Genomic DNA, 72,089 nt, shown 5'->3' with positions numbered 1-72,089 from the left:
TGCAAGGAAGCTTTGTTCCAGAGAGGATTTTTTTTAAAGAAGCTGCTAGAAAAACTGACACTAGAAGCTAACTAGAGTCACTCTTTCTAGATAACAATGAAATTGCCAGTCTGAAGACATTACTTACCTAGATATAGAAATGGACTTTATTTAAGAACCAACTTTATACATACATAATATACCCAGGCTTGTTGGTCAGGTTGGCTGGCTGGGGAAGAATAAAACCATCTAGAAGATCCACATGATGAGAGGAACCATTCGGGGAGGGCAGACAGATACCTGATGCTGGCCACAGATAGAACCCAGAGATGCTCTGTGATTGAAGTGGTTCTAATACCTGGAAGCTTCAATTTGCTCTTATAACGTGTTCTAAAGCCATTTAATTCAAGACTACCCTTCCTAGTTGGTACCTGTAGATGTAATGCATCTCTGAAACTGGGGTGGTATTATTCTAGGCTCCATCGGACAGAACAACTATCTGGAGGTAGGTTGTGGAGCCTCTGGACTCCACGACACATTTCACAGTGCTGTTTACTCCAAAACACTTGCCTAATTAAACTAATGTAGCTATTGGGTAAGACGAGAAGTAATACACGGACATTCTTAAAGTCTGTTCTCTTTTGCCTTGTGACCTTAAACATTTGAAAGACCAAGATGAACACTATTGAATGGAATTGTGTTTCCATCGTCATAACCAATCTGAAAGCTTAAGTTTTATCTCTCTTTCACTGCATATCCAATCTATTTTATGGGCCGAAGAGCACAATGGGCTCAACTATCCAGGCTTTAGGAGTTATTTTAATCTTTAAAGAGCAATAGGTACAAGTAAAAGTACATACATAAAGAAGGTATTTAATATTTAATTTTTATTCTCATACGCATGAAAAGGGTGTTCCAAAAAAAGATTAGAGAAGTCCATGGCATGTCTTTATGGTTAATCTTACTTTATTTTTTGGTTCATCTAGCATGCTTCTTACAAGTTACTTGTTTTTTGTTTCATGGAAAATTTTTTTTTCTTTTTTTTGTTTTTTGTTTTTTTTTATTATTATACTTTTAAGTTTTAGGGTACATGTGCACATTGTGCAGGTTAGTTACATATGTATACATGTGCCATGCTAGTGCGCTGCACCCACTAATTCGTCATCTAGCATTAGGTATATCTCCCGATGCTATCCCTCCCCCCTACCACAACCCCACAACAGTCCCCAGAGTGTGATATTCCCCTTCTTGTGTCCACGTGATCTCATTTTTCAGTTCCCACCTACGAGTGAGAATATGCGGTGTTTGGTTTTTTGTTCTTGCAATAGTTTACTGAGAATGATGATTTCCAATTTCATCCATGTCCCTACAAAGGACATGAACTCATCATTTTTTATGGCTGCATAGTATTCCATGGTGTATATGTGCCACATTTTCTTAATCCAGTCTATCATTGTTGGACATTTGGGTTGGTTCCAAGTCTTTGCTATTGTGAATAATGCCGCAATAAACATACGGGTGCATGTGTCTTTATAGCAGCATGATTTATAGTCTTTTGGGTATATACCCAGTAATGGGATGGCTGGGTCAAATGGTATTTCCAGTTCTAGATCCCTGAGGAGTCGCCACACTGACTTCCACAGTGGTTGAACTAGTTTACAGTCCCACCAACAGTGTAAAAGTGTTCCTATTTCTCCACATCCTCTCCAGCACCTGTTGTTTCCTGACTTTTTAATGATTGCCATTCTAACTGGTGTGAGATGGTATCTCATTGTGGTTTTGATTTGCATTTCTCTGATGGCCAGTGATGATGAGCATTTTTTCATGTGTTTTTTGGCTGCATAAATGTCTTCTTTTGAGAAGTGTCTGTTCATGTCCTTCGCCCACTTTTTGATGGGGTTGTTTGTTTTTTTCTTGTAAATTTGTTTGAGTTCATTGTAGATTCTGGATGTTAGCCCTTTGTCAGATGAGTAGGTTGCAAAAATTTTCTCCCATGTTGTAGGTTGCCTGTTCACTCTGATGGTAGTTTCTTTTGCTGAGCAGAAGCTCTTTAGTTTAATTAGATCCCATTTGTCAATTTTGTCTTTTGTTGCCATTGCTTTTGGTGTTTTAGACATGAAGTCCTTGCCCATGCCTATGTCCTGAATGGTAATGCCTAGGTTTTCTTCTAGGGTTTTTATGGTTTTAGGTCTAACGTTTAAGTCTTTAATCCATCTTGAATTGATTTTTGTATAAGGTGTAAGGAAGGGATCCAGTTTCAACTTTCTACATATGGCTAGCCAGTTTTCCCAGCACCATTTATTAAATAGGGAATCCTTTCCCCATTGCTTGTTTTTCTCAGGTTTGTCAAAGATCAGATAGTTGTAGATATGTGGCGTTATTTCTGAGGGCTCTGGTCTGTTCCATTGATCTATATCTCTGTTTTGGTACCAGTACCATGCTGTTTTGGTTACTGTAGCCTTGTAGTATAGTTTGAAGTCAGGTAGTGTGATGCCTCCAGCTTTGTTCTTTTGGCTTAGGATTGACTTGGTGATGTGGGCTCTTTTTTGGTTCCATATGAACTTTAAAGTAGTTTTTTCCAATTCTGTGAAGAAAGTCATTGGTAGCTTGATGGGGATGGCATTGAGTCTGTAAATTACCTTGGGCAGTATGGCCATTTTCACGATATTGATTCTTCCTACCCATGAGCATGGAATGTTCTTCCACTTGTTTGTATCCTCTTTTATTTCCTTGAGCAGTGGTTTGTAGTTCTCCTTGAAGAGGTCCTTCACGTCCCTTGTAAGTTGGATTCCTAGGTATTTTATTTTCTTTGAAGCAATTGTGAATGGGAGTTCACTCATGATTTGGCTCTCTGTTTGTCTGTTGTTGGTGTATAAGAACGCTTGTGATTTTTGTACATGGATTTTGTATCCTGAGACTTTGCTGAAGTTGCTTATCAGCTGAAGGAGATTTTGGGCTGAGACAATGGGGTTTTCTAGATATACAATCATGTCGTCTGCAAACAGGGACAATTTGACTTCCTCTTTTCCTAACTGAATACCCTTTATTTCCTTCTCCTGCCTAATTGCCCTGGCCAGAACTTCCAACACTATCTTGAATAGGAGTGGTGAGAGAGGGCATCCCTGTCTTGTGCCAGTTTTCAAAGGGAATGCTTCCAGTTTTTCTCCATTCAGTATGATATTGGCTGTGGGTTTGTCATAGATAGCTCTTATTATTTTGAAATACGTCCCATCAATACCAAATTTATTGAGAGTTTTTAGCATGAAGGGTTGTTGAATTTTGTCAAAGGCTTTTTCTGCATCTATTGAGATAATCATGTGGTTTTTGTCTTTGGCTCTGTTTATGTGCTGGATTACATTTATTGATTTGCGTATATTGAACCAGCCTTGCATCCCAGGGATGAAGCCCACTTGATCATGGTGGATAAGCTTTTTGATGTGCTGCTGGATTCGGTTTGCCAGTATTTTATTGAGGATTTTTGCATCTATGTTCATCAAGGATATTGGTCTAAAATTATCTTTTTTTGTTGTGTCTCTGCCAGGCTTTGGTATCAGAATGATGCTGGCCTCATAAAATGAGTTAGGGAGGATTCCCTCTTTTTCTATTGATTGGAATAGTTTCAGAAGGAATGGTACCAGTTCCTCCTTGTACCTCTGGTAGAATTCAGCTGTGAATCCATCTGGTCCTGGACTCTTTTTGATTGGTAAGCTATTGATTATTGCCACAATTTCAGCTCCTGTTATTGGTCTATTCAGAGATTCAACTTCTTCCTGGTTTAGTCTTGGGAGAGTGTATGTGTCCAGGAATTTATCCATTTCTTCTAGATTTTCTAGTTTATTTGCATAGAGGTGTTTGTAGTATTCTCTGATGGTAGTTTGTATTTCTGTGGGTTTGGTGGTGATATCCCCTTTATCATTTTTTATTGCATCTATTTGATTCTTCTCTCTTTTTTTCTTTATTAGTCTTGCTAGCGGTCTATCAATTTTGTTGATCCTTTCAAAAAACCAGCTCCTGGATTCGTTAATTTTTTGAAGGGTTTTTGTGTCTCTATTTCCTTCAGTTCTGCTCTGATTTTAGTTATTTCTTGCCTTCTGCTAGCTTTTGAATGTGTTTGCTCTTGATTTTCTAGTTCTTTCAGTTGTGATGTTAGGGTGTCAATTTTGGATCTTTCCTGCTTTCTCATGTGGGCATTTAGTGCTATAAATTTCCCTCTACACACTGCTTTGAATGCGTCCCAGAGATTCTGGTATGTTGTGTCTTTGTTCTCGTTGGTTTCAAAGAACATTTTTATTTCTGCCTTCATTTCGTTATGTACCCAGTAGTCATTCAGGAGCAGGTTGTTCAGTTTCCATGTAGTTGAGCGGTTTTGAGTGAGATTCTTAATCCTGAGCTCTAGTTTGATTGCACTGTGGTCTGAGAGATACTTTGTTATAATTTCTGTTCTTTTACATTTGCTGAGGAGAGCTTTACTTCCCAGTATGTCGTCAATTTTGGAATAGGTGTGGTGTGGTGCTGAAAAAAATATATATTCTGTTGATTTTGGGTGGAGAGTTCTGTAGATGTCTATTAGGTCTGCTTGGTGCAGAGCTGAGTTCACTTCCTGGGTATCCTTGTTGACTTTCTGTCTCATTGATCTGTCTAATGTTGACAGTGGGGTGTTAAAGTCTCCCATTATTAATGTGTGGGAGTCTAAGTCTCTTTGTAGGTCACTCAGGACTTGCTTTATGAATCTTGGTGCTCCTGTATTGGGTGCATATATATTTAGGATAGTTAGCTTTTCTTGTTGAATTGATCCCTTTACCATTATGTAATGGCCTTCTTTGTCTCTTTTGACCTTTGTTGGTTTAAAGTCTTTTTTATCAGAGACTAGGATTGCAACCCTGCCTTTTTTTGTTTTCCATTGGCTTGGTAGATCTTCCTCCATCCTTTTATTATGAGCCTATATGTGTCTCTGCACGTGAGATGGGTTTCCTGAATACAGCACACTGATGGGTCTTGACTCTTTATCCAATTTGCCAGTCTGTGTCTTTTAATTGGAGCATTTAGTCCATTTACATTTAAAGTTAATATTGTTATGTGTGAATTTGATCCTGTCATTATGATGTTAGCTTGTTATTTTGCTTGTTAGTTGATGCAGTTTCTTCCTAGTCTCGATGGTCTTTACATTTTGGCATGATTTTGCAGCAGCTGGTACCGATTGTTCCTTTCCATGTTTGGTGCTTCCTTCAGGAGCTCTTGTAAGGCAGGCCTGGTGGTGACAAAATCTCTCAGCATTTGCTTGTTTGTAAAGGATTTTATTTCTCCTTCACTTATGAAGCTTAGTTTGGCTGGATATGAAATTCTGGGTTGAAAATTCTTTTCTTTAAGAGTGTTGAATATTGGCCCCCACTCTCTTCTGGCTTGTAGGGTTTCTGCCGAGAGATCCACTGTTAGTCTGATGGGCTTCCCTTTGAGGGTAACCCGACCTTTCTCTCTGGCTGCCCTTAACATTTTTTCCTTAATTTCAACTTTGGTGAATCTGACAATTATGTGTCTTGGAGTTGCTCTTCTCAAGGAGTATCTTTGTGGCGTTCTCTGTATTTCCTGAATCTGAACATTGGCTTGCCTTGCTAGATTGGGGAAGTTCTCCTAGATAATATCCTGCAGAGTGTTTTCTAACTTGGTTCCATTCTCCCCATTGCTTTCAGGTACACCAATCAGACGTAGATTTGGTCTTTTCACATAGTCCCATATTTCTTGGAGGCTTTGCTCATTTCTTTTTATTCTTTTTTCTCTAGACTTCCCTTCTCTCTTCATTTCATTCATTTCATCTTCCATCGCTGATACCCTTTCTTCCAGTTGATCGCATCGGCTCCTGAGGCTTCTGCATTCTTCACGTAGTTCTCGAGCCTTGGTTTTCGGCTCCATCAGCTCCTTTAAGCACTTCTCTGTATTGGTAATTCTAGTTATACATTCTTCTAAATTTTTTTCAAAGTTTTCAACTTCTTTGTCTTTGGTTTGAATGTCCTCCCGTAGCTCAGAGTAATTTGATCGTCTGAAGCCTTCTTCTCTCAGCTCGTCAAAGTCCTTCTCCATCCAACTTTGTTCCGTTGCTGGTGAGGAACTGCGTTCCTTTGGAGGAGGAGAGGCGCTCTGCTTTTTAGAGTTTCCAGTTTTTCTGTTCTGTTTTTTCCCCATCTTTGTGGTTTTTGTCTACTTTTGGTCTTTGATGATGGTGATGTACAGATGGGTTTTTGGTGTGGATGTCCTTTCTGTTTGTTAGTTTTCCTTCTAACAGAGAGGACCCTCAGCTGCAGGTCTGTTGGAATATCCTGCCGTGTGAGGTGTCAGTGTGCCCCTGCTGGGGGGTGCCTCCCAGTTAGGCTGCTCGGGGGTCAGGGGTCAGGGACTCACTTGAGGAGGCAGTCTGCCCGTTCTCAGATCTCCAGCTGTGTGCTGGGAGAACCACTGCTCTCTTCAAAGATGTCAGACAGGGACATTTAAGTCTGCAGAGGTTACTGCTGTCTTTTTGTTTGTCTGTGTCCCTCCCCCAGAGGTGGAGCCTACAGAGGCAGGCAGGCCTCCTTGAGCTGTGGTGGGCTCCACCCAGTTGGAGTTTCCCGGCTGCTTTGTTTACCTAATCAAGCCTGGGCAATGGCGGGCGCCCCTCCCCCAGCCTTGCTGCCACCTTGCAGTTTGATCTCAGACTGCTGTGCTAGCAATCAGCGAGACTCCGTGGGCGTAGGACCCTCCGAGACAGGTGCGGGATATAATCTCGCGGTGCGCTGTTTTTTAAGCCCGTCGGAAAAGGGCAGTATTTGGGTGGGAGAGACCCAATTTTCCAGGTACCGTCCGTCACCCCTTTCTTAGACTCAGAAAGGGAACTCCCTGACCCCTTGCACTTCCCAGGTGAGGCAATGCCTCGCCCTGCTTCGGCTCACACACGGTGCGCGCACCCACTGACCTGCGCCCACTGTCTGGCACTCCCTAGTGAGATGAACCCGGTACCTCAGATGGAAATGCAGAAATCACCCGTCTTCTTCATCGCTCATGCTGGGAGCTGTAGACCGGAGCTGTTCCTATTCGGCCATCTTGGCTCCTCCCCCAGAAAATTTTTTTTAAATGAATTGATTTTACTTTTCATCAGCACAACTGTTGACTAATACCAAAGTTAGTTCGAAGGTTATGATTTTTATATTTATAGAATGGCACGGGCAGCATTTACATAATACGTCATAGTAACTTGACATTTATGAAATATTAGTTTTCCATGCACATCAATTCAGAGAGGAAGGTTACATTTTTTTAATTATAATAACATTTTGAAAACCATCTGTCCTTTAAAATGTTACTAAAATATGTATTGGAACTGGTGTTTTAGATGCCAGTCCTTCCTGAAGAGTGTTTTGAGATTTTTTTCAAATACTGCCTCAGTTCCATATAAAATAGTAAAAATTCTGCCTTTTAAAATGACTACTGGCTGTAGGTAAGGAGAAGTTAAGGAAATATTACATAAAAATAAATTTGCAAAAGTAATTTACGGAAGGATTATTTACACCTTGATGAGTGGATCTGGATATTTTGATACTATGTGAAAGTGGTTCCCCTATAATTATAACGGAACAAATATCTGCAAGTAGTAGTTAAAAGAATGTGTATAGGCTGGGCACGGTGGCTTATGCCTGACCTCAGGTGATCCACCCGCCTCGGCTTCCCAAAATGCTGAGATTACACTCATGTTAAGTGGTACTCTAATTATATCAGTAGTTTAAACCTCAAAAGAGATTCATTATGTACACAAAATTAATCTTGTGTAATTAAATTTATAAGTAAAATTAATCGAAGAAATCAAAAAACACAAGGTGGCTCACACCTGTAATCTCATTGCTTTCGGAAGTCTAGGTGGGAGGATCCCTTGACCTAAGGAGTTTGAGACCAGTCAAGCAACATAGTGGGACCCCATCTCTATAAAAAAAATTAGCTGGGTATGGTGGTGTGTGCCTGTAGTCGTAGCTACTTGAGAGGCCGAGGCAAAAGTATCGCTTGAGCCTAGGAGTTGGAGTCTGCAGTGAGCTATGGTCACACCACTGCACTCCAGCCAGAGCAACAGAGGGAGACTTTAAAAAAAAAATTAATATATCACAAAACACTTGTGATTCCAAATCCAGATATATAAACCACAGGAATACTTATATAAACACACGTTATACATACATATAGTATATGTATGATAAAATATACTTGTATGTTCAACTTGGGAAAGGTTGATGATTTTAGAAACAAACTAATAATTCTATTGCCTTATGCTCTAATGATTTTCAATTTGAAGATGTATTTGGGATCAAATACTTGAGGCTCCATACACACGACATCTTTTTTCCCCTCTTCTCAGAATCATTTTTTGGCTGATTATTGGACTACAATTGGGAGATCTAGAACTAAATTCCTGCTTAGTGTTTACTTGTTTAGAGGGTAGGCATTGAAATCGTCCTGTTTTGCCTCAGTCTCCACAATAGTACCTACTAACCTCATGACTAGGGGATCGTGTAGCATTTCTCTAAGCCTTGTTTTTCTTAGCTGTGAAGTGGTAAATTTTGAAAGTGTTTTGTTCATAGGATTTCTGTGAAAACTAAATTGGGTAAAGAATGTAAGGCATTTAGCACAGTAAAATAACCTGGATTACAGTAACTTTTCATGGAGTGTTTATTAGTACTTAAACTGTCATTGTCATCAAAATACTGTTTTTACATATGAACTCAGAAATGTCACTGTAACCTCAACTCATTTGTTCATTTAAAATGGAGAGGTTGAGTTAGGTGTTTCTTAAATTTCTCTTTAGCTCTGATACTATGAGTCTGAAGTTAAGTAATGCAAAGTTGTTAATTAAATCTTCCCCTTTTGTGATGTAGGAGAAAGGGAGAAAGAAAACTTCTGGGTGACTGGATTCCCTTGCAAGTTTATTAGAATTGTAATTATGTAGCATTTTGAATAAAGCATTCATTCTGGAAATCATTAAGTTTACTTTTCTGAGCTCCGTATTTTGTCAACTGTAGAAAAATTGGGATTTAGGAGTAACCTCTGATTTAAAATTCCACTTGTTAATCATTTAAATTGTAGTCTTGTAATTTCCTAACTTTGGTCTTGAAGGTGTTTATCATTCTTATGCGTTATTATGCTGTATTATATATTTATGCAACATAAAATGTATAGTTTTAACTATTGTACATGTTTACATATGAAAGGTATAGTTTTGAACTTATCATTATTCAGTTTGCTAGTTTTGCTTCACTATTCATTTTTGACACTTATCCATATTAGTACATGCAACTCAAGTTTATTCTTTTGATCTAGTGTATATCATTCAAATGTATGAATAAATAACCTTGCTTTGGTGGACATTTAAGTATTTTCATGTGTCAGTATGAAGAGCAGTTTCAAAATGAACATTCAAATATACATTGTCATATATAATATTTGTATATATGAAAGTTCCTGTGGGTTATATCTCTGAAATCAAAACTACAAGTGTTTTGTAACTTCTATAATTAATTTTACTCTCAATTTTAAGTAAACAAGATTAGCTTTTGTACATGATGAGTCTCTTTATTCAGTTAATTACTGACATAATTAGAATACCACTTAAAACTTGAGAATATTTTCAAGGGTATTTATGCTAAACTTACAGAAGTGTGTTGAAAAGTCCTTTTGTATATATGTAGAGATTACATGGTATGTTAAATTCATTAATTTGCCTAAATATCAAGTTATACTTAAGTAGTGTCCATACACAACTTTTTTGCTTGACTGAACTCCAATATGTATATTGGGAGTACTTTTTAACATTCATAGGTTAAAAGGCCTGTTTTGGAAAATGATATTAAAAATGTAATTCAGATGAATGCTTAGAATAAAGATTAAAGATGAATGAGCTTTCATATTAATCATCAATATGACAATCCTAAAGGGAAGCATGATTTTCAAATGTACCTCCTTGTAAGCAGGATAATTCAGAAATGCACAATGCATATTAGATATGGGATTTGAGTCGTAATATATTTCTCTAAGAATGTAATTTATTGTACTTTCACATCCACCCCACTGAATATGCAGAGTTTAAGACGCGATGGCCAGAAGACATGAAAGTGTCACTAGAAGGATGTGGACGTGGGCTCTGGGACTGTTGATGATGACTGTGGTCTTTTGGGGTCATCAGGGGAATGGACAAGGCCAAGACAAGTGCAAGGATGTTCTAATTCTTTGAGAGTTAGATGGAAATTTCACTTTATGATGAAATTATGTGAGTCTTTGGTTTGACGTTTAAGCAATTTGTTGTAATCTTCTGCCAGGTTTTTGTTACAGGGTATTGTAATGCCTCTGCACCAGTTAAATTGAAATAGAATTAGGTGTGAGTAAATGCATCAAAATTGAAGGCATCTTTCTGAAATTGGCTTTTCTCTGTTGGAATTGATTATATATATATATATATATGTATGTGTGAGGTATGAGGCTATATGTGTGTGTGTGTGTGTGTGTGTTTTGGGTGGGTGGGTATGCATGTGAGTTTGTGTGTGTGGTATTTTACAAGAACACGTAGCATATAAAGTTGTTGTGATTTTGAAGAAAAGTTTTTGGATGTTTGTTTCTTTTCATTAGGGTTTTTAAATTTTACATTTTAAAATTTCAAGAACCTATTCTTAAAGGATGTGATGTTCTTTAGAAATTAAATGAAAAATGTGACGTTTCTCATTCTTCTGCCAAGTGTATTTAGGGGAAATTAATGATAGAGTGGAACTGCAAGGTTGTGGCATCCTGAAATGTCTGTTGGAGAGTAGAAAAGGGCCATAGATTTTGTAATAAGGCTTTCAATACTGATTTGATCAATAGCTGTATGGAGTGGTTTGTGCCAAATCTAGTATCTGTGAATGTATTTTGTGATAAGTATTATATTATTTTTGGAGGTGTGTTGCTTGCTCAGATACAAATTGCAATTCTGTATTTTATGTGATAAAACATCCTGACACCCCTGAAATTTTCTTTTCCTTTTGGGGCAAGTATATTTGGCATTGATTTTCTGCATTTTCAAGGCTTGAAATGAAATCTGTGAGCAGGAAGTTCACAGAGTTTATTTCAAGGGATAGGTATATTTCTCCAGATAAAATTGAAAGTGTGCAGTGTTATTATATAATTGTGATGAAGTTGAGCTTTGCTAGTTTGAAGTATCTAATAAAGTTTAACACTTTTTAAAAGATCCTTCAAAAAGAGCAGTTTTCTTGCCATATGTAATATTGTTCAGTGAATTTTTGAAATGAAATAGATATTTTTCAAAACCACAAATGCATCTGTGCCTTTGTATATGAATAGTTGTATATACATGTAAGCAGATAATACATTTTGTTAATTAAGATCAGCTTTGATTTTAATTTTTCTTTCATGCCATTCAGAATTTATATTAGCATTTAATAGAATTCTCATTTTTCTTTTTTGTGATAAAACTAATGTAAAATATATTTAATACACATAGGAGTTTTTTCACCAAAGGTCTCAAACAAGAATATGTAGACAGTAGCTACGTTGGATTTCTGTGTCTATAAGAGTTGTTTATTTCTCTGGTGATGTGTAGAATTACTAAAATGCAGCATGACAACTGTTTCTCTGTAACAGTGATCCAACATGACATGTAGTATTATACAGGGTTGCTAAAACCTTCCTCTGACCATCATTTCCAGTAATCGTGGCTTGTTTTAGATGAGGAATAGGTTATTAGATATTTAAAATATTTGAGAAAAATAGGTATCTTCTCTCTTATTTACCCAAACCCTTTTATTTACTCAGTATTGATTGCTCAAATATTCTATCCTTCACTGGGGATCATCATTTATTAAAAAATGGCCTGAAATCAATTCCAAGTCTAGCTACAGTGAAGCTTCGAGTGGGAAATGCAAGTTAAGTAATTTGTTTTCTTTCTAAAAGGATAAATTAAAATAGACAATGATTCAAAGAACAAAACAACTTAATAGAAAACATAATGGAATGCTTTGATATTATGATTCAGGGAATTTTGCTTCCTTTATGGTAGCTAGATTGAGTGAAGGAGATTGCTTTGGTATAATGAGCAAATCTTATAATTGCAAGTATAACCCAAGCTGCATATCATCATTTAGATCAATAAGCCTCATTAATATTAAATATTACCTTTTAACTTTCATGCAATTAAGCAGAATTTAAAAATAAAAGTTTTAAAAATTAAAGTTTTTATTACTAAGTATCTTTTAAAATACAAATCTCATAGCTCATTATTATTGTCAAGAAAAGAATACATGAAGATTTATAAATAAGGTTTTCTCTCTATTAAGTTTACAGTCTTGCATTAAATATTGGTTACTGGAACCCGCAATGTCCAAGATTATGATTAAGTATCAATGAAGTATGACTCTTGCAGCAAATAAGCATACAAATGTTATAAGATTATTTTCACATTATTTCACATAATTTCTTAAGCATAATAGTATAAGTAAATTATACTTTCTACACAAGCTCTTCATATTTATGAATAGACTAAGTTCTAAATGTTTAAGTCATTGGGAAATCCCAATGTTCCTTCCTAGAGAAACCGTGTGAGAAATTGTAGCTAAGCTAAAAAAATGGAAGACAAAAGTCGATTTAACGAGGAATGTAGATTAATATCATAGTATTGTCTCAACTGTGTGCAACCACTACTTATAAAAATGGTATAAGAAATGCAGTCTGAAATCTGAATTCTAAATAACAATGTAGGGCCATTATCCCTCTGGGACCCTTAGGGTCAAAATAAGAGAAAAGGGATGAATGGTGGGTTGGAAGTAAGTCAATGATCCTTGTCAATTTTTTGTATCTGTCAAGAAAAGCATCTGCTTGAGGACATCCATTTTCCTACTTCTGAGTTACCAAATAATAGGTGCCTATACTGAATGTAACATTCCCTGACGTGGACTCTGTGTCTATGCTGCTTAAGTGGTTTGTGCATGAGAAAGTGTTTAACATCTGAAAATGGAGACAATCCTTAGAAAAAGATACATATGAATTTTAAAAGGAAATATACCTACGATGGAAATAAAACAAATAGCATAAATATCTAGCTGTATTTTGTCTTTTTGGTAACTATTACAATATATACATTTTCAAACAGCTAAGTTCAGCACTGACTTCGGGAGAATCTAGATAAAACTGAACTGACATATAATAAGCATGGGTGTAATTAATATCACAGCAGGCAAAACCATGGGGATGTTTCCTGAGAAAGAGGGACTATAGAGAGGCACCAGAAAACCCAGCTCATTTACAGGATTCTGGGGAGTGTCAGGAGCAGTTTTTATATTCAGAACTGAGAACTTATTTCCTCAGCAACCCGGAGTTCTGGCTGAAGTGCAGTGGTGCAATCATAGCTCATCACAGCCCCAAACTCCTAAGTTCATATGGTCCTCTCATCTCAGCCTCCTGATAGCTATGACCACAGGTGTGCACTACTATGCCCAGCTAGTTTATTTTATATTTTATTTTCATTTCATTTGTAAAGACTGGGTCTTGCTATGTTGCCCAGGCAGGTCACGAACTCCTATCCTCGAGCAGTCCTCTAACCTAGGCCTCCCTAAGTACTGAGATTACAGGCATGAGCCATTGCATCTGGCTCAAAAATATTTCTGTCTTAATGGCTTTAACAAAGAAGTGCCATTTTGGGGACATATACAATGGTGTGCTGTTTGGGAGTGACACAAAAATAATTATAAGAAGAATGGAATGAATATGTCAGTATGTTTTCAAAAGCAAGTTAGCCCAAGTTTTTAAACAAGCATAATTTTAGAGTTTTTGTAACTAACTTAGGGTTTAAATGTAGCAAAAATTTTAAACATTATCATGAATACACAGAAAATTTTAATCCATTTGGTTTCCACGATGAATTTACATGCTTAAATTCCTAATTTTGATTTGCTGCTAGATATGAGAAAGTTTGAAATTTTGAAGAAGCAAGTGGCACTTACAAATGTAGCAAACTTAAATTTTGAGGACAATTTAATTTAACTTCCATTTTTATGACCAGATTTTGGGTCAGCTATTAAGCATTCAAAAAATAAAATCTGATAATATCTGGCAATTCCAATTTTCAGTTTTATTGATCTTCACCATGAAATAATATTTAAGTTAAGGGGCAAAATTTTGGAAAAGCAGACCACTTTGTTGTGCTATTTAGCAAGTTCTCAAATTCTGCCATCTTGGAATCATTACAAGTAATTATACGAAGACAATATCTTGTATTTTGTATTTCATTGTTACACATCCAGTTTTCCTCTAGAGATATCAGAGAAAACCTACTCAAGAAGGGAAGGTTAGATAAACAGCCCTCTCTCTCTCTGTCTTTGCCTCCATTCGGTTCCTTACAATTGTTTCCCGGTGCATTTCAAAGTTACTTTTATTATTCCCTTCATTTTCTCTTTCATTCCAGAAATTTAAGTGATTGTGTAATTCTTTTGACAGCTGAAGGTGGTATCCGACTTTGAATTAAAAGTTTATAGCTACAGCTTTTCAACTAGAAAATCTCAGATCATGCGATCTATGAGTTTTAATATCTTAGGATCACTACTAATAAGGAATAATCACTTTGAAAAACCTTAATGCTACCTAGAGTTTGTGTTTTGTGAGGTTGCTTGGTAAATTATTTTCATTTGATAATTGAATATGGCTTCAAGAGAGGTGAGTTCAGACATTTGGCAATGAATATTGAATGTGTATTCCAAGAGACATGACCTTAAAATATCATCAAGCTAAGTAGTAGTGAAATTGAACTCTGCTGTATTATAGATGTCAGTGTTTCTTACATCTTTATGATATATAAATATTTTTACATTGTGGTAGATAATAATTTGTATGGAAAAATTTAATTGAAGTTAATTTATCCTATGGCAGAATTATGTTACATGGGTCATTTTAGTTTTGGATTTAAGCATCTTAAAATTATAAATGCAAATATTCAACACATAAAACCCACATGAATACACGCTCCCAAACATTTGAAATCCTAACAGTCATTTCTAACAGCTTTTTCCTACAAAAGAAGTCAACTATTCTTCAAGATTACGTGCATTCCCATAGCTTGAGAGGTTCACACTATAAGGTAAACAGAGAAAGTATTATAGCAGTTTAAGAATACCAGTGGATTAACTTTAAAGACAATATACTTTTGAATTACTTGTCTTCAAAATTTGGTTTCTTGAGAAAATTATCTGTGTAGATTAATCACGCATTTCAGATACTTTCCAGACATCTGAATGTTGTTTTCTTAAAAGTAGTCAGCAAGCCTTTTTATGCAGTCTGCATGGGAGATAGTAAGAGATGTGTATGCTGTATATCTACTAGTAGAGATTTGTTTTTGACTGCTTCCTTAAAAAATTATTTTTTCTGAAGAAAGGGATTTCTTTTTTATAATTTAGATTAGATGATTTTAAATGTTTTTATGTTTTAACCTCTCTTTCTGATCATCAGGGTCATTGCCATGGAAAAAATGCAAGTTATAGCATATTTCATTTTTATAAGGAAAGAAGTTGATAATTTAGACTTTTTTCTTTTACTAAATTGAATTACATCACTCAATATTTGGATGGCATTAATTCACAATAGTAACAAAAAAATCTTACTATTCAACATAATAAAGTATGATTTCTTTCACATTTGTTTGACTTAATTTGTTCCTTAAGATACATCTCCTAATGAAGGTTTTCTCTCCTCTGAAGCTGAATTTATTTAGGAAAAAATATTTTAAATACCATCCCAAGTAATATAACTATTTTTATTGAGCTTTGATGTTCCATTTGAACATATTTGAAGACTACAAGCACTCAATTTAGAATTAAGATTTCATTTGGAGATTTTGGTTGTATTTGAAATCTGTTGTGGAATTCAACATGAAGAATAGGTAAATTTAGTAGATGTCACTGTCTATGACACATTTTAGTTTTATCTCTCTGCCTATATGTAAAGAGGAATAGAAATAATTGGTATAAACAGGAAAAAAGAAGTAAAGTGGTAGGATCAGATGTGAGAAATATATAAGCTAAGATATTCTTTTTTTGTTTGTTTGTTTGTTTTTTGTTTTTTTGAGACAGAGTCTTGCTCTGTTGCCCAGGCTGGAGTGCAGTGACACAATCTTGGCTCACTGCAGCCTCCACCTCCCGGGCTCAATGGTTCTCCTCCCTCAGCCTCCCGAGTAGCTGGCATTACAGGTACGCATCGCCACACCCGGCTAATTTTTGGATTTTTAGTAGAGACTAGGTTTTACCATGTTGGCTAGGCTAGTCTCAAACTCCTGACTTCAGGTGATCTGCCCACTGCAGTCTCCCAAAGTGCTGGGATTTCAAGTGTGAGCCACCAGGGCCAGCCTAAGCTAAGGTATTCTAGAAGCTAATAATAGTAAAACATAATGTAAATTGTTTAAAAATTAATCTGTATATGAAATTTTTTCTAGGACTTGCCTGCCAGAAAAGTAGGAATAGAAACGCAGAAGGAAAGAGGTTCCTTCTACAAGCAGGCACACATCCTATTTCACTTTATCTTGTGATCGGTCTCATAACCATCTCCTGGTGTGAAGTGCTAAAACTGTGCTTTAAGAATAACTTAAGTCCTTTATGTACAAACTAAAGTATGAGAGCCTGAACCTTGGAAACCAAGAGATTCCAAAAAGCCTTATGTGTGAGACTGGGTGCCACAGATCTTGGCAGAAATTACTGCTTATTCTTAATTCTTATTGTTCCTTTCTAACACTTCAACTTATAATGCCAATATCTCCCTCAGCCTAAAGACAAGCTCTAGAATCACTTGTGTTACTTATTACATTTCTTTTAAAAAACTCATGAATTACACATGAATTTCAAAGTTGCCACCTGAGATTCCAAGGACTTAAAAAAAAAACCTGGCACCTTTCCATTATAAAGGCTGTACACAGTGTTCATAGTGTTTGTCTTTAAGGGACATGCCTCATCCATCAGCAACTTTTCTTCCTTAAATCATCATATTTTGCCTAAAAATGTTTTCTCAAAAGTTAGGAAGCACCAAGATTTACAGATTGTTCTATCACATCTTAATCTACTTATCAACTTTAGCATTATCAAAGCATGAACTGTTTTTGGGTTTTCATAGTTAATTATGTTTGTCATAATAATTGGGATGCAATTGTTTTTCTTATGATTATTTTGTACTTGCTTTTCTTATGGTAATTTCTGATGCTTGTTTGTAAAATCTTCCTCTCTTTTCTCCATCTGGTTATCTTCTTACTTTCTGTCCTTTAACTCAGATATCACCCACACTGTGTGTCTTTCTGAATTGCTTCTTATGTAACTGTTGCTTCTCATAGTTTACATACCTCCTCCTATACCACACTATTGATATTTCTCAAACTGCACTATAATGCTGGTTTGTGTCTTTATTTATTTATAAGCTCCTTGATAATTCGGACTACATATTTGTATATTCAAAAAATACTTATGACGTTTTTACTTTGGGTCAGGAATTATTGAGTGAAGGAAATTGACCAAATCTCTGCCATCACGAAGCTTGCATTCTAACTTAGGGAGACAGATAACAGACAATGAGCCACATAAATATGTGAAGTATCGTAAGTTAGATGGTGAAAAGTAATCCTGGATGGGGATCAGATAATTTTGATAGGGTAATTTCTAACTAGATAGTCAAGAAAGGCCACACCGAGAAGATGGCAATTGGAAGAACAAGGTAGTGAGAACTGCTGAGTCTGGAGCAAAACACACAATTTGGAGTAGTAGAAGATTCCAGAAGTAATAGAATAGAGGCGAAGAAGTGGGAATTGTGTGGAGTCTTACTTGCTGTTGTAATGACCTTGGCTATGGTTTGGAGTGAGGTGGAAAGTTGGTAGGGACCTTAGTTTTCTTTCTAATAATTCATTATGAATTTTGAATGGTCACTATTAAAGACTCAATAATTTTGCTTTATTACTCTTGCAATTGACTACAAAATAGTGTATTGAAGAAATGTTAAATTCTAATTTAAACTGATTGAAATAGGTTTTTATCTTTTTATATTTCTCATTACTGAATATATCATTATTAATTAATTTGAAAGCATTCTAGAATAGTGAGCCAATGCAATTTAGCATAATGCATAACATTATTCATCAGATTTAGGTATTTAACTGAAGATGCTAATTAGAAAGTAACTTGTTCTGTTGGATGATTTTGATAAAGCCACTTTCAAATGATTATCACATCCATTGATGTCATATTAAGTTGTGTTTCTGGAACCCAAATTTAGGCAGTGGTAATGGGTTAATATCTCTAAGTGGATACCTTTTATCTCTACAGTCAAGGGTACTTGAAAGTGGGAAAATATACTGGCTTCAAGTCTTGGGAACTAGGACTTACCAGAAATGTTTTCGTTTGTTTTGTTTCCTGGCGGAATTGTCTTCTTGGAAAGATGGTGTTTCCTTCTACCAGGAAAAAATTGATCCTATGCTGCTTTACTTTAATGCTTTGCTTTTGTCAAAATAGTGTTTTCTTAGGAAAATTAACCTATCGTAATATAATGAAAAGAGAAATGCTGAAGACACAAAGTGATGTACATGTTAATATTGAGTAGGAAGCATCAAGGACATGAGAAGAGAGGGAAGCAAAGAGAGGGAGAAGAGAAATACATAGTATAACAAAAATTAGTAAAAAGGATTAGCATATACATGTAGTCAATAAGTCAATAAATGGATATTTATAGAAAGCCTACCAGGCACTAGGGGATATAGCAGTGAAGATGGCAAAGACACAATTGGCTATACTGTAGTGAGGAGGGAAAGAGGACGAAGACATACAAATACCTAAACAAAGCAATGGTGTGAAGGGCTATAAGGTACATTACTATGAAGTCTTAAGATTACATGTGATAACATGGTTGAGTAAAACTGGCAAGTAGGAAGGCACTGATCTGGCTATAAGTATTTCAGAGAATTTTTCTCTCTCAGGAGCTAATATTTCATTTGAGAGTTGAGTGAAGACAAATAGGAAGGTACTTTGAAGATCTGGGGTGCTCTGAGCAGAAAGAAGGGCAGATATAAAGATTCTGTAATTTAAAAAGACAGCTTGATAGTTTCTTACAAAGAAAAGAAGGCCGGTTTCGCTGGAATGTCCATGAAGGAAGAGCATGGAGAGATATTACATGAGTGCCCTCAGGGACCAAATTTAGATCTTATATCAAAGTGTAAATATAAATTAACTACATTGAAAAATGTATGATGGATATGTGATATGATGAGGTTAGCTCTTAGGAGGCTGTACTATTGTGGAAGGGTACAGTAGTGAAGGAAGGGGGTTCATTTAGCACCTGTCCAGTTGAAGGATGCTGGTGGTTGGGATTATGATTGTAGCAATAAAGTTGGAGAAAATCAGTTGAGATTGGAAGTTGATTTGAAGATGATTGAATTTACTGAGCAAGAATTATAACAAGGTATTTGGATTTAGGGACATGGCGGATTATGGTCACTTTTAGTGATATGGCAACGTCTTGATGACATGAGGCAGTTTGCAAGTGACAGAGGTGTAGGTAGGTGCATATGTGTGATTGATTTTACATTTTTTAAATCTTAAATTAAGACGCTAGTTAGAATCCAAGTGGAGACATCAAGTAGGCACTGACAAGTTGACTTGGCTAGAGATGTGAGTTAGATAATCATAGCCTATAGATCATGCCTAAAATCATGAATCTAGGCTAGGGGTTGGCAAACTATTATAGTCCATGAGCCAGATCTGGTCTGCTGCCTGTGTTTGTATGGCTCATGAGTTATAAGTAGGTGTATCATTTATAAGTCTAAAATGTAAAATATAGGGAAATTTTTCAGCAGGGAAATTTCCATAAATTTGCCTCTTGGCAACACAAAGCCTCCAATATTTACTGTCTGGCTCTTTGTCAAAAATGTTGCTGACTCCTGATCTAGATGAAACCCTGCGGGGAGAGAGTGTTGATAGAAAAGAGAGAAGCATCATAGTGGAAATTAAAATTATGTCAACTGAAGTGTATAGGGTAGAGAATTTAAGCCTGAGTATAACAGTAAAAGATTAAAATAACAATAAATTCATTGTCAGCATGATCAATAAAACCTTTGGGGGCAAAAAGGAACTATCTTCATCAGACCTTTCACTCACCCATACAAACATCTTAGGCAGGAAATATAACTTGTTTGAAGATCTGAGATAAGGCTAATGTAGTTTGGACAAAGAAAGCCAATGGGAGGATGCCATTACGTCTGGCCAAAGATTTAGGGAAGAGCCAAATACTTCAGGCTTTTTAAAGTGATCTTTAGATAAAGAGGAAGTCATCAGGGCATTCCGAAGTTGGAAGATCAAATCACATCTGATGGGAAAAAATCTGGCTGTATGTGCATCTAGGATGTAAGGAAGCCAACGTGGATGTGAAGTTAAAATGGTCCATTGCAAATAATAAAATGAAGGCCCTAGGTAGCCTTGGCAAGGGCAGATTTGGTACAAAATCCTTATTGGAATGGGCTTAAGCATTAACGGGAATAAGGATCTAGCTGTTGTGTTTGGTGGAATTTTATCAGTCTTTTTGTTGTGTATGATATATAGATGGTCAAAATAAAGAACTTCTACATTTTTGGTTTTTGTTTTATTTTAATTGAGATTTGAATTAAAAATAAGAAACTTTTATTTTCAAAATTGGAGACTGTGTTTAAAAAGTATAGAGTAGGGATAGAAAAAAACATAAAACTCTCCTGATGAGGAGAATGCTAATCATGACTCTAATAATAATAAAATACTTCTCTGATAACTTAATTTTTTTACTGCTTCATTATTTATGTATGTATGGGAAGTTGTACCCTAGCCACATGCCAATTCACCTGGTGAACTTGTTCTTCAACGTGGCCCAAATATTTCCTTCTATCTTTAGCCTTCCGTGGTTTCTCACATGGACTATTGGCTCTTCCTATTTGAGCCTTCTGGTAGTACCCTGTAAGAGACATGCTACTCCATGACAACAGGCACCACGCTGTAGGGGAATTGCCATACCTGTCAATCACTATCTCTAGAATGTGGCCTTTCATGAGCCCTGAGATTTCATACTGTTTCTCTGAGCTGTAACAATATTTATATTGAAAAAATAAGCATGTTCTTCTATCTTTAATATTTTATATCTTATAATTTGAATATCCCATTTTCATTATACTACTTAGCTGCTAAGTTATGTTATAAAAACAAGTTTTAATTATCTGCAAACACCTTCAAATCTAATCCTTACCAGTGAAGACTGATGTCTGGTTAACATCTGTTAGGAAATTTATTTCCATACAGTATTTACAGCACATTTTTGTTATTGAAATGATTACTGTTTAGTTGGAAACAATGCACCCTGAGGATTGGAATGATAAATGTGTAACTCTTACACAAAGATAATATTTTTAGATGTTTGTATTTAAAATACTGGTTATCAAAAGAAAAAGCCAGATGTTATTTGTTTACGTTTCTGCTTGAGGTACTGAATCTATTTCAAGTCATATTTCTCAGTATTGATATACTTAATTTTGCTGAAATAATAACACACTATCTTTAGCTACTTTTTTTCTCAGTACGTCTCCGTGTCGCCCACTATTTCTGCCTCATCTCACTTCTCACCTTTATTTCTTTTTCTTTGGTCTACTTTTACTTTAGGGATTCTTTCAATTTAGAAGTTTTCTTGTTTTTGAATAATTACTATTATTCTTGGATATACACAGATATCATGTTCCATTTCATTTGTGAATTTATCTCAGAGGCATTTTGTGTATGCCTTTTACTCATAGCTTCTAAGAAGTCCCTTTTGAGGTTACTGATTTAATATGTCATGTACTGTAAGGTTTGCATGGCATGGTGGCAGCTGACTTTTGACTTTACATTGATTGAAATGTTCACTCAACATGGACTGGTAAGATTTTCTTTTTTCCTTAAACATTACATTGCCTTGTAAACAAACAAAAGCAAACCAAAAACTCAAAACTAACATTAGTATTGGTGCCCCTGGAAATAGCTGCCTTCTCACTAAAGTGATTTTGTCATCCAACTTTGTGTGTTGTTGAACACACATGGTGCTGTATGAGCACACACTCACTAGTCTAGAAAACATTGCTGTGACCAGTTACAGAAAAATAAATTCAGATTGCTCTTTACATTCCACAGATGACCCTTCTGAAAGCTATTTGAATTCATTATAAATTATAGTTATATTAGTATGACTTTAATTCTTTTGTAATCTGAACTTTATGTGCAATGCATTTTTTTCTCATGTTGAATCATTTTTGAATGCTAAATCATTTGCAAACAAATGGCTTGTCGTTGAGAAAGAATTTAAGACTGAAAGTACATTAAGTGCCATCTGGGAATCTGTGTCAATGGTTTTATCACTACATATGCGTGTGTGCGTGTGTGTGTGTGTGACTGTGCATATCACTTACTTTCATCACATTTATTTGATAAAATTGATATGCAATCTCTAAATCATTGTGTCTCGAACTTGTGTTATCCCACAAATACAAATGTTTATCCTAAAATTGGTGGTACCCTTTGTAAAACTAGAAGCTCTCATTTGTGCAAAGGAAGGAAAAATAAAACAAGAAACAAATTCAATAAAAAAAATTAAAGGTCAGATTTATTTTGTAGCTGCTGAGTTCCTTTCTTTCCTTTCCATCCTCCTCACATTCCCAAATCTCAACAAAGTTAAGAAATTAAAACACACATCATGAGATCATATGTTCACCTTGTTAAGGAACTGAAGGACTACATATACAAGATTATACCTTAATAAGTAGAGGGAGAAATATGAAGATATAAATAGAATATGAAAATGTATTATAATGCAGTTCTATTCTAAAGTGTTTTCTAGGCAGGCTAAGAGTATGTTGCCAGGAAATTTTAAGAGACCCACTCCATTATATAGAGGAGGATGTGTGTAGATCTCTTAATTCTGAAATGTTTAGAACTGAGTACAACAGGTCTTCGAATAACGACGTTTCATTCAATGTCATTTCATTATAATGTTGATGAGAAAAAACAAATAGATTCCAGTTGGGGTTCACTGTCTGTGTAGAGCTTATGTATTCTCCCCATGTCTGCATGGATATTCTCTGGATGCTCCAGTTTCCTCTCACTTCCCAAGGCTGTGCATGTGAGGTCGATTGACATGTCTGTGTGGTCCCAGTCTGAGTAACTGTGGGTATGTGTGAGTGCACCGGCAATGCGATGGCGTCCTGTCCAGGGCTGGTTCCCACATTGCATCCTGAGCTGACAGGATAGGCTGTGGTCAACTGCAACCCTAAACTGAAATAAGTAGGTAAATAATGATTTTACTAGTTTTTATTAATATTAAATGTATGAATAGCTCAAATTTATTTCAGCATTTAATATTAGAAGTGTTTTGATCTTTATTTACAAGTTTGTTGATGTTTTTGTTACCAAAAGCCGTAGAAGCTTAACTCTTTTTTATGTCAATCTACGGTAAAATGGGTTTCGCTTACTGTATTTTTGCACCAATTAACCATCCCCAATTTATCCCTCCTGTATTCGTGTATCAAAACATCACATGTGACCATAAATATATATACCTATTACCAGTTTTCAAGAACCTATCAATGATGTTAAGACTTATTGCAGTCCTTTTTTGACATAACAAAAATGTGTGTGTTTCGTTCGAGATTGGAAAACTTCTTTATGTGAAGAACTAGACAGTAAATATTATAGGCTTTGCTGGCCATATGTAATCTCTGTCTCTCCTTCATCTACTCATTCTTCTTCTCCCCTTCCTTCTCCTTCTTTAAACACTTCAAAAATGCCAAAACAATTTTTAGCTCTCAGCCATATGAAACAAGCCATTGATTGAATTTGGCTCGTAGGTCCATAATATGTGAACTCCTTTACATCATCAGAATGACATATATATATGAAATGTTATTTATGAGAAATTATTGGTGCTGCCAGCAGAGAGAAATTAGCCTAAGTTAAGTTTGGGCTTTGGAATTCAGTGGAATACCATGCACGAAAATGCTCTGCTTTTAAAACTAGTTACTAACAATACATTTCTGATATCAGAAATATACGAAAACTACTAATTGAAGCGGCATTATTCACTACTTTAGTGCTGCTACTCATGTGTGGTGGAAAAAAAATCCATAAAGTTTTCCTTTCCATTTGAACATTCATGCGATAAAAATTTCCAAATCTTTTTTTGAACAAATTTTTATCTGATAGCTCTCTTGTGTACTTTATAAGTACCTTTTGCTGCTTATTCTCATTAACTGTATTGAAACAATCTCTGTTTTCCTTCATCACTCAAAATAAAATAAGAAATTTAGCTTAATACTAATATTAAGCTGAAGTGCAAGATATATGAAAAAGAGAAAAAAGAAGCAGGATAAATTGACCTTTTGGTAACTGCAAAGGACAGCAGATCAAACAAAGACTGGACTTTAATGTCTTACATTTTCAGAATGTAGCACAGTAAGTCTATTGGGTCCAGAAATAGCTTTTAATCCTACATTGAGGTGACTCACAATGCTGTCATGACATTGAGTTTCGTGGAAAAAGTGAAGTTAATGTTTTTCTCAATTTTTTTTTAAATCAAACAATGATTGATTTAGCTATAAAATGGGCTGATTCTAAAGAGCTCATTCTGACTTGAGAGGTGAAAATGCTTTTACTCTAATCAATTTCTCTAGATATCTGATTTTATTCTGCTTTATAACATAAAGAATGAAACTATATTTATTAATGAAATGTAATCTAGCAAAGTGGCATAAGCATAATTATCAGTCACTTACTAAAATTGTGTGTTTTTTTCCATTGCATGAAAACCCTGCCTTGTTTTAATTTTTATTAATTGACTTTTTAAAAGCAATTTTAGGTTTGCAAAAAGAAGTGAATAAGCATTCACATGTCTTCCTCAGCCTCTACCCCAATTTCCCTCACTTTTAACATCTTGCAATAGTGTGGTACATTTGTTATAGTTGATGAGTCAATATTGGTACATTATTACTGACCAAAGTCTGTAGTTTATATTAGAGTTTACTCCTTATGAATTCTGTAGGTTTTGTCAAATGTGTAATGACAAATAATCCTCACTACAGTGTCACACAGAATAATGGATTCACTTTCCTAAAATTCTTCCTTGCTCCATCCATTCATCACTTCCTCTACTATTTTATCTAGAAGATAAATTAGTAGATTGAGGTGATGTTTATAGGAGTTTAAAGCACAGATAGACAACTAGATTGTCCTACCTACCCAGACTGTGCTTCTCACTCTCACTGTGCCCTTTCTTAATCTTTGGAAATGCTTTTATTTATATATAAAATAGGCTATAACTTCATATAGTTGTATTATGAAAAGTTAATGCACAGAAAAAGACTTGTGCTAGGTATATGGTTTCTTCTCAATTAAATGGAAGCCATTGCCTGTATTTGTCAATAGAATTCATCATACTTTGTCTCACATATTCAGTGCTTTACATCATTGTTGGCACATGGTATGTTTAGACTGCGCAAATCTCCTCCAAATCCCTCATAGCCACTGATCTCTTTACTGTCTCCATAGTTTTGCTTTCTCCAGAAGGTCATGTAGTTGAATCACACGGTATGTAGACTTTCAGACTGGCTTCTTTCACTCGGCAATATGCATTTAAAGGTTCCTGTGTGTCTTCTGTGGCTTGATAGAATAATATTCCATTGCCTGGATATACCACAGTTTATTTTTCCATTCACTTCCTGAAGGACATTTCGATTTTAGTGGTCATGAATAAGTCTCCTATAACATTCATGGGAAGAAGGTTTTTGTGTGCATGTAAGTTTTCAAATCCTTTAAGTAAATACCAGGGAATGTAATTGCTGGGTTGTGTGGTAATAGTATGTTTAAGTTTTGTAAGAAACTGCCAAACTGACTCCCAAAGTAGCTGTACCATTCTGCATTCTCACCAGCAATGAATAAAAGTTCCTGTTTCTCCTCACATTTGCCAGCATTTCATATTATCAGACTTTTGGATATTGGCCATTTTAATAGTCATGTAATAATATCTCACTGTTGTCGTGACTTGCAGTTCCCTAATGATATATGACTAGTAACTTTTCAATATCTGTATTTGACAGCTGTATTTAGACCTTTGGCCTATTTTTTAAATGAGTTGTTTTCTTTCTTATTTTCGAGTTCTTTGTATACTTTAAATACCACTAATTTATCTGGTATGTGTTTTGAAAAGATTTTCTCCCAACCTGTGGCTTTTCTTTTCATTCTAAGCACAGTTTGAATAACAAAAGTCTTTAATTTTAATGATGCTCAATTTCTCAATTTTTTCTTTAACCCAATAAATCAGAAAGCTGTTTATCATTTCACATGACTTAATATTCAGGCAAGGCCTATATAGGTCCCTTTCAAACAGTCATAAAGTTTAGAAGCTCTCACCTCACAAACAATAACAACAACAACATAGAAACAAAAATGACAGCTTTTGATGTTGTCTCCGTAATTTCTCAATTCAAGAACAGATTACTGAGCTTTACAAGCAATACATATAGATATCAATTTCCCAATAAAATACCTTATGATATTTATCAAATCACCTTAGCTTCGGTCTACTTATTGCTATTAGACTAAAATGTAATTTGTCAGACATGAGAAATCTTTTTGTAGTATTTTTTATAGAACCAAGTATTTATTTTAGCTTTTTCAGTTCTTCCCTTGCTGTTTCCCCAGTATGGTCATTCCAATTGTCTCTATAGATGTATTAATACCAGGTATATAATAAATACAATTATCACCCACGTGTACCCCAACCCCCTTCCCTGTTCATGCAGTCAGCATAAAGGAAGCAGGTCAAAAGGAAATCATGTACCCTCTGATATGCTAGGTTGTAAGGAAAGGTACAAAGTTAATTTACCATGTCTGAGTTTTCTTCTTCTCTTTATTTGTTCCTTTTAATGCATGTATGTTTTTATTTCTCAGGCCTCTCCAGTCCTACCACTCTCAAGGACACTTGATACAGGTATAAGGCTGTGTCTTCATCAGGTCCCTTTGTGTTACCCCCGGCCAGGGGTGGGAAATAGAAGAAGTGAATGTCTCTATCTTCACTATGTATCACACAGAGCAGAAATATAAAGAAGCCTGTGCGGTGAATGGGTCTCTTCTTTCTCCAAAAACCACCTACCCCTTCAACTCCCACTGCTTCAATGAAAATCTTGTATTAGTCTCCCCATTTCCCCCTCAAACTTGCTTTAACAAAGCAGTTCCTAAACCTCTGTTAATGCATGTCCCCACCCCTAACTCAAAACACAGTCTTATGTCACATCACAGAAAAGAAGTTCAAAACAAAACAAAATGAAACAAAGCCACAGTCTTACAAGAAAAATAGGTAAATTTTACAAAAGTTGTGTACTATATCTCTGCTTTGAATTTCATCATTGGCCAAGGATAGTAAAACTCTTGGAAAACTATAAAACAGGAACTTACTTAATATGTTTTACCCAAGATTTTTCAAACATTTTTGGAAGGATACTTATTAACATCTTGCAGAGGTAATGTTACATGAAAAACTTAGCATAAGACCAATCGGGTATTCTATGCAATAATGCAGATATATGAAAAATTAATATAATGAAATAAATGACTTTTCAAAAGGTATTGATCCTAGATCCACATTCTTTTTTTGGTTCAGGTGAGGCAATTAGAATGTCAAAAAATTAAAGAAGCATAGAACAACCGTCTAATAAGAGGGATGAATGCGCCTGGGTGGAAAGTTATTAGAAGATAAATTAGTAGATTGACCTTTTTGCCGTCTATGTAGTTTGTTTGTTTTTTGCTAGTACCAATAGAAAGAAATTCATTTCATGGTTTGTGTCACTGGAAATGTATAACTTAGTGGTAGCTATATAGCAAACTTTCAATATGTATGATAAGAGATTAGATGTAGGTTTAATATCATTATTTAATTTATTTGCTTGAATACCAGTGAGGAATTTCCACTTAAACTCTTGTTTTCAAGATGAGTGTTTAATTGAATTCCAGAATTCATTTTGAAATAGAACTTTGTGTAGGATATAAATTTCTTTGCAAGAAAAATCATTTGTACACTTGGGTTTGAGAGCAGTTTAATGTCGATATAACTTGTTTCCAGGCTTTCATTTCCTACTTTTTGGTATGGGAATAATCTCATGATGTGATTGTGAAAGTCTTAAAAGATACTGTCTGCAAAGATACTCTGTGCACTCAAAGTGTGCTCTATACACTTCACTGCCGTTCACCTTTTGGGTTTATGAGGCTTCCATTTGCTGGCAATTCGAATGTGACTCTGAGTTAGATGCTGTGGTATGGGAGATATGTTTATAGGAGTTTAAAGCACAGATAGACAACTAGATTGTCCTACCGACCCAGACTGTGCTTCTCACTCTCACTGTGCCCTTTCTTAACCTTTGGAAATGCTTATATATAAAATAGGCTATAACTTCATATAGTTGTATTATGAAAAGTTAATGCACAGAAAATGACTTGTGCTAGGTATGTGGTTTCTTCTCAATTAAATGGAAGCCATTGCCTGTATTTGTCAATAGAATTCATCATACTTTATCTCACATATTCAGTGACTTACATCACTGTTGGCACATGGTATGTTTAGACTGCACAAGGGTGAATTACGTCAAATTTATCTATCTACAGGAAAGAATATAGCCCAAGGTACCTTGTTTAGCTGAGCCAAAGTCTGCATTTATTAAAAATGTAAATTTTATCTTGAAATGATGCCTAATCTCACAGAACTATAGGTTCCAATCTCTAAGTCACTGTGATCAGTAGTACAACTATGTACTCTGTGTCCGTCCTACTAGCTATATTGCTGGGATCTGGAGCGTGACTTTTGTGTCTTTCTGTAATGCCTTACCTCTCATCAAAATTCACAAGACCTGCTCTCTGGATTGTGAGACTTATGCATTACAAATAAAAAGGTGCTGTCCTAATGGCATTCCAAAGCCATTTGAAATGAGTTGCTTTCGTTTCCAGGGAGTCATTTTTTATGTTGATTATCATTACTTTACCATTACCTTTTAATTTGGAAATGTTAAAATCCATTGCCATGTTCCTTGGAATATAAAGATCATATAGGGTCACTGAGATGAGTCTGGAAATATCAATCACTGGAGCCCTTCTAGTGGGATAATGTTGTTGCTAATATTGCTGGTATTCTATTCTTCACGTTTCCTCCAGTAAAATGTAAAGCGACCAAAATATAAGCGTCATGCAGGCAAGGGTTCTTTTATTTGTTCAATGAACACTGCCTTCACGTAGTAGTCAGTTAATATTCACTACTAGAATGCATGTTGAATGGCAGCTCCTTTATTTGCCATTAGCATTGGCCCACTTTATAGCAGTTGGACCAACAGTTGGACAAAGTGTGTTGATCTTTTATGACAAAATAGATATCTCTTTCTTTCTTTCATTGTTGCTTTTTCTGTGGGCAAGTTGATAGACATTGTAGTCCTGATGTTATTTAAGGGCATACAGTTGAAGTTATTAGATACTTTAGAGTTTATTTAATTATAATATGAAGCTTTGAGTTTCTGTTTCATTATTAAATAATTTATTTTATGATAGTGTTGCTTAACTTAGTGTGCAAGGCCTACAAATAAACCTAATAAATATCTTACAAACTACCTTAAAAGAAATCTAATGTTTTTCACTGAAGTATTTTTAAACATATTGAAGTTGGAATTCCAGGTAATTGTATACACACACACACACACACACAAAACACACACACACACACATACACACATTAGGTTTTCATTTGGTTTCTTTGTTCCTATTATTGAAATTACTATGCTAATAACCATATCAATTTATGAAACTCATTTTGAGAAAAATTGCCTAAAATATAACTCATTTTTAAAATTATTTTCTCTTAATTTATAATGTAATATTTTAATAAAATATGGTAGGGCAATTTTGTATAAATATTTATGCTAAGCTTTCTACATAAGTTACTGCATATAGTCTAGTTTTTAATAGAAGGTTTTTTTTTTACTTCAGTATCCACTTTAAAGTCATTGACATTTAGTGTTTTTTACTTTACAGTTCTAAGTTACTTATGCTTAAAAAGTCATCTGACTTTTAAGTTAATGTCCAACTTGATTGTTATCTCTCTATATCTTATTGATGTGTTCTTGAAAGTAGTTAGAATTTAAAAAACATTACTAAGAGGGTTTTTTATTTTTCATCTTTGGAAAGAAACTTGGGATAAATGGTTGTCTTTCATCTTTGTCCTCCTCTCTACTCACAACTCCCCGTTCCAGATCATTAGCTAAACTTGTGTGCTGAGGTTAATATTCTGTTTTACCTTTCTTGTCAAATTGCTAGATACAACTTTGTTCAGTTATATACTGTACAAACAGCATCTTAACTTTTTAATCTCTCTCTTTTTAACAAATGTGTTCACCCTCAGATTTGTTGTCATTTAGAAGAGGACTTCCTATTGGAAATATAATAATTTTTCTTCATGTGGAATCTTCAATACAAAAAAAAAAAACACGTATCAATGGTTTGCATGTGTCATGCTGATAGTTGGAGGGCAAATGATATTAGAAAAAGTAACACTATATTTCTGAACATAAACCTTGTTTCATCTTAGAATTTGGTGTTGAACCAATTTTGTACCTCATTGCTATAAACCTTATGTATCTAAAGAGTTGTTAATATGTGATTAACTGCCTTGGCCAAACTCAAAATCTTATTCACACATACAATACACACAGATAACTTATTTTTATTTGTTCGATCACTCCTTTAGTCCCTCATTTATTTCACAAACATTCATTGACACTTACGTGGCAGCACTCTTGTAAGAATAGAATATGGTGATGTCATGCTCTCCCTGGCCGTGTCCGAGCCGCGACGGGCGAGGGGCGGACATTCGTGGCGAATGGGACCCTTCTTCTCGTCCCGCCCGCGGGGGCCCCTTGTCTCTCCTCTTCCTCGCCTGCGGGTGGTGCGTTGGGAAGGCATGGGGTGCGGAACCCGGCCTGACCTCGCTGTCCCGCCCCCGCCTTCTGCCTCGCGGGGTGGGTCGGGGGGTCCTCTGACGCGGCAGGCACCCCTCGCTCTCGCCTCCTGTGGTTGTCGACTTGCGGGCGGCCCCCCTCCGCAGCGGTGGGGGTGCTGTCCCGCCGGCCCGTCGTGCTGCCCTCCCGGGGAGTTTGCGCGAGCGTTGGCTCCCCCTGGGCCTTTGCGGTGCTCCTGGAGCGCTCCGGGTTGTCCCTCAGGTTCCCGAGGCCGAGCGGTGGTGTGTCGTTCCCACCCCCAGCGCCCCCTCCTCCGGTCGGCGCCTCGGTGTCCGCGCGTGGGTCCTGAGGGAGCTCGTCGGTGTGGGGTTCGAGGCGGTTGAGTGAGACGAGACGCGCCCCTCCCACGCGGGGAAGGGCGCCCGCCTGGTCCGGCGAGCGCACGTCCGGTGCTCCCCTCTGGCGGGTGCGCACGGGCCCTGTGAGCGATCGCGGTGGGCTTGGGCTGGTGACGCGTGCGCCGGCCGGCCGCCGAGGGGCTACCGTTCTGCCTCCGACCGGTCGTGTGTGGGTTTACTCGGAGGTGCTTTGCCTCTGAAGAAAAGAGGCGGGTGGACGGGGTGGGGGGGGGGGTGGGAGGCGGGGGCTTGTGGAGTTGCGCTCACGCTCGCACCTGCCGGTCCCCGCCCTGACCGCGAACGCTCAAGGTTGCCGCACGCAGGTTTTTCCTGGTACCACAGGCCCCCTCCCTTCCCCAGGCCTCCCTGAGCGCCTCTGCGGGCCCCTCGGGCCCCACGAGGGGCGGCTGGCGGGTGGGGAGTGTGACCCATCCTCGGTGAGAAAGCCTTCTCTAGCGATCCAAGAGGTGTGCCTTGGGGTACGGGATCCCCCGGCCTGCCGCCTCTGTCTCTCTCTCCGTTATGGTAGCGCTGCAGTAGCGACTCGCTTGCAGAGGAACCCTCCTCAGCTTCCCCCTCGACGGGGTGACGGGGGGAGAGCGAGGGTTCCGCCGGCCACCGCGGTGGTGGCCGAGCGCGGCTCGTCGCCTACTGTGGCCGGCGCCTCCCCTTTCCGAGTAAGGGGAGGATCCCGCCGGCAGGGCCCAGCGTCCTAGCGGGTTGGGACGCGGCTGACAGCGAGCGATGGCTGCGCGCAGCGTTCCGTCCGGCGAGTGACCCCCCTCCGCCGCGAGTCAGCTCTCCGCCCGCTCCCTTGCCGAGTCGCGACCGGTGCGGACGACGGCGTTTGCGTGGCACGTGGTCGGGCCGCCTGGCCCTGGGAAAGCGTCCCACGGTGGGGGCGCGCCGGTCTCCCGGAGCGGGACCGGGTCGGAGGATGGACGAGAATCACGAGCGATGTGGCCCTGGCGTTGAGTTTGTGGCTGTGGTCGCTTCGGGGCCCCGGTGGCGGGACCAGGGGCTCGTGAGGCAGGTCTTGGTGGGTGCCGAGGGCCTTCCGGCGTCCCAGGCGGGGCGCCGCGGGACCGCCCTCGTGTCTGTGGCGGTGGGATCCCGCGGCCGTGTTTTCCTGGTGGCCCGGCCATGCCTGAGGTTTCTCCCTCAGCCGCCCCTCTGCGGGCTCCCAGGTGCCCTTGCCCTCGCGGTCCCCGGCCCTTGCCTGTCTGCGCCCCCTTCCCCGCCCGCCGCCCGCCGATCCTCTCTCCTCCCCGAGCGGCTCACCGGCTTTACGTCGGTTGGTGGCCGCGTCTGGGACCGAACCGGGCACCGCCTTGTGGAAAAAAAAGAATAGAATATACCCTGTTAAATCAGACATGATACTTGCTTTTGTGGAGCTTATGCTTTAGTGCAGAAACAGAAAGTCAAGCAAAAACTCAAACTATGTAACTTTAAATTGGATATGTGCTAATGAAGGAAAATGTGGCACTGTAAGAAAAAATAATAGGGAGTTAAAGGATAAATAGGAGTTTGCTGGATGAAATTTATGAAGAGCTGAAGATTTCAAACAAAAGAAACTGATGCAGGAGGGTGCAGCTTTGGAGTCAAGAATGAAGTTCTAGGAGATAGAGAGCAAAGAAATGGTGGGAGAGGAGGTCAAAGTAGGTAGGATTTTATATATTATCAATGGGAAAATATTGAACAATCCTAAGCAGAAAGGCAATGATATATGTTCATCTTCATTACAAATTCTTATATTTTTAGTAGACCTGTTTTCAGGCAAAACTTCATAAGAGAATAGTAACAAAGAGAAAAAAAGCAGTGGTCTCAAATTATCTCTAACTCACCTGATGACTTTAAGTTAAATGGCCTCAACATTTTGTGATGCTTTTCCTTCTTATAAAGTAAGGAGTTTAGATGAGGTGAGGTATCCAATTTCGTTTAGCTTCAATTTCCCGTAATTCGACTGCTGTCAAGTCATGCTTTGCTTTGTTCTGTTTGTGAGCCAGAGTAACTTTAAGGTAGTATATTAACTAGAATAACTATTTCTTTACTTTTAAACTTCAAAATTATGATGACATAAGAAGTGTTTCAAAGAACATTTAGAAAGTAGATAAATGAAAAATTTTTAACATTTTGGAATGCTTCTTTTATTTCTTTTTGAAACCTAGGTTTTTGGTGCTAGTGGTGATATTTATTTTTTGCCAAACTAACCATTCTATGTAATTTTGTAGCATTTTGGGTTGATGACCACCGTAAGTCTAGTATTCCCATATGTGTTAAAATTTATCTTTACAATTAATATATTTTCACTGAATTATTTAATTAAAAATTAAACTACAATTTCTAATACATGTTCAATGAGATATCATTAGGCATTACCTGAAAAGGATTTCTGGAGAAAGAAAGAATTTCTGGTTAAAAAAAGGTTGAACAGGTTTTCCTAGTGCAGTTCTCTCGGTCTCTAGGATGGAGCTACAGCATAAAGTAGCTTCCAAATTTACTTCACAAATTAGCCCTTAGATTTCAAGAATTACTTGTAATTTTTTTTTATAGAGCACAGTTTCTTTGCTCTTCAGTATTACACTTGCTTATGTGAGTTCCTAAAACTAAGTTTAATTTTGGAAATTCTTAATTTTATATTTACATTTTGAGTTGTGTTTAAATAAAAAATTAAGTTTAGTAAAAAGCTAGGTTTTTATTTCCACCTACAAATTCAGTGTCCCATCAATAGAAAAAAAATTCTCAATAATATTTTAAAGTTACTTACTTTAGTATTTGTCATTAAAGAATAAAATTTACCAGGCAGAAATGCCCCCAGAAGCTACCTATGGAGGAAATATAAATATTATTATTACCTACTAATATTAACATACAAACTAGTCAATTATGGTATAGCAGTTAAATATACATAAAAGTTAAATATTTATAAATGATACAGGACTCACATGTTTGTATGCCTGTTGTGCAGTCACAGTCTGATAAATTGATAAACAGAGTTTGCAGTAGAGAAAGAGTTTAATGATTGCAGGGCAGCTGAGTGAGGAGATGCGAGCACCCTCGAATCTGTCTTTCCAGAGAGTACTTGGCTGGGGTGAAGGGATTGTAGAGGACCAGGGGCTGGAAAATTGGGGTCACTGACTGGTTTGGTTAAGGGGGATTAAATCACCAGGATGTAGAAACTTTGCCCTTTAGTGAGTCGGCTTCTCCTGGAGCCCTTCGGAGCAGCTGATGTCAGTAGTTTCACTGGTATGTAGGATCTGAAAGAATACCTCAAAGAGAAAACTTAACATTTTACAATGCTCAAGTTGTTATCTATGAGTAGTTAAGTTTAACTATAATCTTGTGACAGGATATAAATGATTGTGGGGCCATACCTAGTGAACAATTATGAGGAAGCAGGACAGACAGCAAGTTAACTTAACGTTTAAGGCTGGATGTGCTGGAAGCTTATTTTTGTTTCATCTGCTCCCTCCTCTCCCAAATAATTTTATAAAGATTATAGGGGTTGTTTCATTATATATATATATATGTATATATATATATATATATATGTATATATATATATATGTAACTTCTAATATGTTATCAGTTAATAAAAGCTCAAATTTTCTAGACATTTTTGTTGATTAAGCTAATAAAGTGGCTTCTACCAATGGATCTTGAAATGTGGTATGCTAAATGAATTTCTGTTTTCAAAAATAATTGTGCATGATCAATAAATCACTAAAACATTGAGACAGTAGGCAAGTAAACTATATTTTTAAGTTTACTAGTGGTGCAATCTTGTGCAAGTCACGTGACACTTTATGCCTTAATTTCTAAAAGAAAAAAGAGAACTTCCTAAATTAGAGCTGGGTTCAAATATGAATTAGATATATAAATATGAAGATATTGGAAATATTAGAAATATGAATTTGAAGGTAACTGCCATAGTGTTAGTGACTAACATATAGTTAACTATCATTGACAAAATTATTATTATTTTCTTGTTTTTTATTGGGGGGGTTTCTTTTTTTTATTGTACTTTAAGTTTTAGGGTACATGTACACAACGTGCACGTTTGTTACAAATGTATACATGTGCCATGTTGGTGTGCTGCACCCATTAACTCATCATTTAGCATTAGGTATATCTCCTAATGCTATCCCTCCCCCCTCCACCCACCCCACAATAGTCCCCAGTGTGTGATGTTCCCGTTCCTGTGTCCATGTGTTCTCATTGTTCAATTCCCACCTATGAGTGAGAACATGCAGTGCTTGGTTTTTTTGTGCTTGCGATAGCTTGCTGAGAATGATGGTTTCCAGCTTCATCCATGTCCCTACAAAGGACATGAATTCATCATTTTGTATGGCTGCATAGTATTCCATGGTGTATATGTGCCACATTTTCTTAATCCAGTCTATCATTGGTGGACATTTGGGTTGGTTCCAAATCTTTGCTATTGTGAATAGTGCCACAATAAACATATGTGTGCATGTGTCTTTATAGCAGCATGATTTATAATCCTTTGGGTATATACCCAGTAATGGGATGGCTGGGTTAAATGGTATTTCCAGTTCTAGATCCCTGAGGAATCGCCACACTGACTTCCACAATGGTTGAAGTAGTTTACAGTCCCACCAACAGTGTAAAAGTGTTCCTATTTCTCCACATCCTCTCCAGCACCTGTTGTTTCCTGACTTTTTAATGATTGCCATTCTAACTGGTGTGAGATGGTATCTCATTGTGGTTTTGATTTGCATTTCTCTGATGGCCAGTGATGATGAGCATTTTTTCACGTGCTTTTTGGTTGCATAAATGTCTTCTTTTGAGAAGTGTCTGTTCATATCCTTCACCCACTTTTTGATGGGTTTTTTTTTCTTGTAAATTTGTTTGAGTTCATTGTAGATTCTGGATATTAGCCCTTTGTCAGATGAGTAGGTTGCAAAAATTTTCTCCCATTCTGTAGGTTGCCTGTTCACTCTGATGGTAGTTTCTTTTGCTGTGCAGAAGCTCTTTAGTTTAATTAGATCCCATTTGCCAATTTTGGCTTTTGTTGCCATTGCTTTTGGTGTTTTAGACATGAAGTCCTTGCCCATGCCTATGTCCTGAATGGTATTGCCTAGGTTTTCTTCTAGGGTTTTTATGGTTTTAGGTCTAACATGTAAGTCTTTAATCCATCTTGAATTAATTTTTGTATAAGGTGTAAGGAAGGGATCCAGTTTCAGCTTTCTACATATGGCTAGCCAGTTTTCCCAGCACCATTTATTAAATAGGGAATCCTTTCCCCATTTCTTCTTTTTGTCAGCAAATAAACTAGAAAATCTAGAAGAAATGGATAAATTCCTCGACACATACACTCTCCCAAGACTAAACCAGGAAGAAGTTGAATCTCTGAATAGACCAATAACAGGCTCTGAAATTGAGGCAATAATTAATAGCTTACCAACCAAAAAAAGTCCAGGACCAGATGGATTCACAGCCGAATTCTACCAGAGGTACAAGGAGGAGCTGGTACCATTCCTTCTGAAACTATTCCAATCAATAGAAAAAGAGGGAATCCTCCCTAACTCATTTTATGAGGCCAGCATCATCCTGATACCAAAGCGTGGCAGAGACACAACAAAAAAAAAGAGAATTTTAGACCAATATCCTTGATGAACATTGATGCAAAAATCCCCAACAAAATACTGGCAAACCGAATCCAGCAACACATCAAAAACTTATCCTCCATGATCAAGTGGGCTTCATCCCTGGGATGCAAGGCTGGTTCAACATACGAAAATCAATAAACGTAATCCAGTATATAAACAGAACCAATGACAAAAACCACATGATTATCTCAATAGATGCAGAAAAGGCCATTGACAAACTTCAACAATGCTTCATGCTAAAAACTCTCAATAAATTAGGTATTGATGGGACGTATCTCAAAATAATAAGAGCTATCTATGACAAACTCATAGCCAATATCATACTGAATGGACAAAAACTGGAAGCATTCCCTTTGAAAACTGGCACAAGACAAGGATGCCCTCTCTCACCACTCCTATTCAACATAGTGTTGGAAATTCTGGCCAGGGCAATCAGACAGGAAAAGGGAATAAAGGGCATTCAATTAGGAAAAGAGGAAGTCAAATTGTCCCTGTTTGCAGATGACATGATTGTATATCTAGAAAACCCCATCATCTCAGCCCTAAATCTCCTTAAGCTGATAAGGAACTTCAGCAAAGTCTCAGGATACAAAATCAATGTGCAAAAATCACAAGCACTCTTATATACCAATAACAGACAAACAGAGTGCCAAATCATGAGTGAACTCCCATTCACAATTGCTTCAAAGAGAATAAAATACCTAGGAATCCAACTTACAAGGGATGTGAAGAACCTCTTCAAGGAGAACTACAAACCACTGCTCAATGAAATAAAAGAGGATACAAGCAAATTAAAGAACATTCCATGCTCATGGGTAGGAAGAATCAATATGGTGAAAATGGCCATACTGCCCAAGGTAATTTATAGATTCAATGCCATCCCCATCAAGCTACCAATGACTCTCTTCACAGAATTGGAAAAAACTACTTTAAAGTTCATATGGAACCAAAAAAGAGCCCACATTGCCAAGTCAATCCTAAGCCAAATGAACAAAGCTGGAGGCATCATGCTACCTGACTTCAAACTATACTACAAGGCTACAGTAACCAAAACAGCATGGTACTGGTACCACAACAGAGATATAGACCAATGGAACAGAACAGAGCCCTCAAAAATAATGCTGCATATCTACAACTATCTGATATTTGACAAACCTGACAAAAAGAAGGAACGGGGAAAGGATTCTCTTTTCTTTTTTGAAATAATGGAGATATAGTAGAGAAGATTTTGTTAATTTGAGGTGTTTTAACTGTTTATTCAGTAAGTTCTTTGTAAAAATTTACAGGAAGAACTGAAGGGATACAAAAGGTTCATAATAAACACAGCAGATGATTTCTGATCCTTAAATCCAGAAACTGGGCCCTAATCTATTTTGCTCTCTTATTTCTAGCAAACTACCTAGAAAAAGTTGGAGAATGGCACTATTTTTTTGTTGATCTGAGCTTCAGTTTTTCATTAGTAGTAGTAATTCAAGCTAGAACATATTGTATATTCAAAATTACACCAAGTGATTTACTTTAATATAAGTTATTTCATTTAACCTTAGGAATACTTCATGGATATATTTATTTTTACAGATTAAGAGATTGTTATTAGCAGAGGTTGAGTAACTTGCCCAACTCTGATACATTGCTAAGGAGTAATTGACCTCTAATTGAGTCACGTTTCTTCTAACTACTATGCTCCACTGTAAATAAATGAGATTACAGGTTAAAGTTTGATAATTACTTCTAAGTAATAAATAGCACACTCAATTTTAATATCGATTCTGGTAAAATTCTTTATAAAGGGTTTAGCATTCTTTACAATGTTTGGGGTTGGGTCAGGGAGAAGATAATGAAAAGAGAACAGAGCAGATAAGAAACATTTTGCACATCTTGACTTCCAAACTGATCCTCTAAATAGATTTTTATGCTATCTCATCACACTGAAACTTTTTGATGGATATAGAAACAAAAAATATTGTATTAAAAATATTGAGAAAGATTGGGGAGAAAGATAGAAAATTGTTTTCAAGAGAATCAAAGTATATTATTTAAGGTATATTTCTCTGTGAATCTTGAAACTAGGGAAAGAAATATGTCAGCAAAAATACTGGAAGTAATTTATTCTTTCATTGACACAAAAACAATGATTGAATGATTAATATGTAGCAATCACTAATCTAGGATGCTCTTGCTCTGACTTATATTCCCTTCCCAAATATTCCAATGATTTTGTATTAATAAAAGAAGACATTAAAGTAGTATATTGATATTCTTATATATTGATATATACAAGAATATACATTCTAAGTATGTATGTTTTGAAATTTTGTGGTGATCTGATGAGTGACTTTGAGTCTCAAATTTAGAGTTTCTAATAATTCTGGATTAAACAAAATGTGAAGGGAGTTAATCTTGAAAGCAAAAGAAAAATAACTCATCCATACAAGGAAATGACTTTATGATTAACACCTGACTTTTCATCAGAAACAATGGTAGTCAGAACACAATGGGATAGCACATCCAAAGTGCTGAAAGAAAAAATAAGTGTTTTGTTCTGTTTATCTTACCAAAGTGGTAATGTGTGTAGGATTTATATGTAAAGGGAAAAAACTTTAAGAGGAATTAGACATAGTCAATGGAAAGAATATGACCAATAATGTGTTCTAGGTCTGGCTTGGTTAGATATAACATGTTTAACTTTGGATAATTCATGAATCCTTTGCAAATCTTTCTTTGCCTCCGATATATCTCGGCTGGAGTCAACACTAAAAACTTGAACTCCATATATTGTGTATATCTGTTATTTCAAGTTAGTATATTTTATGTTTCCTTCTTGATGGAAGCTTGTCTTATTTTGTTCTCTACAGTCTGTATTTTTTTCTTTTCATAATTCTGTAGCAATCGTGTTCCAAATATAAAAATAATTCTTTTGTGCTGTGTGAAAATATGTGTTCTTTTATTTAAGCTTCCAGACGAATGTGTTATTTCAAGTGGGAGACTATGATTTTTCTCTAAAGATGATGGGTAGGGTTTTGTTGTTGTTGTTGCCGTTTGTTTGTTTGTCTAACTTTACTAGTAGGTAGATTATTTGAATGACTGATCTCATTAACCATCTCTCCTGCTAAGTCTGTCTCCTTTTCCTTCTAAATCTATCTCCTTTCCTTCAAGTCTTTCATCTGAGTGACATTAGAAATTCTCAATACAACTGGTATTGTGCCCAGCTAAATCCATCTGATTTTTACTTTTAAAAATGGCAAGTTGATGTAACATTTCATTATACTATATACAAGAGAAAAATCAGAGCAAAATGTAATTGACAGTTTTCTGAGTTTCTTTAGTCTTAAGTTTTGAAATTGTTTTTATCTATTTTTATTTATTTATTTATTTTTTACAGACAGGGTCTCACTCTGTCACCCAGGGTGGAGTGCAGTGGTGCAATTATGGCTCACTGTAGTCTTGATCTCCTGGGCTCAAGCAGTCCTCCCAACTCAGCTCCCAAGTAGCTAGAACTACAGGTGTGTGCTTTATAATAAAACACATTATTATAAAAACACCCAGCTTTATTTTTTATTAAAGAAAAAAATTTGTAGACATTGGCTTTCATTATGTTGCTCTGGCTGGTCTTGAACTTCCAGCCTCAAGTGATCCTCCCACCTTTGCCTCCCAAAGTGCTGGGATTAAAAGTGTGAACCACCTCATGTAACTTTTTTTTTTTAATTATCATTATAATACTTGATAAAATAAAATAAACAAACTAAAACAAACATCTGAAAATGATGCTAACGTAGTTGGGTGCTGGCTTTAAAAAGTCCATTATGTCTTTTGTCAATTATATTAGTTTTCTAAGGTGGCACTTAAACACATGCACACACACACAGACTGGGTGGCTTAAACAACCGATATTTATTTTCCCACAGTTCTAGAGGCTGTAAATCCAAGGTCAAAGTGCTCCTCTGAGGACCATGATGGAAGGATCTGTTCTAGGCCTCTCTTCTTGGCTTATAGATGGTTGCCTTCTCACAGCTCTATCTTCACACAGTTGTACTTCTGTGCATACATGTAGCTGATTTTTACCCCTTTCTAAATTTTATTTTATATGGACACCATTTTTTTGGATTAGGACCCACCCCGAGGGCCTCATTTTAAATGAATTCTTATTTAAAACATCCCAATATGGTTACTTTCAGAAATACTAGGCTTTAGAATTTCACCATATGAATTTTGGGAGAGAGGAGCACAGTTCAGCCCATAACTAACACACGGTAAGTAACTATTGACCAGGTTACTCATGTTACTCAAAAGAGATAATTCACTTTGTTAATATGAAGCAATTTTTTTCCTCAGTAGGTGTAAGAGTGTGTGTCAAACAGAAGTAGCATTTTAACATATAAGAGACATAGCTGAGCTCTAAATATAGGAGACAGTATGATAATGTTTTACATTTCAAATTCTCTGCCTGCATTAGAATATTTTTGCAGAATGTGTAAAACAATCTAATGAATTGATTGGGATGTGCAGGAACAAGAAATATGGTTGTGATTTTTGCATAAAGCTTTTATATAGTTCCTTTAAAAATATAATTATCTCATTTACCTATTTCCTTAAGGCAATGGGTATATTTTGTTTTATTATTTTTGATCCCGATTTTTCTGACTATGGTTCACAAAAAACCATAAGATAAAGTACCATCCTGTACCTTATCTTCATGCAACAGTTTTTTTTTCTGCTAAATTAATATTTTGTATATTTTTATTTTGTATATATTTGGTATAATTCTGTTAATATTTTATATATTTCATATATTTGTATATGAAATGCGGATGCTTTAGACAACATGAAAATATCTTTGAACATTCATATTTTACCAAGGAAGAAAGATAAGCAAAGCACATGATTAATAGATTTTAGAATTAACTGGTAAGTTACACCAGTTTCAATTTCCCAGAAGTCTAATATATATCCCTGCATTCTTATCGTGAAATATACAGTAACAAGGAAAGAAATTAATATATTAAAGTATCTTAATCTATCCAATTAAATGGTATTTGAAAAAGACTTTAATGCTCTGTCTTTTGACATTGAAATAAAGTGATTTTATCTTGAAATTCCGTAAGATAATGAAGAGTTGGTAATTACATCTTTACATTTTATTGCTCTTTAAATTGCAGAATCTTCATTATTTCTGCGAGAGGTCACAAGCATGTTCATCTTAACTTGACTATTATACAAATAAGGCTTTATTAATGCATCTATAGAAGTAGCCAAATCATTCATTCCATGACTAGGCAATTAAGTAATCCTGTTAAGATAAAGAAGTAATGACTAAAATTGGTTGGGTAAAACTGTAAGACACAATGTCAGCAAGGTGAAATAACTTCTCTTTAGCACTTTACCTAAATAACTTTTTTTTTAAAAGAGACGTATGCAAAAAGAACATGAATGTGTCATGAATTAATTTGTGCATGGTTTCCCTATACAACAGTCACAGTAGCAACCACAATTTTGGTAAATTAAAAGTTGTAAAACTAAATGTTTTTAGATCAACAGTTTTCTCTTTAATGCTTTTTTCAATTTAATGCTGGCCTATTTTTCTGGGCTTTCATACAGACTTTATAATTAGGTGGATATAGTGGTTGTATGATTAATAAAATATAGACTGTGGTGCTGCCGTGTTTACATTTGAATCCTGCCTCAGCCACCCAATATGGCATGAGTGACATCAAGTCAGAACCTGGGTTTTCTCATACAGAAAAATAGTCTTAGAAACATCAATTTCATAAAGTTTTGTGTTGGTTAAATAAGACAATTATGTAAAATTGTCAAAGCACAATAGCTACACATAACAGGCATTCAAGTATTAGTGCCTATATTCCGATCTCTGTTGCCCTCACTTTTCTATTCCCTCAAATGATAACAGAAGCTGTATTTAAAATCACTATTCCACTCTTTAATTTCTGTTGTGGAAAAATAGAGAAATCTCTATTTTCTTATGTAGTAACTTTTATCTGTCTTCTTGAGTCTCTAGAGTTATATAATTTTCATATATACAATTAATTTGACCTCCAGTCTCTACAGATAGTTTATCAACACACTGCTACACATAGACTCAGGTCTTTGATTTCCACAATGTGTGTGTGTGTGCATGTGTATTTATTAATATGTTTTATTTTCTGCCTGTTGAGTTGATGGGAGAAAAGTGAAGAAATCATAAGTAAAATTTTACTCCAAGATAATGTGCTGATTTTTCTTTTAAGGAGTATACCAATATAACTATTTAAACTTGGAATTATTAAGCTATCTTTTTTCTCTTTTTTGTAAGTGTATCAAACTGAAATGACTGTCAGCAGGATGAGGCACATGCCAGTATATGCTGCCAATTTGAGATAGTTCATATCCCAGGACATTTTTTAGGATTGTCTATATGCCAATCTTGAGAAAATTTCAGTTACTCGCAGAGTTTTCCTTTGTGCAGAAGTGAACTTAGTTCAGATATTTTGACTTCGCTACTAAAAGTGTATAAGTCAATTTTCTATAACTGAAGACAACTGACTCACCTTTTAAAATAATTCTAGGTGTCTCTAGGATTACTGTATATTAACACAAAAAGGGTTATAAACACATACTGTAATAACTACAATAATTAAAATAACATAAAATTACAAATTCATGGCACTCAGATTTAGTAGGTATGTATGGCCCTTACACATTTATTTATCCCAATAATTTGTTCTGATGTCAACAGTACCCAAGTAGAAATAATACTGTTAGAAGGCATGGAGTAATCTTGAATTTTTCATTATAATTTCATATATAATTTCATTTTTCATATATAATTTCATTTTTAATGAATAGTTACCATGCATTAAAAACCACCCTCATTTTTAGCCTCTTTAAATAAACACAGTTAACACAATCAAGATGGCAGAGACTTTCAGGAATCACCTTATCAAGTTGCCCATTTCTAAGAGTATTTGGAAGCAGATATTATATTACTAAAAACAGTAATTAGGATGCCATAACTGCCTTGAAGTAATGTTGACTGTAAGTATCTTCAGTGTCCAGAAGTTTTCCTGGCATACAGCAAATATTCAACTAGAGAGTGAAAAATTTTTAAAAAATTTAAAGGCCACAGGATAAGTATAATCTTGAAAAATAACTTCAAATATAAACTTCACGTGATAATTCATTTTTAAAATTTACAATAGTTTATTTTTGTTGCGTTATTTTTGAAAATGGTTTCGATCAAGGTGACACATGCACACATGATCAGAGAGCACACATGATCAGAGAGGCAGTTAATTAGGACGATAGATGCCTGAATCAAGATTTGCTGTTCTGTTTGTGTTTCATATGTTGCAAAAATAATATATTTACACCAAAGTTTTTGATGGTTTGGCTGTCAACACTATGGATATAATTACTGTCCCCTCAGGCTTTGCTGATGAGTCTACATTTATCAGGTTGTCTCCTTCCTCTACATATCTTCCATCATTGCTGCTCTGATAGTGTTGAAGGAATTGTAAATCTCTCCCATTGGATTTTTTCAAGTTTTGAAAGTTTTAATGTTTAAATTGTTAAGTTTTGATAACCTACATTTTAGTTTATTTACTTATTTATTGTACATATTTAAGGCATACATATATGCCATGAAATTATTACTATAATCAAGCCAATTAACATATCCATCACCTTTCATAGTTATATTTTTATGTGATTGGCAAGAGCACCTGAAAATATGCTTTTAGAAAATTTTCAGTATAGAATACATTATTATTAACTATTGGTATCATACTATACGTTAGGTACAACTTACTCATCCTACATGACTGCCAGTTTGTACCCTTTGATCTGCTTTTTTTCATTTCCTCTTAATCCTTATCCCTGATGGCCACCATTCTACTGTTTCTATATACTTGGCTTGTTTTTAGATAGCACATATAAGTGAGATCATGAAGTATTTTTCTTTCCATGTCTGGTTTATTTCACTTAGCATAATGCCATCCAGGTTCATCCATATCATCAAAAATGGCAATTTTAATTTTTCTAAGATTGAATACTATATTCATAATATTTATATTATTACAGAGTATATAAGATTATAATATGATATATAATATGTTATAACTATATATCATAATTTCTTTATCCAATTGTTTTCATAGCTTGGCTATTGGTTATTTATACCGCAATAAACATGGGAATACAGATATAGCTTTCATATACTGATTTCAGTTCCTTTGGGTATATACCCAGCAGGAGGATTGTGGAGTCATACAGTAGCTCCATTTTAAATTTTTGAGGAACCTTCATACCATTTCCCAAAATGGCTGTATCAGTTTACTTTCCCACCAACAGTGAACATGAGTTTCCTTTTTCCACACCCTCATCACACTTATCTCTTTTTTATATAATAACCATCCTAACAGTTGCGAAGTGATATAGTTGTTTTGATTAACATTTTTCTGATTAATGATGTTGAACACCTTTTCATATACTTGTTGCCCTTCGTATGTCTTTTTTAAATAATGTCTATTCAGATACTTTGGCCATTTATCAGTCGGATTGTTTTTTGACTGAGTTGTGTGAGATTTTCATTTCACATATCAACCCCTATCTGATATATGGTTTGTAAATATTCTCTCCCATTCTGCAGGCTGCCTTTTCATTTTGTTGAGTGTTTGCTGTGCAGAAGCTTTTTAGTTTGATGCAGTCTCACTTGTTTGCTTTTGTTGCCTGAGCTTTTGGTGTGATAGCCAATAGCCAAAAAACCATTGTCAAGGCCCATATCAAGGAGTTGTTTTCTCTGTGTTTTCTTCTGGGAGTTTTATAGTTTCAGGTCTTACACGTAGGCCTTTAATCCACCTTGAGTTGTTTTTGTGTACAGTCTAAGGGTCCAGTTTTATTCTTTTATATGTAGATAACCAGACTCTCACTGTTGCTTCTTCACAGGAACCCCTCTTTGCCCCAGTTTTGGCCAAGTATCTTCTACACCACCTTCAGGTCTAAGTGCAACAGAAAATACACCTTTCTCAGGAAAGACATTTATTGTTCACTCATAACTCTATCTTTAATAGACATATCCAATAGAATATACAGTTTGCAAGATTAAAAACAAGGTTTATATTGCTTCATAAGGAGCAAGCACATTTTTGAAGCACAGGGTAATTCTTGACAATAAAACCTGCAACTCATTATGATTTTTAAGTTGTGTGAGACGTGGATACCCAGCATTTTCATGATGAGGCTGTGCTTTCTTACATTTTCAGTGATGAAGAAGACATGCCAACAGAGGGTTAATTCCAGATAAAATGAAATGTTCCAAACAGTACGTTTGGTTATTTGATTCATCTGTGGGGGAAGGAAAGATAATTTTCCAAAGGACATTCCTCCTAAATTCTGTCTTAAAGTTGTTTGTGAGTAGAAGATTGAGTTTATATTACATTACAAGACTATAATGTCTTCATTAAATTCACTGTGCAATCTTTAATCAAATAATTAAATGCATTATTTATTTCCAAGTTTGAAGCACACATTATCTTCAGCTGAAATGCCAATTCTGGAGGAAAATATATCCAATAATATATGAAACTGAAGGCCATTTTTATTATTATTTTATTATTATTATTATGTTATATTTATATTTCCTACTTAGACATGGCCCCTTAACTGATGGCTTTCACCATGAAAAAGAAACCCTACCAAATACTATTGTTATTTTTTAAGTTAAAAAAAATTCAGTTAAACAAATCAAAATAAAATAATGGCAAAGAAAGACCTACAGGTTTAAATCTGTAAATTGAGCTTCTGAACTTGATTCATTTTACCCTGGATGGGTCAGATTTTCATAATAGATTGATACTAGGCCACAGATTGGTGACAAAAAAAAAAAAGACTACAGCATGAACTACTACAAAAGCTTACTTTGTCTTTAAAACTTTTTATGTAATTACACTCCATCTATCTTCTGTGTGAAGGGCCAGGAAACTATATATCACAGGCCAAATTCAGCTTACCAAATGGTTTTTTATACAAAGTTTTATTGGAGTGCAATCATGCCTATTTGCTCACACATTATCTATGACTGCTTTCACTGTACAATGCAGAGTTCAATAGCTGTTATAGAGACACATGGCCTAACATATTCTTCTGCTGACTGTTCAAACTTTCCAGATGTTGCTTTCCCCAGACATTGAATTTTGTCAGATGTTCCCTCCACTAAGGGTGCAGCCTCATCAGGTGTTTTTTCCACCAAGCTTTCAGCCGTGTCAGGTGTTCTTCCTGCCAAGGGTGCAGCCTCGTCAGGTGTTCCTGTAGATGTTCCTTCTGCCAAACACACAATCTGGTTAAATTTTCTTTCTGCTTAAATATCATCCTCCTGATTCTTCACCTGGCAAACTTCTACTTATTCTGTATGCTTTCCTTAAATATTACCAAACTTTTCTTTTCTCTTTTCTCTTTTTCTTTTTTTGATGGAGTCTTGCTTTGTTACCCAGGCTAGAGTGCAGTGGCGCGATCTCAGCTCAATGCAATTCAAGCGATTCTCCTACCTCAAGCAACTCTCCTACCTCAGCCTCCCAAGTAGCTGTGATTACAGGCACGGGCCACATCAACCGGCTGATTTTTCGTATTTAGTAGAGACGAGTTTCACCATGTTAGTCAGGCTAGTCTCAAACTCCTGAGCTCAAGCAATCCATCTGCCTTGGCCTCCCAAACTGCTAGGATTACAGGAGTGAGCCACTGTGCCTGGACACTACCAAACATTTTAAAGCTTTAATTCTTCACCTTGGATATAAAATTTCTGACACATGCTGAATATGGTAACAACATGACATAATAAGTAATAATTATAAGCTCCAAAAGGGGTTCCGGCACAGAGTAAACACTAAATAAATAATAAATAATAAAAAAGATAATAATAACAAGAAAAATGTTTAGTATCTTAATAAAGAAGCAAATAAAAATGACAATGATAATAACAAGGAAGATGCTTAGTACCTTAAAGATACCTGACAGTTATTTGTTAAGTGGACAAGTGGATAAATGAATAACAAACTTTTTAAGGAAATTCTGTTGGAAAAATGCAGAAATTCAATAGGCACAGCTCTTCTGTATTATGAGCACCTTAAAGACCCAAACTGTGTATTCCATCTTTGTCTCCTGCAACTTGCCAAACCTAACTTATAGAGGTCCTTTGTTAAATATATAATAAAGATGTGCTCATACAGTTCATATTGTACAATGTGTCACATTTAGGTATCAGTAGCATTTTCATTGTTGTGAAAAGTTTTTGTAATATTTTTATAATTTTTTTGAGTTTAGAGTTAAGCTATCTGAATATTTATAATGATAATATTTTGGCTATTAGAAACAGAGTATCTTGCTGTAACAAAATTACTATTAACACACTAATTATCCAGTAGATAGAACAACATACCTTGCTCTAATGGAGTAAACATATCTTATTTGGTTTCAACTTAGACGGAATGAAGTTGATAATAGTGAGACCTTGTTGGTACAAGACTATGTAACATAACCTGCGCTTCTCAACAAAGAATTGCTTTTCTGACTTCTGCACTCAGTAGGTATCTTTGAAAGATATTCTCCTATTGGTACTGATGCACCCTGGCTAAGTTTTGTAATTCTTGCTGACATTTGTTTATGGTGCCAGAAAAGTATTATTAAATTCCAAATTCTAAAGATAGTTACTTTTTTAGTGACACAAGTCACTATGTGACACAGTTGATCCTTGAATAAGGGTTTTCACTCTAGGAGCCCACTAATAGATTTTTCTTTTCCTTTGCCACTGCAAGATAGCAAGACAAATCTCTCCTCTGCCTTCTCCTTATCAGACTACTCAACATGAAGGCAATAAGAATGAAGACCTCTATGTATAATAATTGACTTCCACTTAATAAATAGTGAGTATATTTTTTCCTCCTTATAACAGGTTCTTTCCTCCAGCTCACTTTATTGTAAGAACCTTGGTGTCTGTAATCGGCTCGGAACCCTTGCTGCTCTTTCACTGAATATCGCTGTCTGGGTATGTGTCTCATCCGTCATGCAGCCGGGGTCTGCAGGATAGACCCCCGCAGGTTATAATATTCAAATGTTACAGTTTTCTGTTATTAATTCCTACTTTTTGTTATTAGATGTTCAATTCTTTGTGGCTTGTAATTCAGGGCATGTAAACTAATTTTAATTTGTAATCAAATCTATTTATAAATATATTAATTCATTAAATTGGATAACCTCATCATCCCACATTACTGAGCTCATCAATCACACCAAGGTTTATACATTTTATAACAAGTCTCAGTTGTTATGACACTTGAGGAATCATACAATATACAAACTTAAAAATTGTGTTACTTATATACACAAAGGTATTATATAGGATTTTAGGGACCATAATTAAATATTTTTTCAGATAATTTTTTTGAGATTATAAACTACCTACAACTAAATTCTTAACTAATTCTGAATAATAAACTAAAAAAATTAAAGCTATATATACATATATATACACACACCCACATACGTATATATGGAAACACATGCTATTTACACATTGCTTTTTGAATTGCTTTTTTGTGATCAGCGCTTCCATAATCTTATGGTAGCACGATCAAGAGTAGTTTGCTATCTGAAGTCTTACCTGAATTGGTATTTTGAGGATTTTTAGATAATTTTCGTATATGTTTCAAAAGTTGTTGATGAATGCTATGTATAAAAATGTAATAAATAAAATTACTATTTTAACACGGATATAGAAAACATTTACCAAATTTATTAAGTTCTTAGAGTATTTCAGACAATATCAGAGCTAACATCAGAACATTACTTATTTCATAGACTTTAAGTTTGTAAGCTCTATGAACTTATTAAGCTTCTAATTAAATAATAAATAAAGTAAGATGAAATACTCATGAATTGAGGGCAGTATCACTCAGTAAATTAACTAGAGTTAGCTTGGCTTAATGGAAAATGTCCCTAACTCATAAAAAGTCCTAGCGCAGTTACCAACAGGTATTTTTTCTTGAACAAGTTGCTTCTCTTAGGTTCAATGTCTTCTAAAAATGAGGATTTTAGAGACTTATTTCACTAGGTTATTACAAAGATTTAACAAGATAACATTTTTAAAATGCTCAAAGAAATGGTGAAGCAATGAAATAATTTATTCTTGAATCTTATTGCTGAAACTATTTTAAAATTCCCAATAAAACCCAACGTGTTGGCCTGGTGCAGTGGCTCATGCCTGTGATGCAAGCACTTTAGGATGCTGAGACAGGGTGATCGCTTGAGCCCAGAAGTTCAAGACCAGCCTGGGCAACACAGGGAGACCCTGTCTCTACAAAAAATAAATTTATTTTTTCTTAAAAGTGTTTCTTCATAGGTTGTAATGTTGAAATGTTGCAGTTTTCTGTTATTAATTCCTACTTTTGGTTATTAGATGTTCTATTCTTTGTGGCTTGTAATTCAAGACATCTAAGCTATTTTATAATTTGTAATGAAATTTATTTATAAATATATTAATTCATTACATTGCATAACCTGATCATCCTCTATTACTGACCTCATCAATCACACCAAGGGCACAAAACTAACAGATCTCAGCATCTGGCGTGGACTACTACTACTCTTTATCTACCTCCTTAAACCTGAATCAACAAATCTTTGTTAGAATGATGCTTAAGTCACGATGTTCATTTCCAGCTGCTGTGGAAGACAAAACTCTACCTTTATTTTTTGTAAGTTCCACAAACAAGATGCAAGTTGGTATGTTCTCATTTCTGAGAGGCCTACTAACAACATATTGCACACAAGATCCTATGTGTTACCACACCTCTTTTCATAGATCACCTTACATAAATATTTTGTGTATGAAAATCACAAGTGCAATACTGGGTGTCACCCATTTTGCTTTGACTCACACCATTTCCTTGGAGCTAATTAGTCAAATGTCCTTTTGGGGACTGCAAGAAATATGCAACACTTCACAGATTTGTGTGTCATCCTTGTGCAGGATGACACTTGATTTTAATCTTAAGCTTTATGGTCAGTATGTCCCACCCTTACAAAACCAGTACTTTACCTTAGTTCTTCAGTAAATATGAGAACCATTCATAACATGCAACAACAGAGAAGGGAAGCTTTAATATCATTTATGGATTTCTTATTTTTCTATCATTAATTTTTTTATCTGATAGACCGATTTTTCTTTATCCTCTTATTTATTTAAGTTAAACATATTCACATACTTTCAAAGTGGATAGACATATATAATATATATATTAAAATTCATATTGTAACTTTTGTCTATTTACTTGTTAAATAAATTTATGTAATATTAAGTAGGTAACTACAAGCCTGCTTATACAAGTCATATCTTTAAAGTCAGTCATTTTTGTTTATTGTAATTTTATTAGTCAATTAAATAATTAAACATTATACTTTTACAAATATAATTGTAATTATGAAGCTCCTGTGTGTATATATAATGATGCCTTATCTTTGTGTTGTATTTTATTTATAACTATCCTAAATATCTGATTTCTGTAAGCCATGTTTCTGAAATGCATCGCTCAGTTAAGTCACTCTACCAGAACTAGATGATTACTAAATAAATATATTTAGAGAATTGCTTAGAAATTACAAACTTCCCCACCCCACTTTGCTACTTTTGTACCACCTACCATGTTCTCTGCAAGTCACCTGTTAAGATTTAATTTATTACTATAAAGGTATCTATTCATGGTTTTCCATTTCAAACACAATATATGTAGTAATTTTAATTTATTTCTGAGAATGTTCTCATCCATTCTGCTCATGGGTGAAAGTATTATATTAGTATGGTATATAAAGTGAAGTGTTGACAACGGTGGTGGAATTTTTCACAAGGAGGAGGACAATATGGAAAACATAAGAATGGGGAAGAGGAACTAGTCTTACATCCACTTTAAAGATCCTAGGTGTTTTAGGTAAAATGTAATCTTCTTAGCTTGACATCAATAGCCTTTGATAATAATTTCCCATATAACTTTTCAGGCATAACTATTTTTTCAATTTTGTCCCTGCACTCAACATACATGTAATTCCAACTGAAGATAATTATTAAAATCCCCGTGCCTTTTACAGCTTTCTTGATTTTTGGAAAGGAACTTTCCTCAGTCCATTATGTTCTTTTCATCTCCAGCTAGTGCATTTCCATTCATCTTCCAAAATCCAATTCAAATGCCAACTCTGTGACACCTTTTTGTATTCTGCCAGACAAAAATAATTGTGTTTCTTCTGACCTCTCCTTGTGTATTTCATGGAATATGGCAAAGTACTTAATTCCACTGAATTGTAGCTACTGTCTTGCTGTCTTACCAACTAAAACAAGGACATTTTGGGGAATATGAGAATTTAAATTGAATAGTAACCACAAGATAAAAACTCTGGGCTTTGCATGATCTTCCTTTTAACTAATTAGAGGCCAAGTATATTGATGAAAAATCATTATATAGAATTTGATAAGACTTTCTTCTAATATTAATTTTTATTTTATGATTTTCCTTGTTTCATAAAATTTTGACAGAAATATATTTCTTATAATTTGCCTTCTTTGTAAGTCCCCACTTTTGTTCCTAGAGCAACACGCTGTCCTGGATAGCTAACGTGTTTATGAATGCAAGGAAATTTTCAAAAAGGGAGTTTGAAATTTAACTCCACAAACTACTATCTGGATTGGAATGCTACATTAAATGTATTATAATTTTGTATGGACATATAAGGATGGGGAATGAAAAGCATCCAAGGCCATATGTTGATAATCTTTTGATATGTTAAGAAATAATCTAGTGTTATTTTCTATTTCTTCTCAAATGTTTTTAGAGGTTACTTGGTACACTGGTCGACAAAACCTTGAAATGTTGATGTTTAAGGGCTGTTGATTGCTGGCAGCAAAGAAGTCCAACTGTGCTGGTACCCGAGATAGCGTCTCCACATTTTCTTCCAGGATCATCACCTTTGTTCTAAATAGCTCCCACATAGTGTGAACAGAAGTCATATGTTTTAGATTTTCTGCCTTGGCACCCAGGAAACCAGTATGATTGAGTAAACATATTAAACTTCCTCTGCATTTCCAGCCTGAACAGATGTTGAGTACAAGCTGATCCACCTACGTTCAACCTGAGAGAGTCCACATCCACAGACTGTTTCATTTCCCTTTTTCAATTTACATAGAAGCATAGATTCTTGCTGGCATATACAAATGCGCCATTTAAGGCAATCAAAAATGGTTCCACATCTCATCTGATTTCCACAATTGTTGCTGTAACGATGGACTACTGAGGAGAGAGACAATTTCTCTGGCACATCTTCCCACATTTTAGCAACATGTTCATGGAGAGCCAATATTCAGTAATTACAGCCCAATTCCTCACAATTTCACAATTCGCTAACAATATGCATTTTCACAATGTAAAGCTGATTTTCCTTTAACCAAATCAAACATGAAAAGATAGCTGCATGCAATGGGCAATCTAGATCATTAGAAGATTGATGTAAAATTAGAGGACACTGAGACTGGAATAGATTGCAAACTTCAGGGAGCTCAGAAAACTTGTAAACTCTACATTTTGAGGAAATATGTTGTCGATGCTTTTGCAACTCTATGCAGTAACTTAACAAATAAAGCCTTAAAGTAACTTATCTACGAGTTACTTTGTCATTATTTGCAACTATTTCACATCATACAGCTTCTCTAGGAAGTCCTCAGCTTATTCACCAAAATAAAATTTCTAGTTATAATTCCATTCCTCTGTTGATACTATTTCTCTTGCCTAGGAGACAAAGAATCAAAAACAAGTAATCAAAAGTGTAGAATATTGTAGTGGTTATGTTTAATTTTCTAATGTTGTGAATGCTATCTAATCAAATGAATTATATGATTTAACAGTCCCTATGAATAAGTAAAAAGTTACAGAAGTAATATACCAAGTCTGTACACTGTAAGTAATCATATATTCCAAATATTATTTTGTATGGTCATGAAAGGTACTATGTATTGAGCACTTAAATATGCATAAGCATGATGCTAACCTCTTTAGCTATTTCAACAATTAACTGTGTAAATACTGTAACCTACATTCTTTTTGAAGCACAGGTAGTTGTAACATGGGTACTCACATTCCTTATTCTTTATAGTAGGGCAAGGTTAAAGAATGAGGCAGACAGACACACACACACACACACACACACACACACACACAGATATGGAATGTACATGAGAAATATTCAATCTGATAAATTATATAATAAATCTTCACTTAACATATAGTATTATGACAGCAAGGGACTGGCGGATAAAAGGAGCATTTCTATTTTTAAGTAGCACTGAAACACTGAATTTTAAAATGGTACGGGCTTGTTAGGTCAAAAAAGAGAAATCTAAGCTCAAGCAAGGAAATAGCATGTAGAATTTGACAAAGTTATAAAATGTATAATTTTTTTAATTGTATTATTATACTTTAAGTTTTAGGGTACATGTGCACAACGTGCAGGTTTGTTACAAATGTATACATGTGTCATGTTGGTGTGCTGCACCCATTAACTCATCATTCAGCATTAGGTATATCTCCTAATGCTATCCCTACCCCTCCCCCCATACCATGCAGCCATAAAAAACGATGAGTTCATGTCCTTTGTAGGGACATGGATGAAGCTGGAAGCCATCATTCTCAGCAAACTATCGCAAGGATAAAATGTATAATTTTATTTCATGTCAGGGAATACAAAAAAAAAAAGAAAAGAGAACCAAAAGATTCAAAAGTGCAACAGACCAAAGGAACAGGCTTGTCGGTGGTTAAAAAAAAACTCCCCCTGGTTTGTGGGTACAGATCAGTGAAAAATTTTACCTGGATGATAGATGTGAGAGGATTAACAACACTTGACAAATGCAACCTGCACTTTCCTATTCTCCTAGCCCTCCTCCAATTAACCAGGACCAAGAAACAAGCTGTAGCCAAACAGCTGTGAGTAGAAATCATGTGTGTCCCTTTGGGTCAGTAGAAAACCCTCCAGTATTCTGTTCCTCTGCCAGGGCAATGAGGAGACTTTGTGTTGAGACTGTGGAACCGGAAGACAAAAGCAAACTCAATGAATTCCTGTGTAGCAGCCAAATCCCCCAAAACTCACCCGGACTAGAGTGATTTTGTGAAAGGAAGAAATAAAATGTTTGGTTGCTACATCTGCAATGCCAGTCCTATCTTAATTAGTACAAATTATCAGAAAGTAGGAAAAACAAGAACATGAGCATTCTGGCACCATCGTCATTGGTTGTGAAGCAGAACATTATCTGTAACATTCCATCCTGTATGGTAGTGAGGGTTTGTTATATTTGCCAATGTTTAGAGCCACAGTAGTGTATTTACATGGGTTCAGTTGGATTAACCAGTACATATTCATTTTCTTTAGATGGATTTAATTTAAGTAACAAGCCTACCAATGTCATTAAACAAACGGACAAAATGAGCAATGGAACATTTTATGCTTCTTATTGAAAAATGAACAAATATTATTCTAGTAATGAAAGCTCCGAATGCAATACAATGTCAAGATTGAAGTGGTTCTCTCCTACCATTTAATGGATGAGTTCTAGAAAAGACAAGTCCTGTAAACAAAACACTATTTCCATGGCAAACACATACTTCAGCTTTTGGCCTTTCATCGCACAAAAAAAATTTTAAAACATGTTTTATTTTCATAGTTTGTAATAAAAATGGTGACCTCTACATCTGGTATTTTCTGGAAGCTAGTAATTGGCAATGCCTCAGGCCTTACACTTTTTGGCCAATCTTCTAGGAGAGCTTCACCCAGGTTTCTCATTACTTATGAAAATTCAGTTCATTTTCCAAGGGCAGATACTTAAAGACAAAATTAGCCCAGCCATATATTTTGAAATGCATATTTTAGAAATAAATATTTTAAGTGTCAGATACACCTCTCTCTGAGTCAAACAACTGTATATGCACATACGCTGTGTGTTTGGGCATGTGAAGACATATATATGATTGTGTATGTGTATATGTAAATTATTTCTTATTAAAATTTCTGGAAGTGATAGTATAAATAGCCAGTGATAAAGCATGATAAGGTATAAATGTAAGAAATAATATTGTGTCTCTACTGACACACAGCATTATTACTATGAAATGTGCAGATTAAACAAAGCAAGTGAATTATTTTATGGTTTGTGTTGGTTAGGAATTTGGAATGGGATTTAGCTGACTCTTCTGCTTCAGAGTCTTACAAGGCTGCAATCAAGGTAGCAGCCAAGACTATGGTCTTACCTGAATCTCAGCTGGGGAAGAATCCTCTTCCACATCCATATGGTTCCTTACAGTATTCATCAAGTACCTGGAAGGCTATTACCCTGAGGGCCTCAGCTTCCTGCTAGCTGTTAGCTGATGGCCACACTCAGCTCTGTAAGCTGTGATCCTCTCCATGTAACAGCACAACACGACAATTTATTTCTTCAAAGCCAATGACAGAGAGTCTCCCAGCAAGACCAGTTACAATCTCATGTAATGTAATCATGTTCACATAATCACATGGTCTCATATTTGCCATTTGCTACTGTTAGAGGTAACTCAGTTCCTGCCCACACTTAAGAGCACAAAGGTGTTATCGCGAGAAGGTAGGGATTACAGGAGCCACACTGGAGCCTTATACCACAGAGATTTTCACCTAAGTCCACATGATTAGAAATTATAGGAAGACAATCTTGTGGATCTCAAAAAATAAATTTTTGCTTATTCAGCATCATAAAATGTAAGTAACTGCTATGTGGCAATTAGAGATTTTGTAAAATTGTGTTACAATTACTCTTTATTCCCTTTCTCAAGGAAGTAATTTATAAAAATTTTGCTAAATACCAAAAATAACTATTTTTGTATTATTAATTTTTACCTGACACTATACATTTTTAGAGGCATAAGAAAAGAAATACAGACACACCAATAACCAAAAAGTTCTAGATTCAGATCCTGGTATAATTATTTTTGAAGTCTGTAAAACCTTTTGTAAAGACATAATATGCCTGATTATTAGTTTTACTGTCTATAAAATTAATATAACATGTGCTTGGTATGCTTATTATGGATTTTAAATATTATACGATTTGAAATGGCCTGCTTTACAGTAGCATCTACTTAAATGACTGATAAATTATTGAAACAATACTTAATCTATATATATAAAAGAATATTTAAATTCACATATTATTAAATTTTCATATACTCATTTGGAAACTATTCCCTGTTTGGTTATTATTTGAATTTCTTATACTAGGTGAAAGCCATACCCCAATCTATTAGAAATTAATTAATTTTTGCTAGGGAAAGATACAAAGTAATAATATAATCAGAATTATACGTCTATATACTATGCTTAGAAGGAATACATCTCACAGAAATGGCAAAACAATTCTGCCACAGCTGTAAAATTATGTTCAGTTTATCTGATTTGACTTTCTTGTGCCATGAAGTAAGAATTTGCAGAAAATATAATATTAATTAAAATACACATAAAGAGTTTTGCTCATGAAAGGAGAAAGTTATATTTTGACATCATTCCAGCTCTGGTTAGGATGTTGGATTCCCTGGAGTAGATGTGGGATTCTGCTTCACTTGAAAAAATACCTGAGCCTGTCTTCTTAAGGAATTACTAAATATAGAGTTTGGAAGTCAGGCTTTTCTCAAGTATAGGTCACTATGGCAGCTCTATAACTATATCATCGTTCCATATGTCAGAGGAGTGTCATTTTCAACATTCTCGTATCTCATTTTAGGGTGATACTCTATGGTGACTACTGATAAAACTGCTGGTACATTCGTTCTTTTCTGCTTCTGTACACCAGGGATAGCAAATGCTCCTCCAGGTTCATCTTTACTAATTTGGGAGTGGTTGTGAAGGATGGCTATGACAACCAATTGGAGATCCAAAGGAGAGCACACCACCATCAACTCACTCTGCCTGCCGCAAGGAACAATGGCGGCCCATACGCTACCAATCTAACAAATGGCCTCCAAGCATGGTGACAGCTGTTTGTGCAGACTCTGGAATAACAAATTACAACTTCCTCATGCTTTCTATTAATCTGGCATTTGAAATGTACTATGGACTGAATCATGCCCACATTCCCCAATTCATATGTTGACGTCCTAACTCCCAACATGACTGAGTTCAACAAAATGGATCTTGGTACAGAGAAGGGAATGCTGCTGTAAGAGGCACTTAAAATGTGGAAGCAGTTTTGGCACTGGGTAATAAGAGAGGGCAGTAAGAGTTTTGAGGTGCATGCTAGAAAAAAATCCACATTGCCAAGGAGGGACTGTTGATGGACATTGGCTATGAATGGTGACTCTGATGAGGGCTCAGAAAGAAAAGGAGATAGAGAGAAAGCCTCCAACTTCTTAATGAAAGCATATACAATCATGAATATAATTTTGGTATAAACATGATATTAAAGGTTATTCTGGTGATGTCTCAGACAAAAATAGGAACAGATTATTGAAAATTGGAGAAAAGGTAATCCTTGTTATAAAGTGGCAAAGAACTTGACTAAAATGTGTTCTAGTGTTTTGCAAAAAATCAAAATTGTGAACAATGAAATTAGATAGGTAGTTGAGGAGATTTCAAAGCAAAATGTGATGGTGTGGCCTGAATACTCCTAACTGCTTATAGTTAAATGTTAGAAGAGAGATTAATTGAGGAAGGTATTGTTAAGGGAAAAACAATCAAATGTAGAAAGATGTAGAGAATTCTCAACCTGAGTGTGTTGCAAAAAAATGAGAAGAGCATGTTCTAAGAGAATACCAAAGGTATAGCCAGACTGTCACTTGATAAAGAGATTATGGAATAATACAGGCAGAAACACTGCCAGTTTGAACTGACGGGGATGGAGATAAGATAAAGTGAAGGAAGCCTGAGGGTCTTCTCGGATTCTACAGGACAGGACAACAGAGTTATTTGGCTGCAAACATACACTGTTTTTCAAGACAAGGGAAAAATAACACTGTAGGCAATTCAGAATTATCAGGGTCACCGGCTTAGTTTCAACTGGCCAGATGGCCTCTGCCAGCAGGGCCTTGGGAGGAAGACCTGAGCCTGGCAACAACCCCATTTAGGGCCTTGGGGGCAGAGTCACCACCCCAATCAGTCCAGAAGATGAGTCATTGAGCCAGAGGGAATTATTATTGAACCTTAAGATCTAATGAAATTTGCTTTGCCTGTTTTTGGACTTGCTTGGGAGCTGCTACTCCTTTCATATTTCTCCTTTTTGGAATGAGAATGTTTATCCTATGCCTGTCCCATCATACTATGAAAGTTAGGTGGTATTTTGGAACCACATAACTTTTCTAGTTTCACAGGTCAGCAGCTTTAGAGAAATGTTGTTTCATGATGAATCATACCTAAGGTCCCACTCATACCTGATTTAGATGATATTTAGATGAGACTTTACACTTTAGAGCTGATGCTAGAATGAATTAGGATGTGGAAGACTGTTGGAAAAGGTGAATATGCTTTGCATGTGAAAAGAATATGAATTTTGGGAGACCAAGAGTTAAATATCATATACTGGTTTGTCTCCACAATTCATAGATTGAATCTCTAATACTCAATTTGACTGCATTTGGAAATAAAGTCCTTAGGAGGCAATTAAAGTTAAATAGGTCATAAGTGTAGAGCCCTAATTCAAAAGAATTGGTGTCCTTATTAGAAGAGATATCACAGAAGCTCTCTTTTCCCATGCATGCACAAGTAAGAGGTCATTTGAGCACACCAGCAAGATAACGGCTACTGAGAAGCAAAGAGAAGGGGCCATTTTACCTTGTCAGCCTTTGATCTTAAACTTCTCAGCCTCCAGAACTGTGTGAAACACATTTCTATGGTTTAAGCTATCCAGTTTATGCCATTTTTGTTATGACAACCTGATTTGTCCAAAAAATGCATCTTGCTAAGTTAAGAAGCCAATCTGACAAAGGTTACATACTCTGTGATTCCAACTCCATGATATTCTGGAAAAGGCCAAACTAGAAGATAGTGAATACCGTGAATCCCTGTATTCCACCTATTGATCCCTCTTCCTCCCCTCCTATGTCCTTGGTAACCACTGATTGGCAGTCAAACTATTCTGTGCAAATGTATAATGGCATGTATATAGATAAATATAGTAAATACATGCCATTATACATTTTTCAAAACCCACAAAATATACAACCAGAAAGGGGAAACCAAATATATACCAAGGATTTTAGTTAATATTTCAATATTTTCTCATCAATTTGAACAAATATACCATATGTTAGTGGGGTAGATATATGGGAATTTTCTGAACTTTGCACTCAATTCTTCTATAAGCCTGCAGCAGTTCAAAAAACTAAGTTTGTTAATTTAAAAATAAAAAGTAACTAGATATTATAAACTCATTATTTTTTTTTTCATTTAAACAAGAAACAATTATTGAATCCTTACTGTGTTGCAGGCCCTGTGAATGGTGCAGGGAAACTAATTTACTTCATGAATAGTCATGAATTTGCCCAATGGTAAATAATAGCTAAATGTAATTCTAAAACAAAGTTATTTGCTCAAAATTCCAAATTTTAAGTCAAATAGTCGGTTTTCATTTTAGAACAAGGTCTGTTTTTGTTTGTTTTCCAAGCTAAGCTTATGTTGTAAATTAGTCCCTGGTTAAGCTTTAACAAATATTATTTTGGCATTATATTTAATTTGAATAGTAGAAATTCCTTTAAAGGCAATATTTCCAAAATGTATTTTTCAATCTCTGTGCCTTTTTGCTCTGCAGATATTTAAAATTAAGTTATTATAATCTAAGAAAAGTAAATCAGAAATGTGCAAACTATTTATTTTATCCATTTATCTGTTGACGGACATTTGGATAGCTTCCACCTTTTGGCTGTTTTGAATAATACTGCTATGAACATTGGTGTAAAAATTTCCATTTGAGTCCATGCTTTTAATTTTTTTAAATATATATTTGGAAGTGGAATTGTGGGATCATATGTGTGCTATTAATTTTTAAGTGACTTTGTATCAAAAATAATGAATATAACTTCAACTAATACGCACTTTCATTATAAATTGTGTTTTTAGTTTTTAAATAATTCTACATAAATTAATCTAAGGAAAATTACATGAAGCAGTTATAAATCTGAGAGCAATGAAGATGGGAGGAATTATGTATTCACAGAGTTGTAAGTAAACAAAGTTTAAATTTGGGTTTCATAGGAACCCAATTTCTGTGAACATTTCTATGAAATTTGGGTTTCATAGAAATAGAGTGGACTTACCCCAGATGCTTGCAAAATTGAACTGGTCTTAGTTCTGCAAACATAGATTGTTTTTTAAAATTTTGATACCAGTGTGCTATCACAGCATATTGTTACCCTGCTTTAAGTCACCATATATATGAAATAAAGTAAAATAAAAGCTCCTAAGACACATCTAATTATTCCCTTGCAAAGCCTGATACTGTAAGATTTCCCCGGAATGGTGATATTCACATGTATTAAACAATATCACAAGTTGGTGGGTTGATCTGGTACTTACTGAGCTAAATGCTCCCAAGAAGCAAATCACAGCAGTTATTTAAAAGTTTTAGGGGCCAGGCACAGTGGCTCACACTTGTAATCTCGGCACTTTGGGAGGTGGAAGAGGGTGGATTATAAGGTCAGAAGTCCAAGACCAGCCTGGCCAATATGGTGTCTACTAAAAATACAAAAATTTTCCGGGCATGGTTGCAGGCACCTGTAGTCCCAGCTACTCGGGAGGCTGAGGCAAGAGAATCGCTTGAACCCAGGAGGTGGAGGTTGCAGTAAGCTGAGATTGCACCACTGCACTCCAGCATGGACAACAGAACAAGACTCTGCCTCAAAAAAAACAAAAGCTGTAGTAACTCTTACACCCTCTAAGGCATTTTATAAAATAGCAGTAAATCAATAAAATTTGAAAGTGGGCAGCATGTTAACCTTTGAACACGTGTTTTACTTTAGGATTCTATTTAACATATGAAATTTGAGGCTGTATATTGTACAACTGTACAATTTTAGGGAATGAGAGATGAGTTTGGAGAAGTAATGCTAGTAGATGCAATCTTTGTCTACTTTCTCCTATGTAACTTGATTCTTACCCATTACTTCAAATACTGTCAATATACTGAACCCTCAATCAGTATTTCCAGTACTAAATCCTCAGTTGATATAGGTTCATGTATCAAGTTGCTTTCTGAACAGCTCCACTTAAATGTCTAATGGGTGTTTTACATTTAACGTTCTCAGTACACTCCTTCCCTCTCTCAAACCTTGCCCCAGTAACAGTCAGTTTTAGGAAATGGCAAAACCAAGAACTCCAGTGACACAAACAGTGGAATAAATCCTGAGTGGTATGTTTCCCTGACAGAAAGTGCTTCATTAGCAAGCCTGCTTCTAAAACTCATTACAAATCCATACACTTTTAGCTATTTATAGCTTTCTTAATCTATGTCACACTAGTCATATTCTCTCACTTGGACTTAGGAACGTAGTCTCCTAATTAGTTTCCTTTCTTTCTCTGATTCTCCTCTTCTTTTTCTCACTTATAATCCATTCATCACTCTCCTTAATTGCTGCTATAATTTTTCCTCACTTATTTAAATATATTTAAATAAGAAAGATATTTCCAATATCTTTATTACGGTTCTTTGTATGAATGGATCCTGCCCTCTTCTCCAACGTGCATCTTAACTTGTATGCAGACTTCAGAGTAATTAGCATTTAAATATTTTTAATGTGTTAGTGTTTTGTTTTTCTATCAATTTTACCATCTTCTTTAATGTTTAGGTGATTAATTTGTTTGAGTGACAGCATGCCTATGGAGTAAATCATAACATTAAAACTTGGTCAATTTCATATCAATTTATTTTATATATGATGGGTTTCAGTGGGTAAATGATTCAATTTTAGCCAGAAGTGTGCTGAGCGACTTCTGGGTAAGATTTTGTTTTCCTGAAGAAAAAAAGAGAAATGAGAAATCGAAGTATCTTTTCTTCCTACCTTGAGTGCCGTTATAACAAGAAATGGTGCTTTGAAATGTATCAGTCATCTTGTAAGAAACACTGTCAGTGTAAAGAGAAAAAATAAAAACAAATGAAAAAACAAGCAAAAATATGCTGAAGCTGACAGAACATCTGGGTCCTTGGTGATACTGGTATGCAGGGTGAGCCAATTTGAAATTTCTTATAATGTAAAGTAAAAAATCTATTATTGCTTAAGATTGTATCAATTATCTATTGCTGATTAACAACCCTCCTTAAAATTTAGTCACTTAAAATAATAATTCCTTGTTGCTACAAGATTCTATATGTTGGGTCTGCAGTTCTTTTGATCTTGATCAAGCTAGATTGATCTTGGCTGGACTTGATCATGCAACCGTGGTCATCTAACAGATCAGATGCATTTCACTTTGGCTCTTCTTGGCTGGGCTTTCTCATATAAGTTTTGGGTCCATGGCTTGGACAAATGAGATAAATAAACTAAGTTCTGTATAATGTTTTATCTTCCAACAGGCTAGCTTGGACTTGTTCTGATGGAAATAGCAGGAGTCCCAACTACAAGAGTTGCAATGTCAAGGCCTCATCTTATAACTGGCACATAGGTCACTTCCACCATATTCTTTTTGCTAACGAAAGTCACAAAGTCAGTCCATGTTCAAGTAGAGGGGAAACTGACTCCACCACTTGATGTGAAGAGTTGGAATATCATAGTTATTGTTTCTTGTGACTTGCCATAGCGTATTTTCTCACACTAACAACTCTGTATTTCTTCCCAAATTCTGAAAAATTCTTTTGTTGGCTCTTCCTGTACTTGATTCATTACATTAAGTTTTCCATTTAAATGTTATTTCCTTGGAAAGACTTTATCATTTGTCAAGTAGGTGTATTCTCTTCATCAGTTACTCTATTTTCTCATTACAATATGAACTTTGTAAAAATGGGAACTTTACTTTGTTTATGCCAGTAGTTTATATACATTTTCTGTTACGTGAAAAGTACAAAATGTTTTTTTCATGGTTAAAGAAATAAAAGAATAAATATGTAATCACTGCAATGAGAAGAGTGAATTTTTATTTTCCCAAATTATTTTATGGGTTTATGAGAGTAGACTTTATTATTAGTTTAGAATTGGGTAATGAGGGGAAAAATGCTATAAATCTCAATCATTTTATCAGTCCTTTGCCATTTATACACACACACACACACACACACACACACACTATATTTATACATATATAGTCCCAACTATATGAGTTGGAGGAGTCCCAACTACATGAGTATATATATATGTGTGTGTGTGTGTGTGTGTGTGTATATATATGTGTATATATATAGTGTGCATATATATAGTGTATATATATCTGTATACATAGTGTATCTATACTGTATAAATAGTGTATCTATATAAACTGTATATATAGTGTATCTATATACTGTATATATAGTGTGTATATGTATATATACGGAAAATATATAATTATATATGCATATATGTATAATTATTTTGACAAATTAGAATATATTCACTATTTTAATTCTTGAACTTTTTTACGTATTTTTTCCTGCATAGAATGTATATCCACCATTTTTCTTTTTACTATATAGGTTTTTCTTTTTTTATTTCCAAGCAAATATCATATTTTAAAAAAACTTTTGTGTTCCTACTAGATAAGTTGTTTTCCTCCACTGCATCCCTTTAATTATCTCTTTGTATGCCTAATATGGAACTTGGCATACCTTGTTTTTTCAGTTATCCAAACATTGATTTATGTCCCCGTAAGTTGAAGTGTAATTTTCTGAAAATCTGAGTCTTACTCTCATTTATTTACTATAATTTATTACATGTATATAGCAAGCTATCAAAAAATATTTATTAATTTGAGTTTAAGTATGTGATATATAGTCAACCCGATAGCATAGATGCCTGATTTAATTTTGAAATTAATTGTAAGATAAAATGCAGTTTCTATTTTTGTCTTATTGAATTTGATTCTGCTACTTAAAACTTAATGTCCCTGTGCTAGCTCTCTGAAGGAGGTTCTTACTTTTTGTAATTTTGCAAGCTACAATAATATTGCATAGGCACATTGATACAATGGCCTAGTTTGCTTTCTCCTAGCAATTGTTTAAAGCTTGTTCCATGTTCCTACTTCTGTTGGCTTTGTCTCCTTCATTATATCTTATTTCCCATTATGCTGCCTTCCAATCACTGAATTCCATTCCCACTGGCTCAGTGCTTGGATCTCGTCTTTCTCAAATTCCCAGAACCTTCCCAGATAAACACCTTCAATTACAGTGACTCCTTTCCTCTTCCACAGAGGCCCCTAACAATAAACAACTTGCTCAATAGGTAGCTGAAGAATGATTCTCAGATGAGCTTAGTGTAAGAAGGAACTGGGATGTAATGTCTTTTTTACTCTTTGAATTCCCATTAGTCTCCTCATTGTAGAGGAGTAGACTGTTTGATATTGCCCATAAGCAGAACTTAGGCAGTGTGATGTCTAGTACAGAAATGTTCTGCAGTATTAAATATATCCCATCATGTACTAAGAAGCTACTTCAGAAGCATAATAAATTAAACATCACTATGGTGTCAACATAAATAAGTAAACAACAAATAAATATTTAACATATAAAAAGAAAATTTTAGATTTTGATTTATAAGGTAATTATAAATGTGTCCTCTTAAATTTAAAGTAATTTTTGAGGATGAGAAACTGAAAAGTAGGTTCCAAATATACACAATTTCAAGAACAAGAGGATTTAGAAACTTCCATTTATAAATACCTCCAAACACAAAAATATGAGCTTGAAGATGTCTACCAACATGCCCCATTCTGTCTCGTCTTCCGTTTTTCTTTGAGAATATTAGACTCTACACTCACATACTATCCTCCATTCCGTTCCTGAAGAGTCTTGAACTCAGGACCTAACAGATTTAAAGTTATAATAAAAATCTTATTTTTTTACAAGGCCATGTGAATATCAGTTGGTACAACTGACGGTCAAATAGATATCAAACATTCAAAAAAAAAAAAAGAAGGAAAAAAATGACATACCATAAAATAACTGACAAAGGTTTCACTCTTTCGACAGAGAATGCTACCTTCCCTCTCCTTTAGATTTCTCTATGAAGGTCATTGTCAACTCAGCCAACCTATTAATTTAGCTGCTTAGCTCAAAGTTGTGTTTCCTTCTTTATTACAAAAAGCCATCTGTGTGTGTGTGTGTGTGTGTTATATGACAGAGAGAAAGAGAGAGATGAATTGAAAGAGAGTGAAATAAGAGAAAAATTCAAGAATAATTTTAACAAAGTCTACACTGACACAGGTAAAATTCAAATAATGCAAAAACTGTAATAGTATATATATATTGTGAAATTTTGAAAAAATATGAGTGTTTTATAATAACTATTCTGAGTCTCTCTTTCTCTCATGCATTCACATATACATACACACATACAATTATACACACATACTCACAAGCTTTCATTCTCAAAAGGTAGACTAGAATGCTCAGAGAAGACCAGGCCATTCTGAAATCTTACCTGAAGAAGTCTTAATGTTTCATCAAAGTCCCTAACTATGCTCCCCAGCAGTAGTTCCCCTATCTCTTATTCTCCAAAACTCTTGACTATAACATTTGAGAAATTATTCCTTTTCCTTTATCTTCTATTAAAAAATCTGAAGAGGACTCTAGAAAATATGTCCTCCTTCTGGGGGAGCAAGGGAGATTGGAATACATTTTCTAACCTTTATTCTGTCTGTAGAATATTAGATGTTCCAAAGTCATTTTAAATCTTAAATTGCCATAGTCCATTTGAATCTAGTACTGTGGCCCTGTTGGCAGAACCATTCTCTAAAACTGCAATGGAATTTTTAAAATTGTTTGTCTTATAGTCATCTTAGCATACCTGTAGTTACATCCATGATATTTTGCATATGCAAGCCTATCTCTAAATTAAGATAGAGTTTTATTAAATTTTCAGACTTTCATGTAAAAGTCCATCCTTAGTCTCTTTTCATGGAGCCCTTTTGTCCAACTGAAAGGAATTATGGCATGTTGCTTAATTAGTTGGTTTCAACGAGGATATGAAAGCTATTCTCTGGATTTTGTCTAAATCAAAGACTGAGTCCTAATGGGACTTGTCACTCAAAACATTTCTTAATTTATCTTTTACAAGTTGGATATGAAAAATACTTACTCTTAATCCTGCAAGTCCGATAATTTCTGTCTTTCTTTCTTTTAATTCTTCTAAACTGGCCAGTGTTTTTCTGAGCTCATCTTTTTCTTGTAGCAAGCACTTTTTGTAGCTCTAGTAAATGTAGCTAACTAGTGGTTGGGGGAGAGAGTGATATGCTAGTAACATCACCAGGAGCCTGTTTGCTTAATCAATTGCCTTTTAGGTACTTGCAGCTAATAGTTTTACCAAATGGTTTGTTACTGCATTTTATTCAACCTTTAATAATAAATCCCTTGCTGCCTGAGGCCTGACTCCAAAACCAAAGCCACATAATTTAATAAAAGCTTTCTATTTATAAGTAATGATTACTTTATTACTTAGCTCTTGCTGGGCTAAGTTGTGGTATCAAGAGTCATGAAAGTCTCAAAATCATAATGGTGAAAACAAAAAGATTTACTTGATTTTCTTCTTACATGGTACTAACAAGTAGACTACCGCTCTGTTCAATGTCCTGTTTAATCCAGAGCCCAGGGTAAAGAGGTAGCGTTGTTTGAGTACCTGGTGGCCTCATGGCAGAGGGAAGAGAACTGTAGCAACCATTAAATGGATCTTTCATCTTTTACTCAGAATTTGCAAAAACTTTAAATCACGTTCCATTAGCCCAGGTGTTATGGACTAAATTTTGTCCCCCCAAAATTCACATGCTGAAGCATACAACAGCCCATTTGAGTGTATTAAAAGATACAGCCCTTTAAGGAGGCAATTTAGGTTAAATGTGGTCATAAAGGTGGGGCCCTAATCCAATAGTACTAGTGTTCTTTGTTTTTTTTTTTGTTTTTTTTCATATTTGAGACAGAGTCTGACTCTGTCACCCCAGGCTGGAGTGCAATGTCGCAATCTCAGCTCACTGCAAGATCCACCTCCCAGGTTCAAGCCATTCTCCTGCCTCAGCCTCCTGAGCAGCTGGGACTACAGACACCTGCCACCACGCCCGGCAAATTTTTTGTATTTTTAGTAGAGATGCGGTTTCTCCCTGGTCTTGATCTCCTGACCTCATGATCCACCCGCCTCGGCCTCCCAAAGTGCTGGGATTACAGGCATCAACCACTGCACCTGGCCAGGGCTAGTGTCCTTCTAAGAAGAAAGCAAGAGACACCAGGGATGTGTGCACCCAGAAAAAAGGCCATGCAAGGACACAAAAAGAAGGTAACCATCTGCAAGCCAAGGAGATAGGCCTTGGGAGAAAACAACCCTACAGGCACTTTGATCCCAGGCTTCCAACCTCCAGAACTGTGAGAAATCAATGTTGTTTTAGCCTCCTAGTCTACAGTAGTTTCTTATTACAGCACTAGCTGACAAAGGCACCAACAAAGTCACATCCTCAACCCTGACAGTAGTGGTGTGAAGTATTTTCCTCCCACAGAGAAGCAGTGGGTGTTACATGATATTAGCAAGGAATATATGAGCTGCTTTGATGAAGACAGCAATAATTTTGAACAATAATCTCATCTAGCATGGGTATTTTGCTGGCTAAGTATGAAGAGATATAAAAATAATTTTAAACTTGATTCCAGTTTTCACTTGACCTAGTATTTTCATTGTAATCAGCATTTATTATCTAGACTGGTATAGCACACATCCAAATTCCTAAAATCTGTGAGCTTTTTGATGGAATAAAAAAGATGAAAACAAAACAGACTCCAAAAACACCTGAAAATATAACTAATTATTCAAAAACAAAATTATTAAAGATATACTTCAAGTTTACATTTTTAGACATGGGCCATTAGTTGTGAAACTGTAAGTTGTATAATAGGTGTGTCTTTGTCTGGACTCATGGGTGAAGCCTCCAATATCAGGAAGTCTTTTATGATACATTCATATTTTAACAACTAATACGTTGTCCCATATAAGTTAACATAGATATATGAATATTTACCAATCATGAGCCCTGTTCTTCATAGAATGTTTAATCTTGAAGGAGGGATGGAGGTGGAAAGATATTTCCAATTATGAACATTGACTAATAAAAGCAGAGACTTAAGGGATAAGTAAGACAGTATATCTCCAGAGATGGTAGAAATGGATATTTTAAGAAGAAAAGGGTAATAAACCCTAAAATAAATCTCAAAACTTTTTTTCATTAATTTAAGTAGAAGAAACAGGATGTTGTTAGCTACTTATTCATTTTAGAAATTCTTGCATGGTTTAATCAGCCCTGCATATACATGGAGTGATAGGTGGTAGTTCCCTCCCTCCTGCTCCGAATTAGGCAGCCAGAATACCACTTCCCTTCTTTTCTCATGGCCTTACTGGCATTACATTGTGTTTTGATGATAGCTGGTTTAAGGCAAAAGACATAAAGGGAATACTAATGGTCTACATTTATGTTGTTTGAAGAAATAATATATTGCTATATATTAAAGGTATCAATGTAAATATAATTATGCCCTTTTGCTACATCAAATCTTGACTGTAACATTGAGGGCTATGGTTTTAAAACTGGTTATGTGAGCAGAAATGCATGGTCCCTGAAACTATTTCCACATTCCCTGAGGTATAGTCGAAGCTTCAAATTTCCTACTGTTTTGCCAATTGAACTTCAGTTCTTATCTAAGGTCCATGTTAAAGTAGCTCAAAAGCTTTCTTTCTAAAAAAAAAAAAGATATCCATAACTAAAGTGTAGTTGGAAACCTCCATGAAATTCTTTACTTTCACATACCATATTTTTATGTTCTGTTTCCTCTTTATAACAATTTAAAACAAACAATCTTGAAGCATTTTGTTGACTTTTTTATGTTTTCCTTGCCCAGAGGCTTTCTTCAGTCTACCACTCCCACATTTTACATAACACCACTTATCACACTGTACATTTATTTTCTTAGCAGTATGGAGAACAAAATTTCACAACTGGCCATGAAACAATGGCACAGGGAGAACTGGGGCAAATTTAGTATTTGGGAGTGTAACTCGGTGAGATAGAAATGTATCTAATAGATAGAGACAAGGTCTAGGTAATAAGAAGCAGGTGTCTCTTTCATGCACAATCCTCCACTAAAAGCACTTGAAAGGGTTAAATTTTGAGACAAAAGAGACTACTCTAAAACTTCAGGATCTCAGCTTACTCTTGGTCATTCCTCATGCTCTCCTAGACATTGTCCCAAAGAGCTAAAAGTGTAAGCCTTGAACTCTGTGGTATTTTATAACTTCAAATCAAAGGAGCTCAGAGATGGAAAACTGAGGCTCAAAGAAGTCAGGACAATGTGGTATCGGAAAAGAGGAACCCTTAAAATACCAACTGATCTTTCCTCCTACCTTTAAGTTGAATGGGTCATAAATTATCTCGTATGTCTCTACATCTTACAAGAAATAAAATTCTATGGTTGCATGGTCCTCTGACTAAAATTCCCATTAGAAATCTATAGACAAAAATCTCTTCTTCATGTCTCTCATATTAAGTCTAAGCTACATCTGACTTCAATGAAGATGGCAAACAGCTGTTCCTCTTCCTTAAGCTCACCGTATATTTAACAAAAACTCTATTAAATAACTAGCCCTTCCTCTCTCTTCCTTAAGCTGAAATCAAATTATATTTTATCATTATTTTAGGTTGGCATTTATCTTACACAATTAGCCTCTTTTTCTGTTGTGTGTCTTTTTACAAGGAGTTTTGTAGGTCATAATGTGAGTCAGTGCAACATGAAGATAAATTGCTCGGAGTAGGGAAAAAATAGCAAAAGAGTGGGATTGACGAAGAGGAAAGGAAATTCATCTGGTTAGCTAATGAGCCAAGAATGTGAAAAGATATATTTACTGATTTTTTTTTCCTTTCTGCATCCATAAAGTGTCTCCATTTAACAACCTCCTGGGCTTACAAATGTATAACAAGAAAAAAATATTTGAAGAATACTTTACTGTCCCTAATTACCAATTTTGCCCTGGCAAAAAATCTACTAAAACTAGTAATGAAAAGAAGCATGATTTGTTTCTCCTACGTTTGGCTGAATTTAGTTAAATTAAAAATAAGGTGTTATTGACATTAGCTTCAGAAGATAAAGATCCAAAGCTGACTTGAACAGTGAGTTAACCAGAAAGTGATTAAATTCAGTGAACATATACGACAGGCCTTATGTCTGAAAGATTTTTATATTGACTCTTCTTATGGGCCTTGTTTTAAAAGATCCCAGAACAAATATCTAACAATAATCTAAGGCAATGGCTGATGGAAATGCTACTTTTACAGCTCAAGGGTAACATATTTGTTTAAGAAATAGGTGTACTAGCCTTCCCTGAGACTCTTTCCATAATTAATGAGTTGATTAATTGTATGTGTACTATAAATGATGGTGTCTGGATAATGATTACTGACCCATATGCAGCTCCCAAACCACAGCAAACTTTGAAAATTCAATTACAAGGTCTAGATGCTATATACTGCATATGTAAACTGTTTCAGGAAGGAAGATTGCATATTAATAACATAGTCTATGTGGGTTATCTCTGCAGGCTAGTGAATATTTTGCAGAAATAGTTCTTGGGGAAAGCAAAAGGTATGCAGACACTAGAGTGTTTCAAGTTTATTTCAACCTACAGCTACATTACATGTTTAGTCTTATCATAATTAGTATTTTTGTTTCAGTTATTAAAATCTCTTTGTTTTTATAAATTACTTATTTTATTAATATCTTTCAAAGATAAAAATAAATCTGAAGTATCAAGCTGTGTATTCTTGATACTGCAGAATATTATGTCATTTTTTTTTTTTTTTTTGAGACGGAGTCTC

At 35.5% G+C, this 72,089-nt stretch overlaps 1 long non-coding RNA gene and 1 other non-coding gene across 2 annotated transcripts, besides 3 other annotated features; both read left to right on the top strand.

Moving 5' to 3' along the window:
* Positions 6,194–6,693: an enhancer, noted in NCBI's record as "H3K4me1 hESC enhancer chr20:26214685-26215184 (GRCh37/hg19 assembly coordinates)". NCBI's record gives its function as "activates a minimal SCP1, AML or CMV promoter by ChIP-STARR-seq in naive H9 embryonic stem cells {active_cell/tissue: H9 hESC(naive)}" and the evidence as "EXISTENCE:reporter gene assay evidence [ECO:0000049][PMID:30033119]".
* Positions 31,046–31,606: an enhancer, noted in NCBI's record as "H3K27ac-H3K4me1 hESC enhancer chr20:26189772-26190332 (GRCh37/hg19 assembly coordinates)". NCBI's record gives its function as "activates a minimal SCP1, AML or CMV promoter by ChIP-STARR-seq in naive H9 embryonic stem cells {active_cell/tissue: H9 hESC(naive)}" and the evidence as "EXISTENCE:reporter gene assay evidence [ECO:0000049][PMID:30033119]".
* On the top strand, positions 31,509–53,723 carry MIR663AHG (MIR663A host gene). Its single transcript, NR_040095.1, has 5 exons — positions 31,509–31,619; positions 41,219–41,293; positions 48,510–48,609; positions 48,842–48,949; positions 52,905–53,723. It is a non-coding gene; the product is annotated as an MIR663A host gene (long non-coding RNA).
* MIR663A (microRNA 663a) lies at positions 32,464–32,556 on the top strand. The gene has a single exon (NR_030386.1). It is a non-coding gene; the product is annotated as a microRNA 663a (primary transcript).
* Positions 32,490–32,991: an enhancer, noted in NCBI's record as "H3K4me1 hESC enhancer chr20:26188387-26188888 (GRCh37/hg19 assembly coordinates)". NCBI's record gives its function as "activates a minimal SCP1, AML or CMV promoter by ChIP-STARR-seq in naive H9 embryonic stem cells {active_cell/tissue: H9 hESC(naive)}" and the evidence as "EXISTENCE:reporter gene assay evidence [ECO:0000049][PMID:30033119]".
* Positions 53,724–72,089: the final 18,366 nt, after the last annotated feature.

Source organism: Homo sapiens, chromosome 20 (genome assembly GCF_000001405.40).
Source record: "Homo sapiens chromosome 20, GRCh38.p14 Primary Assembly".
NCBI lineage: Eukaryota > Metazoa > Chordata > Mammalia > Primates > Hominidae > Homo > Homo sapiens.
The sequence above is the reverse complement of the archived record's forward strand: the minus strand, read 5'-3'. Positions and strand labels throughout refer to the sequence as shown.